Source organism: Choloepus didactylus, chromosome 19 (assembly GCF_015220235.1).
Source record: "Choloepus didactylus isolate mChoDid1 chromosome 19, mChoDid1.pri, whole genome shotgun sequence".
Lineage (NCBI taxonomy): Eukaryota > Metazoa > Chordata > Mammalia > Pilosa > Megalonychidae > Choloepus > Choloepus didactylus.
In genome coordinates this window covers 37965131-38037219 of record NC_051325.1, presented here as the reverse complement: position 1 = coordinate 38037219, position 72089 = coordinate 37965131, and the positions used below count along the sequence as shown (strand labels likewise).

The 72089-nt window shown below is 43.1% G+C and overlaps 1 protein-coding gene and 1 pseudogene across 1 annotated transcript in view; both read left to right on the top strand.

The window, feature by feature from the left end:
• The first annotated feature begins 53046 nt into the window (after window positions 1-53046).
• LOC119515286 lies at window positions 53047-55671 on the top strand (annotated as a pseudogene).
• A 6567-nt stretch (window positions 55672-62238) lies between these two features.
• AHCY (adenosylhomocysteinase) overlaps window positions 62239-72089 on the top strand; it is an 18240-nt gene continuing 8389 nt past the window's right edge. Inside the window, exons 1-8 of the mRNA XM_037812049.1 lie at window positions 62239-62394; window positions 66963-67153; window positions 68369-68444; window positions 69969-70118; window positions 70974-71086; window positions 71495-71702; window positions 71794-71881; window positions 71981-72089. The exon at window positions 71981-72089 is cut by the window's right edge and continues 9 nt beyond it. Of these exons, the coding sequence (XP_037667977.1) occupies window positions 62367-62394; window positions 66963-67153; window positions 68369-68444; window positions 69969-70118; window positions 70974-71086; window positions 71495-71702; window positions 71794-71881; window positions 71981-72089 (963 nt within the window). The 5' untranslated portion in view covers window positions 62239-62366. The remainder of the gene's footprint in view (window positions 62395-66962; window positions 67154-68368; window positions 68445-69968; window positions 70119-70973; window positions 71087-71494; window positions 71703-71793; window positions 71882-71980) is intronic.

The window sequence follows — 72089 nt, the reverse complement described above, 5'->3', positions numbered from 1 at the left end:
CACTTTTAGGGATGTGTGGATATACATATGAAATCATGCATGTGAAGTGCTGGGCCAGATGTCAGGTGCACGCTACCTGTCTGCTCGATTAGGGCTAGCAGCAGTGAGGTCAATGCTGACAGCTGACAGGCCTTATCCTGGAACACAGGTAAGATACTTCCAAAGATTCCAAGAAATTCTTGGAGGAGACTTGGCAAGGAATATCAACGTCTGTTGGCAGGTGGGGGCAAGAATCAGGGAACCATGGAATTGTTTTAAAAAGTTATTTTAATGAGAATGTGTTATATTGGCACAAATGCTATCATGTCCATTATCTTTTTTAATTTTTACAATGTGCAGACAGACAAAAATATTCAGAAGTGAATCCAGCTCTGCAATTTTCCAGCTGTGTGGTCTTGGACAAGTGATTTCACCTCTCTGAGCCTTGGTGTCCTCATCAGCAAAACAGGGATGATAATGAGATGTCATGGGGATCAAATGAGAAAGCCTGGTGCTTGATGAATGGTGGAAGAAGCAGTCGTCATTTGGATTATCACTATCGTTACTCTTATAGCCTTTGTTAGGAGGAGGCCCTGCCATGGGACAAGCTGTGCCATGAATAGAGGGATCTGGAGCTATAGACTCAGCCACCAGGGTGGGACAGGTGCTGGGGACAGAGTTGGATAAAGGTGAGGGGAAGTCCATTCTGGTGGGCAGAATGCAGGATTCAGAGGGGATGGGAACAGGTGGCTGGGGTAACCCAGATCAACAGTGAGCATGGGGTGGCCTGGCAGCAGGCCAGGAGGCAAAAATAAGGTGGAGTCCCAGCCCCAAAGGCTGAACTCACTGTAGAGTGATGGTCACCACCCAGGCTGTGGGATAGGGTAGAGCTGGCCTGGAATCTTAGCCCCACCATGTACAAGCTTCTTCATTTCCTCACCTGTAAAAGGACTGACTGTCTTGCTTCCCACCTCTAATCCAGTCATCTCTGTAGGATGATTGGTTCAACATTCTGGCTTCTCAAGGCCTTCCTTGGTCTCCTCACCTCCAAAGGCCTTGATCTCCCAAGACCACACAAGAACACCAAGTCCCTTGACCACCTCCTCCCCTTCCATCTTTGACCTCACCGAGACCACAAATCCACTGGTTCTGATATACTGTCCACGCATCCCCGCCCACTGCCACGTGCCTCCTGGTTCAGCTGGATTCCTTGCTCCATTATTGTAATTAACTCCTTGCTCCACCCTCTCCTGGGTAATCCCCAACTCAGGATAAGCCCCATCATCCCTCTGCCTTCTCTGGAGGCCATGTTGAACACAGCCGGAGGAAACCATACATCTTAGCTTTTTCTATTTTAGATTCAATTCATAAACCCCATTGGATGCTCAACCTTACAAGGATAGCTTATTGTGTTTCTCCTTTGGATTACTCTAACAGACCACTGATTCATACGTTCTCCTATCCTTCAAAACTCCTTCACAGCGTCTCCCCACTTTCAGTGGCAATGTTTGTTTCAATCCTTTTAAGGATATAGAAGTTATTTTTTATAGATTTCATCAGGCTTTCTTCATAGACCACCATCCCCTTCTATTAACAAAAACAATTTACTTCTTCCCTTTCAATTTGGATGTCTTTTTTTTTTTTTCTTGACTTTCTACATGTGATGGTCAGTTTTAGGTGTCAACTTTACTAGGGTATAGTATACAGTTTACAATCAAACAATAATCTAGGTGTTGCTGTAAATGTATTTTATAGATGTGATTAGCATATCAATTGCTTTGATTAACCTAAATCAATTGCTTTAAGTAAAGGAGATTATCCTTAACAATCTGGGTGGGACTGATCCAGTCAGTTCGAGGTTTTCCTAAGGAAGAAGCAGCTCTACCTATGAACTGCAACATCAGCTCATGTCTGAGAGTTTCCATCCTGCCCCACAGATTTTGGACTTGCCAAACAAGACCCCACAACCATCTAAGGCAATTCATATTTATATCCGATAAAATTCACTTGCTTTAAGTGAAAACTTCAATTCTTCTTAGTAAATTTACAGTTGTATAACCATTACCACAATCCAATTTTAGAGTATTTCAATCACTCCAAAAAGATCCCCTGGGCTCATTTGCAGTCACTTCCCATTCCCATCCCCATCCCCAGGCCTCCATTAACCTACTTCCTGTGCATATAGATTTGACTTTTCTGGACATTTCATATAAATGGAGCCATATAGTATGTAGTCTTTTGCAACTGCCTTCTCAAATTAGCATAATGTTTTTGAGGTTATTGTTTTATTTTTAGAGGTATTTTCACTGGGTACAGCATTTTTTTTCTCAGTAAAGATGATGTTCTACTGTCTTCTTGCTTGCATTGTTTCACTGAAAAAATCCTGTCATCCTTATCTCTGTTTGTCTGTACTTAATTTGTCTTTTCTATCTGGTTCCTTTCAAGATTTTCTATTTATTATTGGTTTTGAGCAAAGTTCTTAGTTTTCTAGGCTGTTTCTAGTTTTCTAAGCAGATACTATAAAACGGATTGGCTTTTAGTAATGGAAATTTATTAGCTTACAAGCTTACAGTTCCAAGGCCATGAAAATGTCCAAATTAAGGCATCATCAAGATGATACCTTCTTCCTGAAGACCAGCTGCCAGCAATCCTGGACTCCTCTGTCACATGGTAAGGCACATGGCAGCATCTGCTGGTCTCTCCCTCCTTTTTGGGTTTTGTTGCTTTTAGCTTCTTGCTTCCATGGCTTTCTCTTATAAAGGACTGCAGTAATAGGATTAAGACCTGAATGAGGTGGGTGATATCTTAAGTTAAGATCTTACTCATCAAAAAATCCTACTTACAATGGGTCCACAACCACAGGAATGGATTAACTCTAAGAACATACTTTTCTGGAGTGCATACAGCTTCAAACCATCATAAGCAATTTGATTATGATGTGCCTTCATGTAATTTTCTTCATGCTTCTTGTGCTTGGAATTTGTTAAACTTCTTGGACTTCTGGGTTTATAATTTTTGACAAATTTGGAAAATTTTCTGCCCTTATCAAATCAAAATAATTTTTCTGTACCACCTTCCTCTCCTTCAGAGACTCCAATTACATATATTAGGCCACTTAAAGTTGCATTCTCTTTCTCTCTGCGTTTCATTTCAGACAGTTTCTAATGCTATCTTCAAGTTCACTACTCTTTTCTTCTGTAATATATAATCTGCTGCTAATCTCATCTGGTATATTTTCTTCATCTCAAGCATCTCCAGAAGTTGGATTTGTTCTTTTTTTATATTTTCCATGTCTCTTGTACATATATAATACAGTTATGATAATTGTTTTAATGTCCTTGTCTGCTAATTCTAACATCTGTGCCAGTTTTGAGTTGATTTTGATTGATTTTTTTTATACCCATTATTTCCTGCTTTGCATGGCTGATAATTATTTTTACTGGATGCCAGGCATTATGAATTTTACTAGTTGGGTACTCGATACTTTTGTATCCCTGTAAGTATTCTTGAGCTTTGTTCTGGAATGCAGTTAAGTTACTGGAATCAGTTTGATCCTTTTCAATCTTGCTTTTAAGATTAGCTGGGACCAGAGCTGTGTTTAGTGTAGGGATAATTTTTCCCCACTACTGAGGCAATACCCTTCTGTGTACTCTATTCAAAGCCCCAGGAATTATGGGATTTTCCAGTCTGGCTGATAGGAGAGGCACTATTCTTGCCCCTGTAAGCACTGAGCACTGTTACTTCTAATCCTTTTGGGTAGAACTTTCCACAGCCTCGAGTAGTTTCTTCATGTGCATACGCTGGTGAGTACTTAGCTGAATACTTGAGGAGGATACTCTGCAGAACTTCAGTTTTCTGTCCCTTCTCTGGTACTCAATTCTGAGAACTCTAGCCTTCTTGGTCTCCCCTAGACTCTCAGCTCTGTCTACCTGACTCAAGGAGTCTTGGGCTCCAGCTGATTTCCCCTTCCCTGCACCATGGCCTGAAAATGTTCCAGATAGGAAACTTGGGCACTCAAAGTTGCCCCTATGTTTTTTTTTTTTTTTTTGGTTGTGCATTCATCACCCCTATTTATTTATTTATTTATTTAAATTCATTTTTTCTGAGATGTATTCACATACCATGCAGCCATACAAAACAAAGCGTACATTCAGTTGTTTACAGTACCATTATATAGTTGTGAATTCATCACCAAAATTAATTTTTGACATTTTCATTACCACACACACAAAAACAATAAGAATAAAAACCAAAGTGAAAAAGAACAACCAAAGCAAAAAAGAACACTGGGTGCCTTCCTTTTCTTTTTTTTTTTTCTTTTTTTTTCCCCCTCCATTTTTCTACTCCTCCATCCATAAAATGGACAAAGGTGAGTGTGGTCCATATGGCTTTCCCAATCACATTGTCACCCCTCATAAGCTACATTTTTATACAATCATCTACAAGATTCATGGGTTCCGGGTTGTAGTTTGATAGTTACAGGTATTTACTGCTATCTATTCCGATTCATTAGAACCTAAAAAGGGTTGTCTATATTGTGCGTAAGAGTGCCCACCAGAGTGACCTCTCAGCTCCTTTTGGAATCTCTCTGCCACTGAAGCTTATTTCATTTCCTTTCACATCCCCCTTTTGGTCAAGAAGATGTTCTCCATCCCATGATACCAGGTCCAGATTCCTCCCCAGGAGTGATATTCCACGTTGTCATGGAGATTCACTCCGATGTAGGGGGGAGGGCAGTGATTTCACCTGCCAAGTTGGCTTAGCTAGAAAGAGAGGGCTACATCTGAGCAACAAAGAGGCATTCGGGAGGAGGCTCTTAGGCACAATTATGGGCAGGCCTAGCCTCTCCTTTGCAGCAACAGTCTTGCCAAAGGGCAAGTCCCGTGGTAGAGAGCTCAGCGCATCAAACCACCAGTCCCCAATGTCTGTGAGCACATCAGCAACCATCGAGGTGGGAAAGCCCAACACCAGATCCTCAAGGGGGCTCCACGTATTTTTTTCATTTTTTTTAATTAATTTTTTTTTAAATTAACTCTATCAAAAAATTTTTTTAAAAGATATACAATAAAGAAACATTTCAAACAAACCATAACGAGGCAGTAAGAAAAAGACACCTAACCTAAAATAACTACTTTACTTCCAACATGTTCCTACTCTACCCCAAGAAAATAACCTAGTATAGCAACATTTCTGTGAACTTGTTTCTACCATACCCATCGGAAATTAACAAACTGTAGTCATTCCTGGGCATTCCTAGAATGTTAAATTTACCCACGATAGCTTATCTGTTCTTATTGGGTTATCATTCCCCCTTTCTTAATTGCTCTCTATCGCTAGTTCCCCTACATTCTACATTATAAACAATTTATTTTAGGAGTGTTGTTTAACCCCCAGGTGTTTGTGAATTTTCTAAGTCTCTGATGGTTATTGACTTCTAATTGTATTCCATTGTGGTCAGAGAATGTGTTTTAAATAATTTCAATTTTTTTAAATTTATTGAGGCTTGTTTTATGTCCCAGCATATGGTCTATTCTGGAGAAAGTTCCTTGATCGCTAGAGAAGAATGTGTATCCTGGTGATTTGGGATGTAATGTTCTATAGATGTCTGTTAAATCAAATTCATTTATCAGATTGTTTAGGTTTTCAATTTCCTTATTGGTCTTCTGTCTGGTTGATCTATCTGTAGGAGAGAGTGATGTGTTGAAGTCTCCCACAATTATTGTGGAAACATCCATTGCTTCCTTTAGTTTTGCCAGTGTTTGTCTCATGTATTTTGTGGCACCATGATTGGGTACATAAACATTTATGGTTGTTATTTCTTCTTGTTGGATTGCCCTTTTTATTAGTATGTAGTGGCCTTCTTTGTCTCTCATAACATCCTTGCATTTAAAGCCTATTTTATCTGAGATTAATATTGCTACTCTTGCTTTCTTTTGGCTGTAGCTTGCATGAAATATTTTTTCCATCCTTTCACTTTCAGTCTCCTTGTGTCCATGTGTCTAAGATGAGTCTCTTGTATGCAACATATCGATGGTTCATATTTTTTGATCCATTCTGCCAATCTATATCTTTTAATTGGGGAGTTTAATCCACTTACATTCAATGTTATTACTGTGAAGGCACTTCTTGAATCAGCCATCCTATCCTTTGGTTTATGTTTGTCAGATAAATTTTTTCCCTCTCTCTCTTAATGTTCTTTAATGAACCAATATTGAATCTCTTTAGTACTGAACCTTTCTCCATATCTCTTTCTCCTTTCTTTGTTTCTCTGTCAGTAGGGCTCCCTTTAGTATCTGAAGTAGGGCAGGTCTTTTATTAGCAAAATTTCTCACCATTTGTTTGTGAAAAATTTAAGTTCTCCCTCAAATTTGAAGGAGAGTTTTGCTGGATAAAATATTCTTGGTTGGAAATTTTTCTCTCTCAGAATTTTAAATATGTCATGCCACTGCCTTCTAGCCTCCATGGTGGCCGCTGAGTAGTCACTACTTAGTCTTATGTTGTTTCCTTTGTATGTGGTGAATTGCTCTTCTCTTGCTGCTTTCAGAACTTGCTTCTTCTCTTCAGTATTTGACAATCTGATCAGAATATGTCTTGGAGTGGGTTTATTTGGATTTATTCTATTGGGAGTTCACTGGGCATTTATGCTTTGTGTATTTATATTGTGTAGAAGGTTTGGGAAGTTTTCCCCAACAATTTCTTTGAATACTCTTTCTAGACCTTTACCCTTCTCTTCCCCTTCTGGGACACCAATGAGTCTTATATTTGGATGTTTTATTTTATCTATCATATCCCTGAGGTTCATTTCTAGTTTTATGATTTTTTTCCCCCATTCTTTCTTTTGTTCTTTCATTTTCCATTCTGTGGTCCTCAAGGTCACTGATTCATTGTTCAGCTTCCTCTAGTCTTGTAATATAAGTATCCAGAATCTTTTTAATTTGGTCAACAGTTTCTTTTATTTCCACAAGATCATCTATTTTTTTATTTACTCTTGCAATTTCTTCTTTATGCTCTCTTAGCATCTTCTTCATGTCCTTTATATCCTGTGCCATGCTCTTCTTCATGTCCTTTATATCCTGTGCCATGCTCTCGTTGCTTGTCTTAAGTTCTTTGATTAATTGCTCCAAGTACTGTGTTTCCTCTGATCTTTTGATTTGGGTGTTTGGGTTTGGGTTATCCATATCATCTGCTTTTTTCATATGCTTTAAAATTTTCTGTTGTTTTTGGCCTCTTGGCATTTGCTTTACTTGATAGGGTTCTTTTAGGATATGTAGGATTATTCAAAGACTAATCTCTGATTTGTCAGATCTACAGCTTGGTGGCACACACTTTCTCTAACTAACCTGCAGATGGCATCTGCGAGTCACCTATTCCCCTCAAGTCAGTTCTCCCCAACTTTGTCTTTGTGGTGTGTGGGGCTCTGATTCTTGTGGGTCCAATTGGTGCACGAAGTTTGGGTGTGTCGTTGGTGCTGTCCACCCTGAATGTGGGGCATGTGTCTGAGCAGTTAGGGAGGGAGGGCAGCTTTAATAATCAAACCTCCCAGGTGTTCCTGGAGATTTAAGGCTGTTGCAAGAGTCTAAATCTTCATTTCAGTCTCACTACAGTTTGTCTCTGCCGCTGACCCGCAAGTCCTTGGTATTGGCGTATGGTCCCTGGGATTTCCAAGTGGGTCCCTCTTCCAAGCCATGCCCTTCTAGGGCCTCTGCTGAGGGAAGGTTGTGCTATGTCACAAGTGCGTGCCATCCCTCAAGGGAAGTTCTGGGCTGCCGGGCCGTGTAGGTGCGTTCTCAGCCTGCTGTAAGGATGGCTGTATGGGGCGTGTTAATTTTCTCTTTTCGCACAGCTCTGCCTTCCCAGCTCCAGGACAATTAGCTGTGGGTGGATGAAAGGCTATTGTCCATGCCCGATATTGTGATGTGTGCGAGTGTTGCTGGAAACACTTCCCGTCACACTGGGTTTTTTGGCGCAGCTCTGGGCTGGGGCGCTGGCACTGGGCAGGAGCGCTCCCAGCCCACTGGGAAGATGGCTGCAGGGAGTGTGGTTATTTTCCCTTTTTGGCTCACCTCTGCCTGCCTCGCTCCGAGACAATTAGCAGTGGGTGCTTGAAAGGCTATCTTCCACACCAGATACTGACGCATTCGCACAGCCCATTCCTGCCACGCTTCACTGTGCAGTTCTCGCTGCCATACCTGTAGCCACTTTTGGGTTTTTTAAAAAAGAACTAGTCTGCCTCCAGATGCCAACTCACGGTTTTCCCACACTGCAGTGTGGCTCCCAGATATTCAGCAAGCTTCCTCACTCATTTCAGAACACAGACTCCTGGTTTCACCAAGTGCACGGTCGCTGTGGATTTAGCTGACCTTGTCCAGCTGGTGCATTGCTGGAACTGGCGTTCTGGGTCACTTTCTGGCTTTTATCTAGTATTTTTCATGGAGGTGTTTTTTTGCCCTATCTCTCCTAGCCACCATCTTAGGTTCTCCTGCCCCTATGTTTTGTTTCTCACTTCATCTGTTGTTGTTTTTGGTCTCTTGGGGATCATTGTCTTTCATTGCCTAACGTCCAATGTCTTGAAAATCATTGCATCATGTATATTTTCTGTTGTTTGTTTGTTTTTGGTTGCTTTAGATGACAGAGTAAATCCAGTTCCTTTAACTCCAGGGAAGTAAAATCAGGTGATCTTTTACAAATCTCAGTGTCCAGGCCACATCCCAAACAATTAAATCCAAATCTCCAGAGGAGGGGCTCAACATTTATTTTAAACTCCTCAGGCTGATTCCCATGTACATCCAAATAAGAACCAGTTTCTATAATGTGATTTTATTATTTTAGTAACTTGAAAATAATTTAATTTAGTTTAAACCGAGCTTGGCCATAGGAAGATGATACCAGGGCACAGTTTCAACTTGCAGCTGAGCCCCTGATTAAAGAGATTAACTTTCTTTAAAGTCCCCTGATTAGAAAACAAAGTTGGTCTCAAGCCTGGAGCAGGGAAAAGCCTGCATGTAAGAGTTAAGTGGATCCAGCTATGGGAAGACATGGGGCAGGGCAAGGGGCTGGGCAGCACCTGACAGTCTGGGGGCATTTATTATTTCCATTCAACAAAGCATTCATATCTCACTGCCTTACTTCATTTTCTTCCCCCATCAACCCTGAGGCAAAATTTACTCCGTCTGTTTGCCAGCTGAGGCAACCTGGCTCTAAGAGGTTGTGTGACTTGGAAAAGGGCAAATCAGTAGCTGAGTTAAATTTAAACCTGGTTCTTAGAGATGGATTAAGGAACCATGGCAATCCTTAGCTGGAAAACTGCCAGGGGTCAGGGACCATCCCTGAAAAAATGCTGAGATGAAGCAAACTGTTTATTGGGCCTCCTACCAGAAGAGCAATTAGTTCTACTCCAGGGGTGGTTCTGAGATCTCCAAGGGGAACACTCAAAGAGCAATATAGTTTCCACACAGTCTTCTAAGGAGATCTGGGTCCCCTACAAGACTTCTGTCTTGGGAGGCAGTATGCAAGTGCAGGGTCAGAGCTAAATTGCCAGAAAAATGAAGAAGAGACTGAGTGTTGCTACCACATCTTCCCTTTTGACTCCTACTCACACAACACTCAGCCTCACTTCTCAGCTAATTATATGAAGACCATATACTAATACAGTAATATTGGCTCCCATCTGCTGTGTATTTTCTATATGCCAGACCCTTTCCATACGTTATCTCATTGAATACTCACTATGACTCTAGGAAGCAGGTACTTGAAGATGAGGAACGAGAGGCAAAGAGTAACTGTTTTAGTCCTCTACTGCTACGTAATAAACTACCCCAAAACTTAAGAGCTTAAAACAACAATGAATATTTATTACCTCACACATTTTTGGTGGATCAGGAATTCAGGAGCAGATTAACTGGCTGGTTCTGGCCTGAGACATCTCAAGAGGTTGCAATCAAGATGCCAACCAGGGCTGCAATCATCTCAAAGCTTGACTGGGATTGGAAGATCTAATTCCATGAGTCGTGGCTCATGCGTACAACTGGCAAACCAGCTGGCTGTTGGCAAAGGGTCTCAGTTACTTGCTACATGGATCTCTCCACAGGCTGTTTGAGTGTTCTTACGACATGGCATCTGACTTCCTTCAGAGCAAGTCATCCAAGAGAGCAAGATGGAGGAAGCAATGTCTTTTGACCTGGCCTAAGAAGTCACACTCTGTGATTTCTGCAATATCCTAGTGATTACACAGGTCAGCATTATTCATTGTGGGTGGGGACTGTACAAAAGCATGAATACCTGGAAGTGAGAATCATTGAGGGTCATCTGGGAGGCTGACTCCCACTGTGAAGAAGGCCACACAGCTGGGAATTGTTAGAGGCCTGCTTTGAACCCAGGCAGTCACTACGTCCCAGTGAACATTGGCTTGAAGGTGTAGGGGCAGGCAGGTACCCAAAGGTCTCTCCTGTCCTGCAAGTATTCATCCTTGAGGTCCTGGGCTTCTCATTCCACTGATCAGGTGGCTCAGAAACTTTATTTGAGGTGTCACAGATACTTTATCAAAGCAATGTAACCTGAGCATGTTCATAAAAGACTGCACAAGTGGTCTCTTGATGATGGACTTGCTGAATCAAAGGAAACCTGGATTCTGTCCCCAGCTTTACCACTGACTTATTGTGGGACTTTGGGCAACTCCAAGCCCTTTTCAGGGCCTTTGTTTCTCATTTGTACAGTGGGGCAGCTGGAGTCCATGGACCCTAGGGTTCTCTGGCTGGGAGATTCTGGTATCCGTGCACAGAATTGTTCACCAGGAATGCTGAGGGGGATCCCTCTCCACTTCCCCTGGCTCCCTCAGACCCCTCAAGGGTCCCGCTTCTGGGCCCAGGCCAGAGCAGGCCTGGCTGTTTGGCCCGGTTCCACCAGCAGCTGGCTGGCACCATTGTTCCCCCATAAAGCTGGGCGCCTTTCCAGCTGCTGCTGTCCTCAGGGCAGGGGAGAGGTTCAAGGACTCGGTTGTGTGGCCTCTCTCCCACCCCCAGGGCAGGCCTGGGTCACTCAGCAGGCTGACTTAGTCCATGCCAGGGAACAAAGGTTTGGGGAATTTGACATTTGATAATCAGGGGTGGGGGGTAGGGTGGGGAGGGGTTGGGGAGCCCTCCCTCCCCAAGAAAAATATACAAAACACCAAAATCTCAAAGTAATCATCACGGGGAAAATTCCCTTACACTTATTTTATAGTTTACTGGGATTTTTAAAAATTTGGGTGAGGGCACTATAATTTTTTCACTGCTTAGGGACCCATGTGTTGATTTGAGAATGCACATTTATTTGCATTTTAACATCTTTGAAATTGAGATGCACCTAACAGTTGTCTGACTGCACTGTTTTAAAAAATATGTGGTGTTGCATAAAATAGTGGTGCATATTACAATGATGGGATCTTGGATTTGAGGAAATACTGTAATTAGGTGCTGTTCTGGAGCCCCTCTCCCTGCCAGGTCCACTCTTTTCTACCACCCATACTCTTGCCTGTACCCCAAGACATTGTCTTAACACCGTGTCTCCATACAATCTTTCAAAATTCTAAAGCTTTTCCTCTGCATAAGGCCCGGAAGGAAATGTGAGGGGAAGGATGTCTCCCACTTCCAACCAAGACAAAAAGGTTATTTATTATGGTGAAATGGCATAGAAGAATTAAAATTTTTAATTCCGTGAATAAGAGCTAGCAGTCATCTTCCACTCTGTAACAGCCACTATTCTAAATGCTTTATGTTTGTTGACTCATTTAATCCTTAACAACCAGTTATTAGGTAGCTACTAGTGCATCCCCATTTTACAGATGTGGGAACTGAAGCACAGGGCGACGATATAACTTGCCCAAGATCACACAGCTAGGAGGTGGCAAAGTCCAGGATAAAAAGCAAAATTCCTCCTTTGCTTCTCTCTTCCAATTCTTGCCCCAGAGATAATATGGCCATAAATACAGCACACATCCCACCAGATCTTGTTTTTATGCATTTATGCCATATAGTTGCAGAAACAGATCAATTTGCTTCCCAAAGGAGTCAGTCTGCAACTAGCTTTTCTTACCTGAGTTAGAGATTTCTTTTCTGTAGCATACATATAATACATAGTTACTAGTTCTTTTTAACTCCTCTATAGTACTTCATAGTGTGGATGTCATGAAAATATGTCTGAGTGCTTATGAGGTACCAAACCTTGTCTTAAGTGCTTCACATGCATGTCTCATTTCAACCCTACAGCCTGTGATCATTACCATTGTTTCTTCTTTTTTATTATGAAGAAAGTGAGGCCTGGAGAAATTAAGTGTTTTAACTGAGTAAATGGAGTGGGATTTGTTTTCTAAATGCCTTCCTAAACAGAACAGCTTAATTCATTCCCCTATTGGTGGATATCTAGATTGCTTCTGATTTTTCTGTTACAAACAATGCTGAAGTGAACTTCCTTATACATGCCTTTTTATGTCCACCCGGGAGTGTTCCCTAGGGTGGGTTGCGATGGTGGACTCGCTGAGACAAATGTAATTACATTTTTAATAGTAATATTGCCAAACCTCTCTCCCCACAGGCCTTTTTAATTTATATTCCCACCAAGAGGAGACCCTATTTCCCCTAAGAAGCACAGGATTTGGAGTAAGCAAACGTGGATTTGCATGCTGCCTTTGCAACATGACGCTGAACAAGTCACTTCTCCTTCTTGGGAGGCTCAGTTTCCTCCTCTATTAAATAAGGACAATAGTCTTGACCTTGCAAGTAATTGTGAGGATTAGAGGGAATGCCTGGCACACAGAGAGTGCTTAATAAACATCAATAAATTATGTCCAATAAATCGCTCTCATTTAATTAGGCAGTATTGAATGTGAACACTCCAGGCACATAGTAACCTCTCAAGCGATGTTAGCTCCCTTCCTGACCCACCTTTCAGGGATGTCGAGGAGAAAAAGGAGAAACTGTGACAAAGTGCTATACCGTGACAAAGTGCTATACCGATGCCAGTCTCCATCACAGATATTATTAATGAACTGGAGATGCCTTCTCAAGAAATGAGCATCCAGTCTACCTGCATCCAATGAAGAACTTCATCATGACACTGTGCCTTGGCTCACCCACAGCCCATACTTGGTGGCATCTCTCTCTTTTCCAAAGAATTGAGCACCTACTATGTGCAGAGAAACCATTGGAGAAGACTTGGCCCCTGCCAGGCAGGAGGGAGAGAACTACTCCTGGTGAACCATGTGGGTAGGGCACTGTATCACTAAAGGTTCTTTGGTTGCCTTCAACAAAAGAATATAAGTCTCTCAGGGACTTAGAGAATTGAGAAGGGTTTGGAGGACCAGACTTGGGAGTTTGGGCAGGAACAAAAAACAGTTGTGGGTTCCTGGCAAAAATCCTGCCATAGGCACAGTGTGGTCTACAGGCTGCTCGCTGCCATGATGAATCTGATCTCCAACTGTCCCAAGACTTTATGTCAACCCTCTCAGGATTCAGAGTTTCAGGAGGGAGCATCTGATTGGAGGGAGCATCTGAGCATTTAATTCCTATGCCCACCCCCTGTCTGTATCAGAGTGGGGAGAGGGAGTACCTGACACCTTCACTCTCTGAGAGTTCTATCACTAACACATGATGCAGGGTTCCCCAAAGGAAGATTGCGGGGCTAACAGAATGGGGGATAGGTGCTAGGCACCCTGATGACAGATATCCACTTCACTCTTCATTTTTCCTTTAATTTGAGGTTTAACAAACATGCAGCAAAGTGCAGAAATCTTAAGTTTATACAGCTTGATGCATTTTTACATGTGTATATATATATGTATCCCTGAGACCTGTACCCAGATCAAGATACAGACCCCTATGTTCTCTCACCTCTTGTTCTCTCTAACACACCTGGTATGTATAATTACACTGCATTTCATTTATCCTGCTGATGGACATTCTGATTGTTTCTAATATTTTGTATTGACAAACCATACTGCAATGAACAGTGCTGTGTGTGTCCCCTTTTGCACATATGTGAGAGTTTCTCTCAGGTATAGACTTTGGAATGGAATTGGTGGGTTAAAGGGCATGCACAACTACATCTTTGCCAGTTATTGTCAAATGGCTTCGCAGAGGGTTTGCACCTATTTACCACACCCCTACCAGAAAAGCACAAGGCTCTTCATCCTTATCACCATTTGGTATGGACAGACTCGTTACTGTTTTGATTGTGATACTACATACACTTAAGTGCATAAAGTGCATTTATCCTAAGAGTCCAGCCCTATGCATTTTTACAGATATTAAACCCACATAAACACCACCCAGGTTAAGATATAGGACATTTCCAGTCCCCTAGAAGGTTCCCTCATGTTCCTTCCCAGTTGAGATCCCCGCAACCCCACAGTAACTACTATTCTAACCTCTGTAATCATAAATTCATTTCCCTGTTCTTGAACTTCATACAAGGGGAATAATACAGTATGTGCTCTTTTTTGTCACTCAACATAGTATCTGAGATTCATCTATACAGTGGTGTACCAGTAGTTTGTTTTCTTTGTATTGCCTATTGTATGACATTACCACAGTTTATCCATTCTCTGGTTGATGCCAGATTGTTCTTGGTTTGGGGCTATTATGAATAAAGCTACACTGAGCATTCTTTGTTTGTGAAGGAAAAATACTCTTATATTTTTGTTTGTTTTGTGAAAAACAGTCTTCTCTAGGGTATAATATCTAAAAGTGGAGTTGTTGGGTCATAGGGTATACATACGCTCAACTTTAGTAAATTCTGCCAAACTGGTCTCCAAAGTGGTTGTATCCATTATTCACTCCCACCAGCAATGTGTGAGAGTTCCCATTACTCCACATCCTTGCCAACACTTGACATTTTCAGTCTTTCTGATCTTTGCCAGTCTGGTAGGCGTGCAGTGGTATCTTTTGGTTTTACATATATTTCCCAGATGAGTGATGATGTTGAGCAGTTTTTACATTCTTATTGGCCACTCAGATATCTATTTTACAGAGTGTCTGTGTTCTAGTTCACTAATGCTGCCGGAATGCAAAACACCAGAAATGGATTGACTTTCATAAAAGGGGTTTATTTGGTTACACAGTTACAGTCTTAAGGCCATAAAGTGTCCAAGGTAACACATCAGCAATCGGGTACCTTCACTGGAGGATGGCCAATGGTGCCCAAAAAACCTCTGTTAGCTGGGAAGGCATGTGGCTAGCGTCTGCTCCAAAGTTCTGGTTTCAAAATGGCTTTCTCGGAGGCGGGGCAGGATGGCGGACTGGTGAGCTGTATGTTTTAGTTGCTCCTCCAGGAAAGTAGGTGGAGGGCCAGGAACTGCGTGGACTGGACACCATAGAGCAATCTGACTTTGGGCATACTTCATACAACACTCATGAAAACGTGGAACTGCTGAGATCAGCGAAATCTGTAAGTTTTTGCGGCCAGGGGACCCGCGCCCCTCCCTGCCAGGATCAGTCCCGTGGGAGGAGGGGCTGTCAGCTCCGGGAAGGAGAAGGGAGAACTGCAGTGGCAGCCCTTATCGGAAACTCATTCTACTGATCCAAACTCCAACCATAGATAGACTGAGACCAGAAACCAGAGAATCGGAGAGCAGCCAGCCCAGCAGAGAGGAGACAGGCATAGAGAAAAAAAACAACACGAAAAACTCCAAAATAAAAGCAGAGGATTTTTGGAGTTCTAGTGAACATAGAAAGGGGAAGGGCAGAGCTTAGGCCCGAGCTCAGGCCCTGAGGCGCATATGCAAATCCCGAAGAAAAGCTGATCTCTCTGCCCTGTGGACCTTTCCTTAATGGCCCTGGTTGCTTTGTCTCTTAGCATTTCAATAACCCATTAGATCTCTGAGGAGGGCCCTTTTTTTTTTTTTTTTTTTTAATCCTTTTTTCTTTTTCTAAAACAATTACTCTAAGAAGCCCAATACAGAAAGCTTCAAAGACTTTCAATTTGGGCAGATCAAGTCAAGAGCAGAACTAGGAGAGCTCTGAGACAAAACGCAATAATCCAGTGGCTGAGAAAATTCACTAAACACCACAACTTCCCAAGAAAAGGGGGTTGTCCGCTCACAGCCATCATCCTGGTGGACAGGAAACACTCCTGCCCATCGCCAGCCCCATAGCCCAGAACTGCCCCAGACAACCCAGTGTAACGGAAGTGCTTCAAATAACAGGCACACACCACAAAACTGGGCGTGGACATTAGCCTTCCCTGCAACCTCAGCTGATTGTCCCAGAGTTGGGAAGGTAGAGCAGTGTGAATTAACAAAGCCCCATTCAGCCATCATTTCAGCAGACTGGGAGCCTCCCTACACAGCCCAGCAGCCCAGAACTGCCCTGGGGGAACGGCACTCACCTGTGACATAGCACAGTCATCCCTCAACAGAGGACCCAGGGTGCATGGCCTGGAAGAGGGGCCCACTTGCAAGTCTCAGGAGCCATACGCCAATACCAAGGACTTGTGGGTCAGTGGCAGAGACAAACTGTGGCAGGACTGAACTGAAGGATTAGACAATTGCAGCAGCTTTAAAACTCTAGGATCACCACGGAGATTTGATTGTTAGAGCCATCCCCCCCTCCCTGACTGCCCAGAAACACGCCCCATATACAGGGCAGGCAACACCAACTACACACGCAAGCTTGGTACACCAATTAGACCCCACAAGACTCACTCCCCCACTCACCAAAAAGGCTAAGCAGGGAAGAGCTGGCTTGTGGAGAACAGGTGGCTCGTGGACACCACCTGCTGGTTAGTTAGAGAAAGTGTACTCCACGAAGCTGTAGATCTGATAAATTAGAGATACGGACTTCAATTGGTCTACAAATCCTAAAAGAACCCTATCAAGTTCAGCAAATGCCAAGAGGCCAAAAACAACAGAAAATTATAAAGCATATGAAAAAACCAGACGATATGGATAACCCAAGCCCAAGCACCCAAATCAAAAGATCAGAAGAGACACGGCACCTAGAGCAGCTACTCAAAGAACTAAAGATGAACAATGAGACCATAGTACGGGATACAAAGGAAATCAAGACCCTAGAAGAGCATAAAGAAGACATTGCAAGACTAAATAAAAAAATGGATGATCTCATGGAAATTAAAGAAACTGTTGACCAAATTAAAAAGATTCTGGACACTCATAGTACAAGACTAGAGGAAGTTGAACAACGAATCAGTGACCTTGAAGATGACAGAATGGAAAATGAAAGCATAAAAGAAAGAATGGGGAAAAAAATTGAAAAAATTGAAATGGACCTCAGGGATATGATAGATAATATGAAACGTCCAAATATAAGACTCATTGGTGTCCCAGAAGGGGAAGAAAAGGGTAAAGGTCTAGGAAGAGTATTCAAAGAAATTGTTGGGGAAAACTTCCCAAATCTTCTAAACAACATAAATATACAAATCATAAATGCTCAGCGAACCCCAAACAGAATAAATCCAAATAAACCCACTCCGAGACATATACTGATCACACTGTCAAACACAGAAGAGAAGGAGCAAGTTCTGAAAGCAGCAAGAGAAAAGCAACTCACCACATACAAAGGAAACAGCATAAGACTAAGTAGTGACTACTCAGCAGCCACCATGGAGGCGAGAAGGCAGTGGCATGATATATTTAAAATTCTGAGTGAGAAAAATTTCCAGCCAAGAATACTTTATCCAGCAAAGCTCTCCTTCAAATTTGAGGGTGAGCTTAAATTTTTCACAGACAAACAAATGCTGAGAGAATTTGCTAACAAGAGACCTGCCCTACTGGAGATACTCAAGGGAGCCCTACAGACAGAGAAACAAAGAAAGGACAGAGAGACTTGGAGAAAGGTTCAGTACTAAAGAGATTCGGTATGGGTACAATAAAGGATATTAATAGACAGAGGGGAAAAATATGACAAACATAAACCAAAGGATAAGATGGCTGATTCAAGAAATGTCTTCACGGTTATAACGTTGAATGTAAATGGATTAAACTCCCCAATTAAAAGATATAGATTCGCAGAATGGATAAAAAAAATGAACCATCAATATGTTGCATACAAGAGACTCATCTTAGACACAGGGACACAAAGAAACTGAAAGTGAAAGGATGGAAAAAAATATTTCATGCAAGCTACAGCCAAAAGAAAGCAGGTATAGCAATATTAATCTCAGATAAAATAGACTTCAAATGCAGGGATGTTTTGAGAGACAAAGAAGGCCACTACATACTAATAAAAGGGGCAATTCAGCAAGAAGAAATAACAATCGTAAATGTCTATGCACCCAATCAAGGTGCCACAAAATACATGAGAGAAACACTGGCAAAACTAAAGGAAGCAATTGATGCTTCCACAATAATTGTGGGAGACTTCAACACATCACTCTCTCCTATAGATAGATCAACCAGACAGAAGACCAATAAGGAAATTGAAAACCTAAACAATCTGATAAATGAATTAGATTTAACAGACATATACAGGACATTACATCCCAAATCACCAGGATACACATACTTTTCTAGTGCTCATGGAACTTTCTCCAGAATAGATCATATGCTGGGACATAAAACAAGCCTCAATAAATTTAAAAAGATTGAAATTATTCAAAGCACATTCTCTGACCACAATGGAATACAATTAGAAGTCAATAACCATCAGAGACTTAGAAAATTCACAAATACCTGGAGGTTAAACAACGCACTCCTAAACAATCAGTGGGTTAAAGAAGAAATAGCAAGAGAAATTGCTAAATATATAGAGACGAATGAAAATGAGAACACAACATACCAAAACCTATGGGATGCAGCAAAAGCAGTGCTCAGGGGGAAATTTATAGCACTAAACGCATATATTAAAAAGGAAGAAAGAGCCAAAATCAAAGAACTAATGGATCAACTGAAGAAGCTAGAAAATGAACAGCAAACCAATGCTAAACCAAGTACAAGAAAAGAAATAACAAGGATTAAAGCAGAAATAAATGACATAGAGAACAAAAAAACAATAGAGAGGATAAATATCACCAAGAGTTGGTTCTTTGAGAAGATCAACAAGATTGACAAGCCCCTAGCTAGACTGACAAAATCAAAAAGAGAGAAGACCCATATAAACAAAATAATGAATGAAAAAGGTGACATAACTGCAGATCCTGAAGAAATTAAAAAAATTATAAGAGGATACTATGAACAACTGTATGGCAACAAACTGGATAATGTAGAGGAAATGGACAATTTCCTGGAAACATATGAACAACCTAGACTGACCAGAGAAGAAATAGAAGACCTCAACCAACCCATCACAAGCAAAGAGATCCAATCAGTCATCAAAAATCTTCCCACAAATAAATGCCCAGGGCCAGATGGCTTCACAGGGGAATTCTACCAAACTTTCCAGAAAGAACTGACACCAATCTTACTCAAACTCTTTCAAAACATTGAAGAAAATGGAACACTACCTAACTCATTTTATGAAGCTAACTTCAATCTAATACCAAAACCAGGCAAAGATGCTACAAAAAAGGAAAACTACCGGCCAATCTCCCTAATGAATATAGATGCAAAAATCCTCAACAAAATACTTGCAAATCGAATCCAAAGACACATTAAAAAAATCATACACCATGACCAAGTGGGGTTTATTCCAGGCATGCAAGGATGGTTCAACATAAGAAAATCAATCTATGTATTACAACACATTAAAAACTCGAAGGGGAAAAATCAATTGATCATCTCAATAGATGCTGAAAAAGCATTTGACAAAATCCAACATCCGTTTTTGATAAAAACACTTTAAAAGATAGGAATTGAAGGAAACTTCCTCAACATGATAAAGAGCATATATGAAAAACCCACAGCCAGCATAGTACTCAATGGTGAGAGACTGAAAGCCTTCCCTCTAAGATCAGGAACAAGACAAGGATGCCCGCTGTCACCACTGTTATTCAACATTGTGCTGGAAGTGCTAGCCAGGGCAATCCAGCAAGACAAAGAAATAAAAGGCATCCAAATTGGAAAAGAAGAAGTAAAACTGTCATTGTTTGCAGATGATATGATCTTATATCTAGAAAGCCCTGAGAAATCGACGATACACCTACTAGAGCTAATAAACAAATTTAGCAAAGTAGCGGGATACAAGGTTAATGCACATAAGTCAGTAATGTTTCTATATGCTAGAAATGAACAAACTGAAGAGACACTCAAGACAAAGATACCATTTTCAATAGCAACTAAAAAAATCAAGTACCTAGGAATAAACTTAACCAAAGATGTAAAAGACCTATACAAAGAAAACTACATAACTCTACTAAAAGAAATAGAAGGGGACCTTAAAAGATGGAAAAATATTCCATGTTCATGGATAGGAAGACTAAATGTCATTAAGATGTCAATTCTACCCAAACTCATCTACAGATTCAATGCAATCCCAATCAAAATTCCAACAACCTACTTTGCAGACTTGGAAAAGCTAGTTATCAAATTTATTTGGAAAGGGAAGATGCCTCGAATTGCTAAAGACACTCTAAAAAAGAAAAACGAAGTGGGAGGACCTACACTCCCTGACTTTGAAGCTTATTATAAAGCCACAGTTGCCAAAACAGCATGGTACTGGCACAAAGATAGACATATAGATCAATGGAATCGAATTGAGAATTCAGAGATAGACCCTCAGATCTATGGCCGACTGATTTTTGATAAGGCCCCCAAAGTCACTGAACTGAGTCATAATGGTCTTTTCAACAAATGTGGCTGGGAGAGTTGGATATCCATATCCAAAAGAATGAAAGAGGACCCCTACCTCACCCCCTACACAAAAATTAACTCAAAATGGACCAAAGATCTCAATATAAAAGAAAGTACCATAAAACTCCTAGAAGATAATGTAGGAAAACATCTTCAAGACCTTGTATTAGGCGGCCACTTCCTAGACTTTACACCCAAAGCACAAGCAACAAAAGAGAAAATAGATAAATGGGAACTCCTCAAGCTTAGAAGTTTCTGCACCTCAAAGGAATTTCTCAAAAAGGTAAAGAGGCAGCCAACTCAATGGGAAAAACTTTTTGGAAACCATGTATCTGACAAAAGACTGATATCTTGCATATATAAAGAAATCCTACAACTCAATGACAATAGTACAGACAGCCCAAAAGATATGAAAAGACAGTTCTCTGAAGAGGAAATACAAATGGCCAAGAAACACATGAAAAAATGTTCAGCTTCACTAGCTATTAGAGAGATGCAAATTAAGACCACAATGAGATACCATCTAACACCGGTTAGAATGGCTGCCATTAAACAAACAGGAAACTACAAATGCTGGAGGGGATGTGGAGAAATTGGAACTCTTATTCATTGTTGGTGGGACTGTATAATGGTTCAGCCACTCTGGAAGTCAGTCTGGCAGTTCCTTAGAAAACTAGATATAGAGTTACCATTCGATCCAGCGATTGTACTTCTCGGTATATACCCGGAAGATTGGAGAGCAGTGACACGAACAGATATCTGCACACCAATATTCATAGCAGCATTATTCACAATTGCCAAGAGATGGAAATAACCCAAATGTCCTTCAACAGATGAGTGGATAAATAAAATGTGGTATATACACACGATGGAATACTACGCGGCAGTAAGAAGGAACGATCTCGTGAAACATATGACAACATGGATGAACCTTGAAGACATAATGCTGAGCGAAATAAGCCAGGCACAAAAAGAGAAATATTATATGCTACCACTAATGTGAACTTTGAAAAATGTAAAACAAATGGTTTACAATGTAGAATGTAGGGGAACTAGCAATAGAGAGCAATTAAGGAAGGGGGAACAATAATCCAAGAAGAACAGATAAGCTATTTAACGTTCTGGGGATGCCCAGGAATGACTATGGTCTGTTAATTTCTGATGGATATAGTAGGAGCAAGTTCAGAGAAATGTTGCTATATTAGGTAACTTTCTTGGGGTAAAGTAGGAACGTGTTGGAAGTTAAGCAGTTATCTTAGGTTAGTTGTCTTTTTCTTACTCCCTTGTTATGGTCTCTTTGAAATGTTGTTTTATTGTATGTTTGTTTTCTTTTTAACTTTTTTTTCATACAGTTGATTTAAAAAAGAAGGGAAAGTTAAAAAAAAAAAAAAGAAAGAAAAACAAGGAAAAAAAAAAAAGATGTAGTGCCCCCTTGAGGAGCCTGTGGAGAATGCAGGGGTATTCGCCTACCCCACCTCCATGGTTGCTAACATGACCACAGACATAGGGGACTGGTGGTTTGATGGGTTGAGCCCTCTACCACAGGTTTTACCTTTGGGAAGACGGTTGCTGCAAAGGAGAGGCTAGGCCTCCCTATGGTTGTGCCTAAGAGCCTCCTCCCGAATGCCTCTTTGTTGCTCAGATGTGGCCCTGTCTCTAGCTAAGCCAACTTGAAAGGTGAAATCACTGCCCTCCCCCCTACATGGGATCAGACACCCAGGGGAGTGAATCTCCCTGGCAACGTGGAATATGACTCACGGGGAGGAATGTAGACCCGGCATCGTGGGACGGAGAACATCTTCTTGACCAAAAGGGGGATGTGAAAGGAAATGAAATAAGCTTCAGTGGCAGAGAGATTCCAAAAGGAGCCGAGAGGTCACTCTGGTGGGCACTCTTATGCACACTTTAGACAACCCTTTTTAGGTTCTAAAGAATTGGGGTAGCTGGTGGTGGATACCTGAAACTATCAAACTACAACCCAGAACCCATGAATCTCGAAGACAGTTGTATAAAAATGTAGCTTATGAGGGGTGACAATGGGATTGGGAAAGCCATAAGGACCACACTCCACTTTGTCTAGTTTATGGATGGATGAGTAGAAAAATAGGGGAAGGAAACAAACAGACAAAGGTACCCAGTGTTCTTTTTTACTTCAATTGCTCTTTTTCACTCTAATTATTATTCTTGTTATTTTTGTGTGTGTGCTAATGAAGGTGTCAGGGATTGATTTGGGTGATGAATGTACCACTATGTAATGGTACTGTAAACAATCGAAAGTACGATTTGTTTTGTATGACTGCGTGGTATGTGAATATATCTCAATAAAATGAAGATTAAAAAAAAAAAAGACAACACCGACTTACAGAATGAAAAAAAAAAATAGATTGGGGTGATGGATGCACAACCATAAGATGGTACTGTGAAGAGTTGATTGTACACCATGGATGATTGTATGGTATGTGGATATATCTTAGTAAAACTGAATTTAAAAAAAAAAAAATGGCTTTCTCCCAGGACATTCCTCTCTAGATTGCAGTTCCTCAAAAATGTCACTCTTAGTTGCACTTGGGATAGTTGTTGTCTCTCAGCTTCTCCAGAGCAAGAGTCTGCTTTCAACAGCTGTGTTCAAAATGTTTCTCATCCATCTGCAGCTTCTGTGCTTTCTTCAAAGTGTCCCTCCTAGCTGTAGCTCCTCCTCAAAACATCACTCACAGCTGCACTGAGTTCCCTCTGCCCATCAGCTCATTTATATGGCTCCACTGATAAAGGCCCACCCTGAATGGGTGGGGCCATGCCTCCATGGAAATATCTAATCAGAGTTATCACCTACAGTTAGGTGGGGCACATTCCATGGAAACACTCAAAGAATTCCAATCTAATCAGCACTAAAATGTCTGCCCCACAAGATTGCATCAAAGATAATGGCATTTGGGGGACACAATACATTCAAACTGGCACAGTCTGTTCAAGTCTTCTGCCCATTCTTTCTTTTATTCTTTTAACTGGGTTTCTTTTTCTTATTGACTTACAGGAATTATTTATGTATGCTGGATATGAGTCCTGGGTCAGATACATGTATTCCAAATATCTTCTCCCAGTCTTTTAAATGAAAAATTAATTTTTGCCAACCTTATGGCTGTGAAATTATTTCTCACTGTGGTTTCAGTTTGTGTTTCCCTGATTACAAGTGAGGGTGGACACAACCAGAGCAGCCTTAGGAAGGGAATCAGACACTGGGTCTGCTCCTTCCTTCTTGACTATCATGGTGCCTAGTAGAGGATCTGTACTCAATAGGAGCTCAAGAAACCTGGTAGTATGATGGATTTCATGGAGACACCCCCACCCAAGTAATAACTCAAAATATTGCATCTACTGTGCACTGGGCACCATAGAAACCATTAACATTCATGATTTCATCTCTCTTGACAACCCTAGGAGTCAATCTATTGTCCCTTTTACAAAGGTAGAAACTGAAACACAAAGAGGCCCACCTAGCCCTGCCAGAGACCCCAGTTAAATAAAGGTAGTAGAGGCTAGTGCACAAGCTCACATCCTCCATCCCCTGGCAGCTTCCTACCCTCTTCTCCCAGATCATTCCACTGCAGGCTCACCGACCTCCTTGCCCTTCCTTGAATACGCCAGGCACGTCCTCACCTTAGGGTCTGCAGTGGGTTGAATTGTGGAACCCTCAAAAAATGTCATAGCATTCAACCCTCAGTATTTCCCCCCATTAGCACATTAGCTCCTGGAAGACAGGGGCTTTGCTCACTGCTGAATCCCAACCTCTAGCACAGAGCCTGGAACATAGTAGGTAGTCAATAAATATTTGAAATAAATAAATGAATGAACAAATTAACTAGTAATGTCAATGGGGACAAAGAGGAGGAAAGCCCAGGTGTGGAGCTACCATCCAAACTAAAGAGACAATATGTGGGGGACACAGTTGCCCCTAAAAGGGCCCCTAGCTCTCAGCCCAGGCGTGATTACGAACCTCAGAAGAGCTTTTCTCCATGCCCCTCCACCCAGCTTGCCTCATCTTTCCAGCTGGTCATAGTCCCCAGGGTTTCATTTAATTTGTTTGGAAAGGTCTGAAAGCTTTCTTTGTTTCCACAATTTCTCTTTTTTTTTTTTCTAAGCATCAGGCATGGACACGTATCTTCTGGAAAACACACTCTCACACACAAACACCATCTAACACACGTGTTTGGCCCTATCCCACACTCTCATACACCTCAACACTCACTCTACCCACACCCAGTCCTAACCACACACACTTGTGGACACACACTCACACTTGGTCTCAGATGTTCTCACTTCCCTGTCCCACACATTTACACACATCCACAGCCTTGTGTGTGCCCTCATGTACACAGGCACACCTCCACTCATGCACGCAAACCCCTGCCCAAGTTCCCACCTACACACACACTCATTTCTTCAAGCCCAGCTCCTGTGGGCATTTGCAGGTGGACCCATTTGCATACACATCTTTGAACACACCTCCATGCTTCATTACACACATATAAACAGGCAATGGCCTGGTGCAGTAAAGCTTGCCAACAATAGTTATAGCCACTGAACACCAGTCACGTGCCAGGTACCCTGCACTTTGGGTCCTTATCTCCTTTGGTCCTGCAATAATCCCATGAGTTAGGTGTTATTAATAGCCCCATTTTATAGATGAGGAAATCAAGACTCAAAGGCATTCAGTGGTGGAGATGGGATTCAAATCTGGGCATCTGACTCCAGAGCTCACACTTTTATCTAGGGTGGAAAGGTGTTTGTGTTTTTTAATGACCCCAATATTGGGGTGTGGGGCAGGGGGATAGGGTGTTAATGTAAAATGAGTGTAGGGTTTCTGTCTGGGACAAAGGGTCATTTCTAGTAAGGGCTAGTAGTGAGGGTACAGCAATATTGTGAATGCGATTAATCCCACTGAATGATATGCTTGGGAGGGATTGTGATGAGAAGATTTATGTTGTACATATGTTTCCACAATTAAAAAAAAGAAAAAGAAACTAAAGAGATAATGACAATTAAAGCACTACATGACACTGGATGGGATTTAAGAATGGAGGAGAAAAGGCTCAAAAGGACATTATTGGTACATAAAAAAAAAGAACATAGAAAGTAAGCTTTATATCAATGTTAACTTTCTTTAACTTGATTATATAAGTGGATATCCTTATTTGTAGGAAATGTACACAGAAATGTTATGTGTTCAAGGAGTATGATGTGTGCAACCTGCTCTCAAATGTTCAGAAAAGGTAGATAGATGGATGGATAGATAGACAGATAGACAGATATGGATGGATAGATGGATGGATGGACAGACAAGAGAATGATACAGCAAAGGTAGCAAAATGTTAAAATTGGTGGATCTGGGTATCTGGGGCAGGGGGTTGTTGGAATTCTCTGTATAGGGTTTATATTATTTTTGCAACTGTTTTGAAAGTTTGAAATTATTTCAAAATAAAAGCTTAAAAAAAAAAAAAGACCACAACATCTCCCATTCCATCTGCTCTTCTAGAACTTAGCCACTTCTCCATGAAGAGGTCCCCTTCTTTTGAACTTGGGGGTTCTCTGTATCTGCCTTTACTTACAGAGTATGGTGAAAGTGATGCCACATGACTTCCAAGGCTAGATCATAAAAGGTGATTCAGCTTCTGCAGGGCTGTTCCTCCTTGGAACCCAGTCATTAGGCTATGAGGAAGCCCAGGCCACATGGAGAGGCCTGGTGTAGATTTCCCGGTGACCCGCCCAGCTGAGGTTCCAGCCGAAAGCCAGTATCAATTGGCAGACATGTGAGTGAGGATGTCTTTGAGATGACTCCAGCCCAGCCATCATCTGAATAGAACCACATGAGAGTCCCTGAGCAAGAACTGCTTGCTTGAGCCAAATCAGCGCCCAACACCAAGAGATAATTAATAATAAATGATTGCTGTTGTTTTACACCACCAAGAATGGGACAGCTTGTTATGTAGCAGTGGATGATCGGAATGCCAGAGCAGAGAATTACCCACAATCAGCCTTGGACCACCAAGAGGAGGTGATGCCAGGCTCTTTGTCCTCCTTCTGGACTACCTCTTCTACCTCCAGGAACTTAGAGCACAACCCTCATCCTCTGATCCCTCACAACAAATACTAGTACTGGCAACACATCCATCTCCTCATATGAATGTGAGGCCTTCAAACCGTGGGCTGAGCCAGGGATCCTGGGCTCCAGGCCCTCATCCACTGCTGACTCAGTGGTACTTTAGGCAAGTGCTCATCTCTCAGTTTCCTCTTCTGTAAAATGTATGTAATGACCTCAGCCTCCCAGGGAGGCATGATGACTCTTGAGAAGCTTGGGTTTAAGGGGTTATTGCAAATGCTTGCATTTTAGAACCCAGACTGGCAACTAGAAACACAAAATGCCCTAAAAATACCTTCTAGGATCATCTAGTTCAGCCTTCTACATTATAGATGGGGAAAGTGGAATATTATTTACACAGTCCTGGCACCTAATAAGTGCCCATGAACACAAGAGGATATGACAAGGGAGAAATGAAACTGGCAGAGTTGGATGAAGTAATCAACCTTCTCTCACCATTTTGTCTGAGAAGCCACAGCCCATTTGCTCCTCCTCCTCCCTGGTCCTGCAGTTCCCTGCCCCACTTCTTCTTCCCCTTCTGGGTGGCCCCTCTGCCCAGATACCCTGTCCAGAAGATTCTGCCAAGGATGGATACCTGGTGTGAAACCCTGACACTTAGGATGTCAGGACTGGCCAATTTGCCTCCCTAGAGGCCCACCCCACCTTCCCAAGAGTGGTTCCTTTAGGATATTTCTTTACACAGGCTTAAAATAAAAAAGCATCTGGGTATCAGAAGGGGCAATAAACTCAAGCTCTTCAGAACGACTTATCCCTTAAGGATCTGGGAGACTTTAGAGTCCTTTGGGGGAAGGGGGTGGCTGCCTGACAAACTCCTGCTGCTGCTCCAGCATCTCAGCTTTCCCTGTATTTTCTCTTTCTGAGGGAGTACAATAGAAACTGAGTCACCACAGTCATCAGGGTCAGGCTTTAACGCTGCCTGACTCCTCCTTTTCCTCCCTCCACCCTCCTGTCTTCCCATCTTTGCCTGTATTTCTGGAATAAAGTCTAAGAAGTCATCTTGGTCCCTGGAAATAGGCTATCAGCAGGGCCTGGAGGTGGCCTTGGCTGGGCAGGCACAACCCCATTAGGAGAGCAGGGCACGAGAGGCAGCCTCATTGACAGCAGAAAGAGGTGACAGCTGACAAAAGGGGGAAGACAGGTCAACCATAACCAATACAATATTTAAGGAAGTCCTGCAAGGTGGGGGCATCCAGCATAATGGCAAACAACCCAGTAGAGGCTATGGAAATGAGAATGTCAACAGATGTTCATTGTGATGACTCTGGGTCATTGAGAAAACTTTAAGTCAGGGATCAGGCTGGCAAAACAACTGAAGTGGGCCAGGGGTGGGACATATGTTGCCCTAGTGAACTTATACCCCCTCTAAAGACAGCAGCTCTCAATCAGTCCACCTACCATTGCTATATGATGGTGTGGGCCCAGTCCCTAGGTGTTCTGATAACTTTTTCAAGAGAAGTTGGAAATCTGGGTTTTCGTGTGGACTCTCCCAATTTTTAAAAGTTGGCAACTAATTCAAAACCCTGGCAAATGTCAGCTCTGGGGCAAGTATTCGGAGGACTCCAAGCTATGACCTCTGCCCAAACCTATGCGTCATCCATTCCATTCCCCAGACTTTGACCAGGTATCTGATCAGGGCCAGGCCCTGAGCTGAATGCCGGGAAACAGAGGTGCCCAAGGCTTGGCCCTGCCCTAGAGGAAGTCATAGCCTGCTGAGCTTTCAGTCCTCTGTGAAGAATTTAGGAGCACAGATAGTGCACTTTGCAAAGCTGTCCGCCCCAAACACAACAAAATTAAGTGGCCCCTAAAGGTAAGCCTCACTTACCCGGAAGTTTTTTCTTTGGCAGAAGGGCCCTTTCATTGGTAAGACCAGGTAAAGGAGGCACCAGGGTATGTAGATGAGTTTTGGAGGCTACCGGGAGGGTAACACTGGAATGGTGCACCTGTCAGCATCCCCATCAGGGACAGAAGGAGAGCGAGAGAGGGCATATGTGTGTGAGAAGCAGGAGTGACCCCAGACAAGCAACTGAGCACTGGGGGGCTCTGAGTTCACTCCCTGGAGCCCAGCAGAGCAGGTTCAGGGTCTGACCCTCGGTTTCCTTATCTGTAAAATACCAGAAATGGTGATTTTTTATCCCATAGTGTTGTTGAGGAGGTTAAACAAGATAATCTACATAGACGAGTTGAAACAGGTCACAATGTTAGCTGTTTTCCCACTTTTTTACTTTGTCAAGGCTTTGCAAAAAGGGTCCCTGCACCTGTACACTTCTCTCTTTCTGCTTCTCTACAAGGCCGCTTCTCAAGACCTGGGTGGGTGCCTCTTCCTGAGAGGCCCCTGCAGACCCCAGGCCTGGTGAGTCACTCCCTCCTTCCACTCTGGATGATCTGCTCAGACCTGCTCTGACAGTGACTGCTCTGTGTGGTAATCGTTGGTCAGTCTGTCTCCCCTGATGGTTGGGAAGTTCCTCGAGGGCAGGAGCCCTCTGTGAACCCGGAGGTCTGAGTCATCTGTGAAGCCAGCTGCCTGCCTCTGAATGGGTGAGTGGGCACCTGACAATGTCTGTGGAATGAATGGAAGGCAAGAGGAAGGGAGGGTTGTCACAAGCAGCTCACAGCTCACTGGCTGAACCTCAGGCCCCAAATTCCTGGCAATTAAAATACAGGTAAAGGCTGATCCTTATCTAAGACCTAAGAGTGTGTGTGAATATGTGTCTGAACATGTGTGTGCATATGTGAGTATGCATATGAGTGAATAGTGAATGTGTATGAGTGTGTGCATGTGTGTTTTTATGTGTGTACATATGTATGTAAATGTGTGAGTGTGTGTTCTGTGTGAGTGTGGGGGAGAGTATGTGTGAAAGAGTATGCACGATATGCGTGCATGAGTGTGAAAGTGCATGAAGGTTTGTCTGAGTGCATTTGTGTGTGTAAATGCACACATTTACTAGAACAGAGCATTAGGGGGGCAGGGTCTTTGTCTTGTCCCTTACATCTTTCGCTCCTAGAGCAGCATCTAGCACTCAAAAATATTAGTCAAATGACAGTAAAATGAATGTGTGTGCTGTGGGAGCAGAAGGACACGAGGGCAAAGCACAGTGGCAAAGTGGTTACCAGCAGAGGCTGCAGTCAGGTAGCATTGGCATTGCCTCTTTAAGCAAATCAACCACTACAAGCCTCAGTTCTTTCATCTGTAAGATGGGCATAAAAACAGAATTTCCCTTAGAGGGTGGTTAAAGAACTTAGAATTAATTATGTGTGGCTCACAGGAAAGGCTCAATAAATGTTGACTACTAATATACTGTGTCTACTCACTAGCTATGTCCACCAAATTCCTCAAGCCTTGGTTTCTTCTTCTAGAAAAGGGAAGCAACAGACTGTGTTATGCGTCTCCCAGGTTAGCTGGGTGTTTTATAAAATCGCAATTGCCAAAATCTCCCTTCGGGAGGGAAGGTAGGGTCTGGACTCCAGCAGCTGAAGCCAAAGCCGGGAGCAGGGTGCCCCCTTCTGGCAGAATGGGGTAAAGGGCAGTTCCAGCCCCCAGAGGCTGATCACCGATGACTCCGTTATCAGGACTGCCAGCAAAGGGAGCCCCACGGAGGGGCAGCGGGCTGCGGAGACTTACCACTACCTGCAGGGAGCTGCCTCCTCCCTCTTTGCTAAGCTCCCCCCTCTTCCCTCAGATCTCACTCCTGGGAGCTCTCCCTGGACCCCAGGCCAGACTGTGGCAGCACCCCTGTTTCAAACTGTGGAACATCCCAAGCAAGTCCTTTTGGTCATTTTTCATTACTTGTGGGATTATTTGGTCAGTGTTCGTTTCTCCCACCAGGTTGTGGGCTCCAAAAGAGAATGAATAGTCTGAGGGTCCCTGGACTAGGCTCATAGCAAACGTTAGTTAAAAGGATCCTGAACGCCATATTCAAGTGGAAAGTGACCCCAAAGCCTTTGAGGAAGGCTCCAGCCTCAGCTGGAGGCCTTCTCCCCCAACCCAAGGACAGCCAGGATTGTGGGCTGAAGCCAAGAGGCACCCAACGTGGGCTCCAGGGCAGATAGCTGGGAACATTAATTCATTCCACAAATATTTATTGTGTGCCAGGCACTAGGCTGCGCATTGCGGCTAGAGAAAGGGACCAAACCAGACATGGTCCCGGCTCTCCTAGAAATAGTGAGACAGGCAGACAATCACAGAATGTCGATGTAATGAGATATAACCTCATACATCCATTTTACAGGTGGAAAGATCGAGGTTCAGAGAGGGCACGCAGCTAGTGAGGAATGTTCTCTAAACTTGAATGTGGGGGCTCCTTCAAGGGGAGAAGCTGGCCGGTGAGTGAGCGCGGGCATTCCCGGGCATCCCATCGGCCACCTCGCCACCCAGAGCGGAGCAGCCAGGGGATGAGGAGGGCTGAGGGGAGGTGGAGAGGAGCTCCGTTCCAAGCTCTCTAAGCCCTCCCACCTCTATGTACCCCCGCCCACCAGTGACATCAAGGCAGACCCCAAGGGGCATTCACAAAATTTTAGGAACGGGAATGCATGGGGCTGGGGGCGGGAGGGGAGACACCGGAGAAACGGATAGAGCAATAAGGGAGTGTCTCCCCTTCAGCGGGGCCCCTCAGCGACTGCACCCACCTCCTCCATCTCGCAGCCCCTTCTAATTAACCCGGGGAGACTAAACCGCAGGACCGCCAAGAGGCCAAACAGGGCGGCTGCCGCAAAGTCCCCGGAAGGGAGCTCCGGGATTGCCCTCGGTTGGACGCGGGACCTCAACCTGCGGCTAATGGGCGGGCTCCCTCCTTGTCCGCCCCTCCCCGCCCCTCCAAGCCCGGGACTTTCTTTTCTGCAAAAACAAACAGCGGGAAGGCGGGTTCAACGGGCGGGAGGCCAGACTTCGGGGCCGGGGTTGGGGCTGGGGCTGGAACTGGGACCGGAACTGGGACCCAACGCTGCCTGTGACTCGGGCGCCCCGCGGCCTTCTCGGGGGCCCGCCGCTGCAGCCTGAACTTGGAAAAGGGGCGTCTGCCGTTTTTTGTCCACTGCGGCTTTCAGCGGAACCCCAGAGAAGTGCTGTTAGCAGATTGTTGTGTATCCAGCCTAAGACATTTGGTGCATATTTAGGCAAATACCGGTGTGTGTGTGTGTGTGTGTGTGTGTTTCTTCAGTTTTACACAAATAATGGGTTAGGCACACTGTTCTACACGTTGCTTCTGTTTTTCTCACTTAAGGTTATATCTTAAAAATCGTTCCATATCAACAGATAGACAACCCCATTAAAAAAAAAAAAAACCTGCCTCAGTATTCTGTGGTGTGGATGTACCATTATTTTATTTATCACTTTCCTACAGAGGGACGTTTAGACTGCTTACAACCTTTTGTGCCTAGTCATTTCACTGACGGGTACATTTTTGGGACTTAGGTGGAATTGTTGGTCAAAGGGTATGTGCATTTGGAATCTTGTTAGCTATTGCCAGATTGTTGCCCCTGAAGACTCTACCAATGTCCAATCCTAACAGCAATGTATGATGGGGCCTGTTTCCCCACAGCCTCAGCAACACAGTGTGCTATCACACTTTTTTGTTTTTCTCAATCTGATAGTAAACCTAAACAGAAAACTGATCATCCCTCCCCTCCTGCGTAGACCCTGTGGAAAGTGGGACTTCCACCTCCCCCTGGCATAAGGAGGTTTCTCTTCTCTCCCCCACGGGGTGATGTGCGGGGGAGTCTGGTGAAGAGCCAGGACTTCTACCAGCATCAGCAGTGTCAGAGGAAGCCGGCTAAAACAGAAAGTTTAAATAAGATCTAGAGTCTCATACATAATGCCTAAAATGTTCAGGTTTCAATAAAAAAATCACGCACAAAGAACCAAGAAGATCTCAAAATGAATGAAAAAAGACAATCAATAGATGCCAACACCAAGACAGAGTTGCTAAAATTATCTGACAAAGAATTTAAAACAGCCACCATAGAAATTCTTCAGTGAGAAATTACAAACACATTTGAAATAGATGAGAACAACAGAATGCCCTCAGCAAAGAAAAAGGAGATAAAAAGAAGAACCAAATGGAAATTGTAGAACTGAAAAGTAGATGGACTCAAACTGAGAATGAGGAGACAGAAGAAATAATCAGTGAATGGGAAGATAGAAAAATAGAAATTACCCAATTTCAACAACACAGAGAAAACAGAATGAAAAAAAAAAAAAAAAAAAGAACAGAGCTTCAGGGACCTGTGGAACTATGACAAAACTCAAACATTTGTGTCATCAGAGTCCCAGAAGGAGAGGGGAAAAAAAGTAGGGCTGAAAAAGCACATGAAGAAATACTAGCTGAAACCTTCCCAAATTTGGCAAGCGACATAAACCTACATATTCAAGAAGCTGAGAGACCACGAACAGGATAAAACCAAAGAAATCCAAACCAAAACACATCATAAGCAAACTTCTGGAAACTAAAGACACGGGGAAAATGTTGAAAGCAGTGAAAGAGAAATGATGTCTTAACTATAGGAGAAAAACAATTTGAATGCCAGTGGATTTTTCATCAAAAAACCATGAAGGCCAGGAGGGGTGGCACAACATTTTTCAAGTGCTGAAAGAAAAGAACTGTCGATCCAGAATCCTGTGAAAATACCCAGTGAAAGTATACTTCAAGAAGAAAGGAGGAATCAGTACATTATCAGATGAAGGAAAACTAAAAATATTTGTTACCAGCAGACTGATGCCAAAACAATGGCTAGAGGAAGTTCTCTAAACAAAGAAAGGAAACCATAATGGAAGGAATCTTGGAGCATCGGGAAGGAAGAACGTGGTAAGCAAAGATAGAGGTAAATACAACAGACTTTCCTTCTCCTTTTGAGTTTTTTTAAGATTATGTTTAAGATTTAAAGAAAAGAATGTAAAACTATCTAATGTGGTTCGAAATGTATGTAGAGGAAATACTTAAGGAAATTATATCATATACAGAGGAGGGTAAATGGACATAAAGAGAGGTTATGGAGAGGCTAGGCCTCCCTATAATTGTGCCTAAGAGCCTCCTCCCGAATGCCTCTTTGTTGCTCAGATGTGGCCCTCTCTCTCTAGCTAAGCCAACTTGAAAGGTGAAATCACTGCCCTCCTCTCTATGTGGGATCAGACACCCAGGGGAGTGAATCTCCCTGGCAACGTGGAATATGACTCCTGGGGAGGAATGTAGACCTGGCATCGTGGGACGGAGAACATCTTCTTGACCAAAAGGGGGATGTGAAAGGAAATGAAATAAGCTTCAGTGGCTGAGAGATTCCAAAAGGAGCCGAGAGGTCACTCTGGTGGGCACTCTTACGCACAATTTAGACAACCCTTTTTAGGTTCTAAAGAATTGGGGTAGTTGGTGGTGGATACCTGAAACTATCAAACTACAACCCAGAACCCATGAATTTCGAAGACAATTGTATAAAAATGTAGCTTATGAGGGGTGACAATGGGATTGGGAAAGCCATAAGGACCACACTCCACTTTGTCTAGTTTATGGATGGATGAGTAGAAAACTAGGGGAAGGAAACAAACAAACAAACAGACAAAGGTACTCAGTGTTCTTTTTTACTTCAATTGCTCTTTTTCACTTTACTTATTATTCTTGTTATTTTTGTGTGTGTGCTAATGAAGGTGTCAGGGATTGATTTAGGTGATGAATGTACAACTATGTAATGGTACTGTGAACAATCGAATGTACTACTTGTTTTGTATAACTGCGTGGTATGTGAATATATCTCAATAAAATGAAGATAAAAAAAAAAAAGAGAGGTGAGGTTTCTACACTTCACTAGACACCAGGAGATTGTAGGAAATTATATATGTGTGGGTGTGTGTGCCTGTGTGTGTGTATATATACATATATATATACATATATATTAAAAATATTCCTACAGCAACCACTAAAAAGAGCTACACAAAGAGATACTCTCAGAAATACTATAGATAATCAATATGGAATCCTAGTATTTGTTCAAGGAAACCACAGAAAGGCAAGAAAAAGAGAAACAAACGGAAAACAGAAAACAAACAAATCAAAAAGTAAAATGACATACTTAAGCCTTAACATATTAATAATGATGTTAAATGTAAAAGATCTAATAACACCAATTAAAAGCAGAGACTGACAGAATGGATTAAAAATATGACCCAAGTATATGCTGTCTTTAAACAGGAAAGTCACTTTAAACATAATGATACAGACAGTTGAAAGTAAAAGGATGGAAAAAGATATATCATGCAAGCATTAATCAAAAGAAATCAGGATGGCAATATTAATATCAGATAAAGTAAAGTTCATAGCAAAGAAATTTATCAGAGACAGAGAGGGACATTATATAATGATAAAAACGTCAATCCTCTAAGAAGACACAGCATTTCTAGATGTGTATGCACCAAGCAACAGAGCTGAAAAATATATGAAGCAAAAGCTGGAAGAACTGAAAAGAGAAATAAACAGATCCACAATAGACAAATGTCCAAATAAACAAAGCCACAATAGAGAAACACACAAATATACAAATTCACAGTGAAGTCTTTGGAAACTTGAACAACTCTCTCAACAATTGATAGAACAACTAGATGGAAAATCAGCAAGGATATTGAAGAGCTGTCCTCCACCATGAATCGACAGAATGTAATTGACCATTATAAAACACTCCACCCAGGCAGAATAGTGTAACCTTTCTGGAGATCACTGTGGTGGCTCCACAAGAAGTTAAGTATGTGGGGCCATAAGGTCCTACAACCTCATTATGGGGTATGTATTTGGAAGATCCAAGAGCAGAGACATGAATGGACACTTGCACACTGGTGTTAATGGAGGCAGTATTCATGATTTGCAATGGATGGAGGTGGCCTAAGGGTACACTGACTGAGGAACAGAATGGTGAACCGTGGGGTATGCATACAATGGAATATTCAGCAACCAGGAGAAGGAGTGAAGCTGGGAGACATGCAACGAGGTGAATGGATCCTGTAGACAGCATGTTGGTGAAGTACACCAGAAACCAAGGCCAACACTATAATGCCTCACCAACGTGGACTAACTACATTGTGGAAACTCAGAATTGAATCTCAGAGCACAGCCTCACAGGGAAACGATTATTGTAATGGTTCCTAGATTGTAAGCTCTTACAGCAGTCAAATCTATTCCTGAATTATAATGGCTATTTCCAAATCCTGAGATGCTGATCCCTTGGTGTATAACCTGATTGGTCTCTGGAACATTGGGTATCTGGGTTACACCTGAAACTCAGAGCTAGAGCCTGGCAGATAGGAATATCTGTATTAACACATACAGCAACTGTTAAAAAAAAAAAAAGTTGAAATAGAGCCCAGACTTCAATTAGAGATATGAATAAAGCAGATCTGGTTAAGACTAGACAAATCGGGCCAAAGGGTAAAGGTTGAAACTGTGTTCAAACTTCAACTTCCATGTGAGACCAAGGGAAGAGACGTTTATTTGGTGCAGGATCTATATTTTCTAAACAATATAACTCCCATAGTCAATTTGTTCAAACACTACAATTACATGGAACTTTGAATAGAAAGTGAGCTATGGTAGGTCTGTATAGATTAGAATGAAATAGCAACACATCCTAAAGTAATTTGGGTGGAGAATATATATTTGGGGCCCCCCTGAAGAGCTGGGGGAGAATGCAGAAATGTTGGACTTCCTAACCCGGATGGTAGCTGATGTTCTCATAAATACTAGGGACTGACGGCTTGATGTGCTGAGCCCCTTGGGGCTGGCCCCTATGAAGCTTGTTGCTGCAAGGAGAGGCTAAACCTGCTTATAATGGCACCTAAGAGTCTCCCCCTGAGTGCCTCTTTGTTGCTCAGATGTGGCCCTCTTTCTCAAACTAAGCCACCTTGGCGGGTGATCTCGCTGCCCTCTCCCCTACATGGGACCTGACTCCCAGGGCTGCAAATCTCCCTGGCAACACAGGCTATGACTCCCAGGGATGAATCTGGACCTGGCAGCGTTGGATTGAGAACATCTTCTTGACCAAAAGGGGGATGCAAAATGAAATGAAATAAAGCTTCAGGGGCTGACAGATTTCAAATGGAGTTGAGAGGTTACTCTAGTGGACATTCTTATGTACTATATAGATAACACTTTCATGTTTTAATATACTGGAATAGTGTCAAACTCCAACCCAGTAGCCTTGACTCTTGAAGACAATTGTATAGTAGCTTATAAGGGGTGACAGTGTGATTGTGAAAACCCTGTGGATTGCACTCCCTTTATCCAGTGTATGGATGGATGAGTAGAAAAATAGGGACAAAACCTAAATGAAAAATAGGGTGTGATGGGGGGGTGACTTGGGTGTTCTATTTTTATTTTTATTTTTTATTCTGATTCTGATTCTTTCTGGTGTAAGGAAAATGTTCAAAAAAATACATTGGGGTGATGAATGCACAACTATACGATGGTACTGTGAACAGTTGATTGTACACCATGGATAATTGTATGGTATGTGAATATATCTCAATAAAACTGAATTAAAAACAAAAACAAAAACAACAACCAAAACCACACTCCACCCAACAACAGCAAAATGCCCATTATTTTCAAATGCCCACAAAATACTTACCAAGATAGACCATATCCTGGGTCATAAAACAAATCCCAACAAATTTAAAAGAATTGAAATCATACAGAGGGTGTTCTCTGACCATGACAGACTCAAACTAGAAATTAATAACAGAAAGATAACAGCAAACTATCCAAACTCATGGAAACTAAACAACATACTTCAAAATACAAGTCAAAAATTGTGAAGTCTAAAAGGAAATTATAAAAATACATCGAACAGAATGAAAATGAAAATACAACATAATAAAATTTGTGGGACACAAAGCAAGGCTGAGAGGGAAATTTATAGCATTAAATGTACACATTAGAAAAGACGAAAGTCTCAATTCAATAATCTAAGCCCCCAAACTCAGGAATCTAGATAAAGCAGAGCAAAACAAAGAGAAGGAAGGAAGACAAAATAAGAGCAGAAATCAATGAAGTTGAAAACAGTAAAATAGAGAAATTCAATGACACAAAGACCAAGTTCTTTGCAAAGATCAATAAAACTGACAAATCTCTAGCCAGACTGACAAAGTAAAAAGAGAGAAGACACAAATTATCAATATTAGGAATAAAACAGGGGCTATCACCACAGACAGTGTATAATAAGGAAACACTATGGACAATTCTACACATGTAAAATGGACAACTTTGACAAAATGGATCACTTCCTTGAAAAACAAAAACTACCACAACTCACTTAATGTGAAATACATAATTTGGCTCAATTAAGGAAATTTAATTCATAATTTTAAAACTTTGAAAAAGGAAAATTACAGGTGCAGATGGTCTCATTGGAGAATTCTACCAAATCTTTAAAGGAGAAGTAACACCAATTCTACATAACCTTTTCCAGAAAATAGAAGAACAGGGAACATTTTCCAATGCATTTTATGAAACTAGCTAGTATTACCCTGACGACAAAGTCAGAAAAGACATTCCAAGAAAGGAAGGAAGGAAGAAAGGGAGGCAAGGAAGGAGAAATGGAGGGAGAAAGCGAGAAAGAAAGAGAACTATAGACCAATATCCCTCATGAATATAGATGCAAAAATCCTTAATAAAATCTCATAAATAGGATTCAGTCATAATAAAAAGAATTGTACAACATGTCCAATTGGGGTATTCTAGTTTGCTAATGCTGCCGGAATGCAAAACACCAGAAATGGATTGGCTTTTATAAAGGGGTTTATTTGGTTACCCAGTTACAGTCTTAAGGCCATAAAGTGTCCAACGTAAGTCACCCACAATCAGGTACCTTCACTGGAGGATGGCCGATGGTGTCCGGAAACCTCTGTTAGCTGGGAAGGCATGTGGCTGGCATCTGCTCCAGAGTTCTAGTTTCAAAATGGCTTTCTCCCTGGACGAAAGGAACTCTCTAGGCTGCAGTTCCTAAAAAATGTCACTATTAGTTGTTCTTAGGGCGTTTTTCCTCTCTTAGATTTTCCAGAGCACAAGTCTGCTTTCAACGGCCATCTTCAAACTGTTTCTCATCTGCAGCAACTCTTCTCAGCGTCTGTGGGTTCTTCAGAGTGTCCCTCTTGGCTGTAGCAAGTTCACTCCTTCTGTCTGATCTTATATAGTGCTCCAGTAAACTCCTCAAAGCGGGGCTACACCTCCACGGAAACTATCGAATCAGAGTCATCACCCACAGTTGGGTGGGGCACATCTCCATAGAAACACTCAAAGAATTACAATCTAATCAACACTGATATATCTGCCTACACAAGATTACATCAAAGATAATGGCATTTTGGAGACATAATATATTCAAACCGGTACATGGGGTTTATTCCAAGGATGCTAAAATCAAAGTAATCCACCATAGTAACAGGCTAAAGAAGAAAATTTACAGGATCATATAAATTGATTCAGAAAAGGTATATGTCAAATTCCAACACTCATTCATGATTTACAAACAACAACAACAAAACACCTCTCAGAAAAATAGGAACAGAGAGGAACTTCTTCAACTTGATAAAGAGCATCTACAAAAAACCCACTGTTAACAAACTTAATGGTGAAAGACTGAATTCCTCCAAAGGATCAATAACAAGGCCCTATGTTGAATAAAAATGGTGCTGGAAATTCTAGCCATTGTAATAAGGAAAGAAAAGGTAATAAATGCCATACAGATCAGAAAGGAAAAAAATGAAACTGTCTCATTTGCAGGTGACACAAAGCTATACAGAAAATCCCAAGGAGTCTACAAAAAGAAAAAAGAAAACTTCTAGAACTAAAATTAAACAAGGGTAATATTATATCAGCAGAATACAAGGGAAACACACAAAAATCAACGGTACTTCAAGGAAAAAATCAGTGGTATTTCTATATACTAGCAATGAACATGTGTGCACCAAAATTAAAAATACATTTATAATCATACACACACACACACACACACACACACACACACACACACACACAGAAAAGATAAGAGAAAGAAATGCTTAGGTTTAAATCTAACAAAACATGTTTTGGACTTGTATGCTTAAAACTACAAAACACTGATAAAAGAAATCAAAGAAGATCTAAATAAGTGGAGAGACACACTGTGGTCATGGATTGGAAGAATCAACATAGTAGAGATGTTCTCCTCAAATTGATTTATTATTTAACACAATCTCTATTAAAACCCAAGCAAGATTTTTTGTAAATATAGGTCAAATTATTTAAAAATTATATGAAAAGGCAAAGGGACTAGAATAGCTAAAACAAATTTGAAAAAGAAGAATAAAGTGGAAGGAATCAGTCTACCTAGTTTCAAAACTTATATAGCCATAGTAATCAAGACTGTGTGGTACTGGAGGAGGGATAGACACTTAGATCAATTGCATAGAACAGACAACCCAGAAATAGACCCAAATAAATATGCCCAATTGATTTTTGAGAAAGGTGCAAAAGCAATTCAATGGAGGAAAGATAACCTTTCGATAAATACTGCTGAAGTAACTGAATATTCATGGGCAAAAAAGTGAATCTCAAACTAAACTGCATATCTTATATGAAAATTAACTCAAAATGGATCATGGACTTAAATGTAAAACTTAAAACTATAAAACTCTGAGGAAAAATACATAGAAAAGAATTCTTTGGGATCTAGGACTAGGCAAAGAGTTCTTCATAAAAGGAAAAATTGATAATTTGGATTGAATCAAAATTTTAAAATTTTGCTCTATGAAAGACCCTGTTAAAGAATAAAAAAAAACAATCTACAGACTGAAAAGCAAATATTTGCAAACCTCATATCTGATACAGGACTAGTGTCTAGAATATATAAAGAACTTTCAAAGCTCAGTGGGAAAAATAACCAATCCAATTGGAAAATGGGTAAGAGACATGAAAGAGACACCTCACCAAGGAGTACACAAAGATGACAAATAAGCACATGAAAAACATTCAGCATCATTAGCCATTATGGAAATCAAATTAAAACCACAATAAGGTATCACTACACACTTTTCAAAATGGCTAAAATAAAAAATAGTGACAACACCAAATGCTGGCAAGGATGCGGAGAAACTGGATCACTCATACAGTGCTGGTGGGAATGAAAGATGGTACAGCCACCTCCCCCACCCCCGCCATGGGGGAAGTCTTCCTAAACTTTATTGGCACTGAAACAAAACAAGGGTTATGCATAAACCCCTCCAAAAACAATTTTTAAAAAACCCCCAAACACGCACAAAAACCCCTGAATACAAAATCTAACCTTGCTCCCCAGCATCCCTGGGGGTGAGTTACTGCTTCTAAGGTAGCTCGATTGCCCTACAAATTCTGGGTTTGAATTTAGCCAATATAGGGCAGATCACCAATAGAGTGTCAATATAGTTCACAGCAATGCACACAAGACTCCCCAAGGTCAGGCAGGAAGGGAAGGAGGGAGAGAGCAAGGCCATGGGCTCTAGGCTAGGGGACCTGCAGGAGGGGCAGGACAGCCCCTTGGAGACTGAGCCCTGGGGAGAATGCAGACAGGAACAGAAAAACCAAATACCAAGTATTTAAGAATGAGTACAGCCACTCTTGAAAGCAGTTTAAAAGTTTTTTTGTAATTAAAAAAATAGGATTTTAGATATATATGAACTATATATATGTATATATGTATATATGTATGTGTGTATGTGTGTGTATGCATGTATATACCTATATATGTGTGTGTGTATATATATATAGTTGTAACCTTGTAACCCAGAATTTAGGATTTTGGGGATGATTATGACCACTGGATCATTATATAGATATTCGTGTTTACTTTCTGGTATATTAGAGTAGACGTGGCAAATAACTGAAATCTCTGAACTGTAATCCAGCTTCCTTGACCTCTGATAATGATTGTATAGTCTTTATCCTGTGCCCTTGTGATTGTAAAAACCTTGTGACTAACCTTCACTTGTACCCATTTTATCCAGTTTTCTGATTTAAGAGTCTTATGATCACTAAACTCAGTCCTAATATTTATTAATGAAGATTCTTGGGTCAGCCCAGAACTAACCCACCCCAAGTCAAAAATTATCTTGACAACCGAAGCTGGATCTAACCAAAATGGGCCTGCCTGACATATGCAGTATCTTAGACTTTAACCTATAAGTCACCTACACCTCATTATAATACTAAAAATCACACCCACCATAATATTAAGGCTACCATTTTCTTACATATGTTCCATGACTAAGCATGTAATCAATCTGTACATGCTTAATAATTAAATCACCTCTAATTACATCATCTGGAGCCATTGTGCTCATTATCCTAAAACCCGCCCATCTTTTGATACTATAAAACTATCAGAATTACTGCAGTTCAGGGAGACAGATTTTTGAGCCACTGGCCATCTGCTCTACCTGCTTGGCGCCTAGCAATAAACTCTTTCTCTCTTTGAAACCCCGGCGTTCAGGAATTGGTCATTTGAGTGCATCAGGCAAAGAATCCACCACCTATATCCGGTAACATACACACATACGTGTATATAACATTAAATTTGCCATTTTTACCATTTTTAAGTGTATGATTGAGTGTCATTAATTACATTTACAATGTTGTGCTTCCATCACCACCATCCAATATCAAAACTTTTTCATCCAAATAGAAACTGTCAGTCCACTAAGCAATAACCCTTCCCTTCCCACCCTCGTCCGTGGTAACCTGTAGTATATTATCTGACTCTATGACATTTGCTTACTCTAGGCATTTCATATAAGAGAGATCACACAATATTTGTCGTTTTGTGCCTGGCTTATTTCACACTACTTAATGTCTTCAGGGTTCATCCATGTATCAGAACTTCATTGCATTTTATGGCTAAATACTATTCCATTGTAATGGAGAGACCACTTTTGTTTATCCATTCATCAGCTGATGGATACTTGGATTGCTTCCATCTTTTGGCTATTGTGAATAATGCAGCTATAAACATTGGTGTACAAGTATCTGTTCAAGTCCCTGTTTCCAATTCCTTTGGGTACATACCAAGAAGTGGGATTGCCAGACAGAGTTGTCTTCTGAAATCACAAATATGACCATAGCTTTCTCCTGCTTAAAGCCATTATTTGGCTTCCTGTTGCCTAAAACAGTGCACACCTACCAGCGGCATAATAAGACTATCCATCGAGGAATGGTAGGAAAATACTAGAACTTCTATTTCTATTCAGTTTTTATCCTAAAAATGAAAAAGAAATTAAACTCTTCCAATATTTAGTAAACAGAGTGACACTGGCTTGGCACCTTCACTTGGCAGGTATTTCTGACCCGTCTGAAGCTCACCGTCATATGAGGTAACAGAGATTTGATGAGGAAAGGGGGTCCGCATCTGGGAGGTGTGGACAGTGGGGCCCTCACTCACCTCTTTCAGCATTCTGCAACACGTTAACCATTTTTAGGTGTACGACTGAGTGGCATTAATTACATTTACAACACTGTGCTTCATCACCACCATCCATTACCAAAACTTTTCCTCACTCCAAATAGAAACTCTTTATCCATTAAGCAATAACTCCCCCTTCACTCCCCCTCCCTCCCCTGGAAACCTGCAATCTACTATCAGACTCTGTGAAATGTATAGTTTACCTCTGCCAGGCTAAGTGAACGTAAGGATCATTTACCAGTTTTTCTTATATTAACCCCACACAACAGACAAGTGGCTTCAAGATATTTCTGCAAAGAAATGGTTCCAGATAATGAACAAAAAAAATTGCAAACACAGCAAACAATAGAAAAGGGTGAGCTGAGCAGTCTCCACCTCCTCCTATGAACTCTTGCCCTTGTCAGCCATGCTGTGAGAAATGCAATACAGTTTGAGAAGAAACTGATGAAATACACACTTTGAACTATGAACTTACATGTCCTATTATGAATGACGAATGTCATCCTAAGTATATTGTGCTCCAAGATCTCAGCTAATGACACATTTGCTAATATATGTATATTAAGTGCATATGACAAAAACATCTGGAGACTGTGGGTTTCAGGAGTGTGTCTAAGTGCCTTAGTATGGCCCTCAAAGCCCTCCCCTATGTGATCTTTTTTTTTTTTTCATTTTTTAAATGCAATTTCATTGAGATAAATTCACATAACACACAATCTTCCAAAGTGTACAATCAGTTGTTCACAGTATCATCATATAGTTGAGCATTCATCACTACTATCTTTGAGCATTTTCATTACTCCAAAAAATAAAATTAAAATTAAAATAAAAAAGAACATCCAAAATATCCCAGTCCCCTCTTCTCCCCCAATGTTCATTTACTTTTTTTTAAATATAGTTTTACTGAGATACATTCACACACCCTGCAGTCATCCACAGTGTACAACCAAGTATTCACAGCACCATCATACAGTTGTGTGTTCATCACCAGAATTAATTTTTGAACCTTTTCCTTACTGTAAAATAAAAATAAAAGAAAAAAAGAAGACCTACATTTTTCATCCCCTTCATCCCACCTTATTCTTCATGTAATTTTTGTCTCCACTTTCCATTCATCTGTTCATACACTGGATAAAGGGAGTATGAGCCACAAGATTTTCACAATCACACAGTCACACTGTGCAAGCTACATAGCTATACAGTTGTCTTTAAGAATCACGGTCACTGGGTTGCAGTTCTTTCTTTTATATTGAGATCTTTGGTCCATTTTGAGTTAATTTTTGTGTAGGGTGTGAGGTAGGGGTCCTCTTTCATTCTTTTGGATATGGATATCCAACTCTCCCAGCCCCATTTGTTGAAAAGACCATTATGACCCAGTTCAGTGACTTTGGGGGCCTTATCAAAGATCAGTCGGCCATAGATCTGGGGATCTATCTCCGAATTCTCAATTCGATTCCATTGATCTATATGTCTATCTTTGTGCCAGTACCATGCTGTTTTGACAACTGTGGCTTTATAATAAGCTTCAAAGTCAGGGAGTGTAAGTCCTCCCACTTCGTTTTTCTTTTTTAGAGTGTCTTTAGCAATTCGAGGCATCTGCCCTTTCCAAATAAATTTGATAACTAGCTTTTCCAAGTCTGCAAAGTAGGTTGTTGGAATTTTGATTGGGATTGCATTGAATCTGTAGATGAATTTGGGTAGAATTGACATCTTATAGAGACGAACGAAAATGAGAACACAACATACCAAAACCTATGGGATGCAGCAAAAGCAGTACTGAGGGGGAAATTTATAGCACTAAATGCATATATTAAAAAGGAAGAAAGAGCCCAAATCAAAGAACTAATGGATCAACTGAAGAAGCTAGAAAATGAACAGCAAACCAATCCTAAACCAAGTACAAGAAAAGAAATAACAAGGATTAAAGCAGAAATAAATGACATAGAGAACAAAAAAACAATAGAGAGGATAAATATCACCAAGAGTTGGTTCTTTGAGAAGATCAACAAGATTGACAAGCCCCTAGCTAGACTGACAAAATCAAAAAGAGAGAAGACCCATATAAACAAAATAATGAATGAAAAAGGTGACATAACTGCAGATCCCGAAGAGATTAAAAAAATTATAAGAGGATACTATGAACAACTGTATGGCAACAAACTGGATAATGTAGAGGAAATGGACAATTTCCTGGAAACATATGAACAACCTAGACTGACCAGAGAAGAAATAGAAGACCTTAAGCAACCCATCACAAGCAAAGAGATCCAATCAGTCATCAAAAATCTTCCCACAAATAAATGCCCAGGGCCAGATGGCTTCACAGGGGAATTCTACCAAACTTTCCAAAAAGAACTGATACCAATCTTACTTACACTCTTTCAAAACATTGAAGAAAATGGAACACTACCTAACTCATTTTATGAAGCTAACATCAATCTAATACCAAAACCAGGCAAAGACGCTACAAAAAAGGAAAACTACCGGCCAATCTCCCTAATGAATATAGATGCAAAAATCCTCAACAAAATACTTGCAAATCGAATCCAAAGACACATTAAAAAAATCATACACCATGACCAAGTGGGGTTCATTCCAGGCATGCAAGGATGGTTCAACATAAGAAAATCAATCAATGTTTTACAACACATTAACAAGTCAAAAGGGAAAAATCAAATGATCATCTCAATAGATGCTGAAAAAGCATTTGACAAAATCCAACATCCGTTTTTGATAAAAACACTTGAAAAGGTAGGAATTGAAGGAAACTTCCTCAATGTGATAAAGAGCATATATGAAAAACCCACAGCCAGCATAGTACTCAATGGTGAGAGACTGAAAGCCTTCCCTCTAAGATCAGGAACAAGACAAGGATGCCCGCTGTCACCACTGTTATTCAACATTGTGCTGGAAGTGCTAGCCAGGCCAATAGGGCAATACAAAGAAATAAAGGGCATCCAAATTGGAAAAGAAGAAGTAAAACTGTCATTGTTTGCGGATGATATGATCTTATATCTGGACAACCCAGAGAAATCAACAATACAGCTACTAGAGCTAATAAACAAATTTAGCAAAGTAGCGGGATACAAGATTAATGCACATAAGTCAGTAATGTTTCTATATGCTAGAAATGAACAAACTGAAGAGACACTCAAGACAAAGATACCATTTTCAATAGCAACTAGAAGAATCAAGTACCTAGGAATAAACTTAACCAAAGATGTAAAGACCTATACAAAGAAAACTACATAACTCTACTAAAAGAAATAGAAGGGGACCTTAAAATATGGAAAAATATTCCATGTTCATGGATAGGAAGGCTAAATGTCATTAAGATGGGTTGCAGTTTGACAGCTTCAGGTGTTTCCCTCGAGCCATTCCAACAAACCAAAAACTAAAAGGTGATATCTATACAGCATATAAGAATACCCTCCAGAGTGACCTCTAGACTCCATTTGAAATCTCTCAGCCACTGGAACCTTACTTTGTTTCATCTCTCTTCTCCCTTTTGGTCAAGATTTTCTCAATCCCACAGAGCTGGGTCCAGGCTCATCCCAGGAGTCATTTCCCGCGTTGCCAGGGAGATTCACAACCCTGGGAGTCATGTCCCATGAAGGGGGTGGGTAGTCAGTTCACCTGCCGAGTGGGCTTTGAGAGAGATCCCCTACATGATCTTGCTCCCCCACCTTGCCTTGTCTCCTTGCCCCCCTAGTATCACAGTTATCATGACAGCAACTCAAAATTACCAGATAGTTCTCCCATGTCCACTAGACTCTTTCCAGCCGTGATGCTCTCCCCTCACTCTGCCTGGGATGCCTGCCCCACCCTTTCTGTCAAAGTCACATTCATCCTTTAAGGCCCTTCCCTTACCCTCAAGGTGGGATTTGGTACCTGATCTGTGTTCCTATAAAACCCAAGTCTAGCTCTATCATTGTACTCTCCACATTGCTTTATACCGTCTTTTGGAGGCATCTCCTCCACGATTTGTGAGCTCCCTTTCCTATGCAGAGGGCAGAATCTATGCCCCATTCCTCTCTGTAGCACTAGGTTCCATCATAAGCCCTGATTAATTAAAAAAATAAAATATTAATAAAATCAGAAGTTCTTCATTTATTCATTCAGCAAGCATTGATCGAGTTCTACTATCTGCCAGACACTGCCCTAGCTTCTGAGAATGCTGCTGTGAACAAACTAGACACAGTCCTGCCTTCATGGAGTCTGTATTCTAGTGGAGATGGGGTGGAAAATAACAAAAATTTGAAAAAGTAATTTCTGATAACGATGAATAGTGGGTACAGCTCTTTTCTGTACTCTTAGGAGCTATGTCCGTCCTGCTCTAAGGGCCTGTGCACATGCTGTTCTCTTTACCTTGAAAGCTCTTCCCCTGACCCTCTGCATGAGTATCTACTTCTTTTCCTATAGTGGGCACACAAGCACAAAGTGGTAGCTTTCTTTATTATTATAATTTTTCTGTAACTCAGTGGGGAGAGGGAAGCTCTCGGTGACCTCTGATGTCCCTTCTGTGAGAATGAGATTAAGTTTAGCTCTCACACAGGGTAGGTGTGCCTGGTGGCGTGGTGCAGTTCAGGAATTGGCAGAAGGTTAAAAAGACAAACTGTAGTCCATGGTCAATCCTTCTGTTTATCCGCCCACTATCCATGGTTGGTCCCCCTCTTTATCCGCCCACTATCTACTATCCTTGCAAGGTGGAGCCTCGGGGAGTAGATGTTCCCAAAATAGTCTCATAACTTGTTACCAAACTAGCCCAGACTGGCTCTAAAGAGACCTGGGCATCACCACTATAGTCAGGGGTGGAGATTTGTTCCAATGGTTTCAAATGTTGCAAATTCACCCAGGAAACTTACTTCAAATGTTTCCAATTTGTGAGGGCTAGTTAGGCTTGTCCAATAGAATGTAACCTCTGAAGTATCCAGCCACCAGAGAAACAGGGGAGGACTTGTGAGTTAGGTGTAGAGAATAAATTCTGCTGGGTCCACTGTTCTGGGCACCAACCCTCCACATTTTGGTTGGGTGCCCGTTCTTGCAAGATTGTGAATAAATGCCTTTCTTCTCCACAATTGGGTGTTTATTCCTTTTAGGAATAGTGCTTGTTTCTTACAATTTCTTGGGGGCTTGTCCTGATCAAGTCATGGAAGGAGTCCAGACTTCAACTGGCCTGGGTGGGACCTTATCAAGTCTTGTTAATGACTGAAACAGTGGTCCGGACGGCAAAGAAAGGCTGGACTCACCACGTCCCAGTAAAGGGACCAGTATCTGAACTGGACGATAAGTACCCAGAACTCCGCCCAAATCTTGGACAATAACTCCAACCTCAGATCCCTTAAGGATCACTCTAAAAAGACAATAGGAAAAAAAAAAAAAAAAAAGGAAGGAGGGGGATCTAAGTCTGTGTCTCCATACCACTTAGTCGGGTGCTTTAGAAAACTGAAGAATGGGTGGTTTAAAGCTCAGATTAGGAATGGGGATAAGTAGGCTAGTCATAATGTTTCCAGTTTGAAATTAGTAATAAATATAACTGAAGGCTTAGAATTTCAAACGGTGCAATTTGATGCATGTCAGGCAGTGAACTGTGGAAATTTAGAGTACCAGCAGTGGCTGAATGGGAAGCATAAATATCTATGCCCAGAGCCGGTAAGAAGTGTTTTCAGCTGAGTCTCCCCTTGCCTCTCTTGGGCTGATGTATGTTGGACTACCCAATACAAGGGATGGACTGTAGATAAGAGCTGGATCTGCCCAACCCACTGGAAATTAAAGGACACAATAACTTTCTACAAATGTAACACCCCACCAGATTGTAGGAATCTTCAGTGCAACCCTGTGGTAATAACTATTAAAGGAGCTGAAAAACGACCCACTACCAGTGGGGGAGTTGATGGGATATATGGCATAGGGGTAGAGGTTACTGGTAGAGATCCTCTGGGAAGATTCCGTCTACAAGTCCTTTCCCCTCCATTAAACTTGTCATTAACCACGTTCTCTCCAGTTAGCCCTTTGGTAATACTGGAGGGAGTCCAATTGGAGGTCGGTTTCCCAGTTCAGAAGGATCCTAAGGTAATTAGAATAATTTAAAGCAGAAAACTTAAAGCAAACCATAGAAATGGAAACAGGATATGGGGCTGCAAATGCCTGGGTAGAATGGGGTAAACACACAGTCCAGAGCCTAAACAAAAGTAACTGCTATGCTTGTGCAACAGGCCGACCCACTGCTCGGACTGTGCCCTTTCCCTTAGGTATGGAAAAGCATGAGAAGGAGTTCAAGTGTATGGTGCTCTTTTTTCAAAATGCTACCCCTGGTGAGCATTGCAGTACGTTGTCCTCCCTTTTTTCCTCCAGTCAGGAGAATAAAGACCAAGGCCAGGCTAGCTCCTCACTGTGTCCAGGAAACCACTCTGCCTATCTCTCTAGACGGGGAGAGGGGCTCCAGGATCTCGGGACCATGGCCTCATGTACCCAAGTGTGGGATGTGACTGAGGATAGTCCTGGCAGTTTCTCCAGTCTAACCATACCCTGAGCAGACCTTTGGCGGTACTGCAGAAAGAGCATCCTCTGACCAGTATTACCTGAAAAATGGAAGGGGACCTGTGCTCTGGTCCAATTGGCCATCAAATTCACCCTCACATTTGAGGTAGGGGAGAAAGTGAAAACCCAAGAGAAAAGTGAGAAAAGAAGTTTACCTGGTTCTTTTGATGACCAGATATAGTTAGACAGCACAGGAGTTCCATGGGAGATCCCAGATGAGTTTAAGGCTAGTGTGCCAGTTTGAATGTATTATGTCCCCCAGAAAAAGCCATATTCTTTGATGCATCTTTGTAGGGCAGACGTTTTAGTGCTGATTAGATTGGAATCCTTTGAGTATTTCCATGGAGATGTGACTCACCCAACTGTAGGTGATAACTCTGATGAAATAATTTCCATGGAGGCGTGGCCCCACCCATTTAGGGTGGGTCTTGATTACTGGAGCAGTATATAAGCTCAGACAGAAGGAGCGAGCTTGCCACAGCCAAGAGAGACTCTTTGCAGAATGCACAGGAGCTGCAGATAAGAGACAGTTTGAGGACAGCTGTTGAAAGCAGACTTTTGCTCCAGAGAAGCTAAGAGAGGAAAAACACTCCAAGAGCAACTAAGAGGGATATTTTTGAGGAACTGCAGCCTAGAGAGGAATGTCCTGGGAGAAAGCCATTTTGAAACCAGAACTTTGGAGCAGACACCAGCCACGAGCCTTCCCAGCCAACAGAGGTTTTCCGGACACTATTGGCCATCCTCCTAGTGAAGGTACCTGATTGCTGATGTGTTACCTTGGACACTTTATAGCCTTATGACTGTAACCAAATAAACCCCCTTTTATAAAAGCCAATCCATCTCTGGTGTTTTGCATTCCGGCAGCATTAGCAAACTAGAACAGATTTTGGTACCACAAGTGGGGTGCTTTTGCTGCTGAGCTTGCAAATACCAAACATGTTGGAATGGTTTTTTAAATAGATAAGGGGAAGATTCTGGAAGAACTGTGAGGTGCTTGATAGAAAAGGCCTAAACTGCTTTGAAGAGACTGTTTGTGGACATATGGACTCTAAAGATACTTTTGATGAGGACTTGAGCAGAAATGATGAATGTATTGTTGCAAACTGGAAGGAAGGTGATCCTTGTTTTAAAGTGGCAGAGAATTTGGCAAAATTGAGTCCTGGTGTTGGATGGAAGGCAGAATTTGAAAGCGATGACCTGGAATATTTAGCTGATGAGATCTCCAAGCAAAATATAGAAGAAGTAGCCTGGCTTTTACTTGCAGCTTACAGTAAAATGCGAGAGGACAGAGATAAGCTGAGAAATGAACACTTAGTTTCAAAGAAACTAGAAATTGATGGCCCGAAAAACTCTGGGCTTCCAGGGCGTGAAAACCCAGAAGCTATAGCTCAACGTGAGGATGTAACCAAACATGGAACCCAGCTGCCATTTCAGTACAAGCCAAGATTCGAAAAGGAGTTAAGCAGAAAGGATTTGTGGAAAGTCCCATTGTCTGATGGCTTTGACCCCTGTGTGCTTCATGCAAAGCCAAGAGAATTTTTGTGAGATCTTTACAGACAGAGCCATTGCTGGTTGGGACTGGTAGAGAAAGACAAGGAACAAATTGAAGGAAAAATTTCTTCAAGGACAGAGCCATGGAGGTTGAGGTCTGGAATCAAGAGGCCTTGGGCTGGGAGAGCAGAGTGGCCCACACACATGGAAAGGGTGAGTTTGCCTCGATGCTGAGGAAATGTTCTGCCACCCCAAGCCCCAAAGAGGGTGGAGCACATTCCCAGGGAACTGGGGAGAGCCTGGCTGCCACCACACTGTTCTGAAGGGGTTGAGTGTGTGCCCGGAAATGGAAGGGAATCCGGGTGCTGCCCTGATATTTGAGGAGGGTGGGGCTGAGAAGGTGGTCTCCCCAATGTGTGGATATGTTGGAGAACTCACCCCACCGTTTGGAGAGGAAAGGGCTGCCGAAAAGACCCTTAGAAAGGGTCAGAATCCCGCTCTCTCAAGCCCCAAGGATGCAATGTTGTTCTGTAAATGACTCTCAGACTTTGAAATCTAATGGAGTTTGTCCTGCAGATTTTAGGAACTGTTTTGGTCCTGTTAACTCTGTTTTCCTTACTGTTTCTCCTTATGAAAATGGAAATGTTTATCCTATGAATGTCTCTTCTTTGTATATTGGAAGCACATAATTTGTTCTAAGTTCACAGATCCACAGCTAAAGGAAAATTATGCCTTAGGACTGACCACGCCTATAATTGATTTTGATGGGATGTTATTGTTACGGAAATGATTTAAGTTTCTGTGATATTATTGTGGGATGAATGTATTTTGTATATGGAAAGATAATGTCATATTGGGGTCCAGGGGGTGGAATGTGCCAGTTTGAATGTATTATGTCCCCCTAAATGCCATTATCTTTGATGCAATCTTGTGGGGCAGACATATTAGTGGGGATTAAGTTGGAACATTTGGATTGGATTGTTTGCATGGAAATGCACCCCACCCAACTGTAGGTGATAACTCTGATGAGATAATTTCCATGGAGGCATGGCCCCATCCATTCAGGGTGGGCCTTGATCAGTGGAGCCATATAAATGAGCTGACAAACAAAAGGAACTCAGTGCAGCTGTGAGTGACATTTTGAAGAGGAGCTATAGCCAAGAGGGACACTTTGAAGAAAGCACAGGAGCTGCAGATGAGAGACAGTTTGAAGACGGCTGTTGAAAGCAGACTCTTGCTCTGGAGAAGCTAAGAGAGGACAAATACCCCAAGTGCAACTAAGAGTGACATTTTTGAGGAACTTCAGCCTAGAGAGGAACATCGTAGGAGAAAGCCATTTTGAAACCAGAACTTTGGAGCAGATGCCAGCCATGTGCCTTCCCAGCTAATAGAGGTTTTCTGGACACCATTGGCCATCCTCCAGTGAAGGTACCCGATTGCTGATGTGTTACCTTGGACACTTTATAGCCTTAAGACTGTAACTTTGTAACCAAATAAACCCCCTTTATAAAAGCCAATCCATTTCCGGTATTTTGCATTCCAGCAGCATTAGCAAACTAGAACAGCTAGGAATCAAATAGCTGCAGGATTTGAGTCATTTTTGTTCTGGTGGGTCAGGATTAATAAGAATGTAGACTGGATTAATTATATATATTATAACCAACAAAGGTTTATCAATTTCACCAAAGATGCGGTTAAGGGCATCGCAGAGCAGCTAGATGTTACTAGCCGAATGGCATGGGAAAACAGAATAGCCTTAGACATGATGCTGGCTGAAAAAGAAGGTGTTTGTGTAATGATTGGTGGCAGTTGTTGTACATTTATCCCAAATAATACAGCACCTGATAGGACCATCACCAAAGCTTTGCAAGGTCTAACCACTTTATCTGAAGAATTAGCAGGGAATTCAGGTACTAATAATCCTCTCACTAGATGGCTGGAAAGCTGGTTTGGAAAGTGGAAAGGGGTGGTGTTGTCCGTCTTGACCTCTCTTATCATTGTAGCTGGAGTACTCAGCAGTCAGCTGCTGCATCATTCCATGTGTCTGGGGATTGACTCAAAGACTTATTGAGACAGCCCTAACCAAACAAATGCTGGTTCAATACAAGCGAAACAATTTATACCCCCTCAGAGAGGAGGATTTATATGATGAGGAATATGAGAAAGCTCTTTGGAGATTTGAGAGACTGGAATGTGAAAGCTAAAGAGAATTTAAAAGAAAGAGTGGGGAGAGAACCTAAGATGGTGGCTAGGGGAGATGGCAAAAAAACACCTCCGTGAAAAATACTAGATAAAAGCCAGAAAGTGACTCAGAACACCAGTTCCAGCTATGTGGTCTGCTAAATCCACAGGTACCGTGAACTTGGTGAAACTGGGAGTCTGTGTTCTGAAACGAGTGAGTAAGCCGCTGAATATCCAGCAGCCACGCTGCAGTGTGGGGAAACCGAGGGTTGGCGTTTGGAGGTGGACTGGTTCTTTTTAAAAAAAACCCAAAAGCGGCTGCAGATATGGCAGCAAGAACTGCACAGTGGAGTACGGCAGGAACGGACTGTGTGAACACCTCAATATCTGATGTGGAAGACTACCTTTTGTGCACCCTTTGCTAATTGCCTTGGAGCAAGGCAGGCAGAGGTGAACCAAAAGGGGAAAAAATCATGCCCCTTGCAGCCATCTTTCCGGCAGGCTGGGAACGCTCCTGCCCGGCGCTGGGGCCACAGCCCAGAGCCGCGCCAAGAAACCCAGTGTGATGGGGGGTGTTACCAGTGGCATGCGCACATGCCACAGTGTCAGGTATGGACAATAGTCTTTCGTGCACCCACAGCTAATTGTCCCGGAGCTGGGAAGGTGGAGCTGTGCAAAAAGGGGGAAATTAACACACCCCATACAGCCATCCTTACAGCAGGCTGGGAACGCACCTACACAGTCCGGTGGCTCAGAATTTCCCTTGAGGGATGGCGCGTACTTGTGATGTAGCACAACCCTTCCTCAGCAGAGGCCCTAGAAGGGCACAGCTTGGAAGGGGGACCCACTCGGAAATCCCAGGGACCATACGCCAATACCAAAGACTTGTGGGTCAGCAGCAGAGACAATCTGTGGTGAGACTGAGATGAAGGTTTAGACTCCTGCTACAGCCTTAAATCTCCGGGAACACCTGGGAGGTTTGATTATTAAAGCTGCCCTCCCTACCCTAACCACTCAGACACAGGCCCCACATTCAGGGTGGACAGCACCAATGACACACCCAAACTTGGTGCACCAATTGGACCCCACAAGAATCAGACCCCCACATACCACAAAGACAAAGTTGGGGAGAACTGACTTGAGGGGAATAGGTGACTCGTGGACACCATCTGCTGGTTAGTAAGAGAAAGTGTATGCCACCAAGCTGTAGATCTGACAAACTAGAGATTCATCCTTGAATAATCCTACATATCCTAAAAGAACCCTATCAAGTAAAGCAAATGCCAAGAGGCCAAAAACAACAGAAAATTTTAAAGCATATGATAAAACCAGATGATATGGATAACCCAAACCCAAACACCCAAATCAAAAGATCAGAGGAGTTTTCCCCACCTGCTTCTGCTAGGTGTCAAGAAACCCAAGCTCTCCCTCTGGCAGGGCAGAATCCAGAGCAAGCCGAGACCTACTTCACCTCTGGTGCTGGCAGCACAAGCAGGGATAAGGACAGGAGCCAGAGAGAGGTATGTGAGTATAATTTCAGAATGTGTTCTTGGGAATAGAAAGTAGGAGCTGTGAAGCCTAGAAATTGTGATTTGTGTTCTGGGCAGGGTTTGAGTTTTTGGAACCTTTTCTAAAAGTGACAGCGAGCACCCTGCTGCGTTTCCTAATCATGAGGTTGGTGTGCAGCAGCTGGGGGCCAAGCGTGCTGGGTTGGTCACGAGGCCAAGCTTCCTCCAGTGCGGTAGGCTTATCCTGGCTCTTTCCATCCTGATTTTGGAATCTTCAGTTCAAGGTTATCTCATGCAGAGAGCCAGGTACCAGTGGGTGTGCTGCAGCCCAGACAGTAATTCTGCAAACTGCACTGAGGAGAAGGGACCACCGTTCGACCTGCCTCCTGGTGAATCTAACAGGCTCCTCCCTCCAAGGACTGACTCTACCAATGATGAGGTCCCCGAATGTGCAGGATGTGTTCCCTCTCTCTGAGGACTATTCTGGATCAGGCTCTGGCTCTGGATCAGGCTCTGGAGGTGGCTTCCTGACCGAGATGGAACAAGAATATGAACCAATAAATGAGGATGATGCTCTCCAATACAATGTTCAACCTTTCAAGAGGAATCTGCCCTCAGACTACCAGGAGTTGGATCAAGATGGTTCACAAGATGATTTTATTATATAAAAGAGAGGGTTTCCCCACCTTGACAGGAGACAATGTATTCAGTATCTTTTGTGTACCCTAGTTAAATGATCTTGGGACAAAAAGTTTTATAGGAATTTTAAAACATCTAAAAACAAATTTAGATTTATGTCACTTTTTTTTTCTCATGGATTTTTACACTGATAGCTATCATATTGGTCTGGAAAATACCTGCATTCTCTTGGTATCATATTCAACCAAACTTACTATGAAATTAACTAGATTCCCCATGTCCATAAAATTGTTTTAAAAAAATTGTTTGAGAAGAAATTTGACAGGTAATATTTCATACCTTTTTAGTCTTCAGGAACATGCCTCTGAATGTGAATAACAGATATGTCCCTTTTCTTATGGAAAAAAATCAAGATACAACACAATGAGTTTATGGAGTAGATACTTGACATGTTTTATGGTGCAAGATGTATTATTATTATACTATGATTGGATGTGTTTGCAGAGCTAGTAGATGTTGTTTAGAAGTTAGAAACTTAAGACCCAAATTAAAGCACAGCTGTATTCTCAGTGCCTCATATACCTTTACCTCTTTCTCTGGATATCTGTGCATTTTCAAATTACTCTATTACAGCAGAAATATAACAACAACAACAAAAATCAACAGTACTTGGAGCAATTAATCAAAGAACTAAAGACAAACAACAAGAGCATGGCACAGAATATAAAGGACATGAAGAAGAGCATGGCACAGGATATAAAGAACATGAAGAAGAGCCTAGAAGAGCATAAAGAAGAAATTGCAAGAGTAAATAAAAAAATAGAAGATCTTATGGAAATAAAAGAAACAGTTGACCAAATTAAAAAGATTCTGGATACTCAGTATAAGACTAGTAGAAGCTGAAAAATGAATCAGCAACCTCGAGACCACAGAACGGAAAATGAAAGAACAAAAGAAAGAATGGGGAAAAAAATTGAAAAAAAATTGCAATGGACCTCAGGGATATGATAGATAAAATAAAACATCGAAACTTAAGACTCATTGGTGTCCCAGAAGGGGAAGAGAAGGGTAAAGGTCTAGAAAGAGTATTCAAAGAAATTGTTGGGAAAAACGTCCCAAACCTTCTACATAATATAAATACACAAAGCATAAATGCCCAGTGATCTTCAAATAGAATAAATCCAAATAAACTCACTCCAAGACATATTATGATCAGACTGTCAAGTACTGAAGAGAAGGAGCAAGTTCTGAAAGCAGCAAGAGAAAAGCAATTTACCACATACAAAGGAAACAACGTAAGACTAAGTAGTGACTACTCAGCAGCCACCATGGAGGTGAGATGGCAGTGGCATGACATATTTAAAATTCTGAGAGAGAAAAATTTCCAAACAAGAATACTTAATCCAGCAAAGCTCTCCTTCAAATTTGAGGGAGAGCTTAAATTTTTCACAAACAAATGCTGAGAGACTTTGCTAATAAAAGACCTGCCCTACTTCAGATAATAAACGGAGCCCTACCGACAGAGAAACAAAGAAAGGATAGAGAGATATGGAGAAAGGTTCAGTACTAAAGAGATTCAATATTGGTTCATTAAAGGACAATAAGAGAGAGAGGGAAAAATATATCTGATAAACATAAATCAAAGGATAGGATGGCTGATTCAAGAAATGCCTTCACAGTAATAACATTGAATATAAATGGATTAAACTCCCCAATTAAAAGAAATAGATTGGCAGAATGGATCAAAAAATACGAATCATCAATATGCTGCATACAAGAGACTCATCTTAGACCCAGCGACACAAAGAAATTGAAAGTGAAAGGATGGAAAAAATATTTCATGCAAGCTACAGCCAAAGAAAAGCAGGAGTAGCAATATTAATCTCAGAGAAAATAGACTTTAAATGCAAGGATGTTATGAGAGACAAAGAAGGCCACTACATACTAATAAAAGGGACAATTCAACAAGAAGAAATAACAATCATAAATGTTTATGCACCCAATCATGGTGCCACAAAATACATGAGACAAACACTGGCAAAACTAAAGGATGCAATGGATGTTTCCACAATAATTGTGGGAGACTTCAACACATCACTCTCTCCTATAGATAGATCAACCAGACAGAAGACCAATAAGGAAATTGAAAACCTAAACAATCTGATAAATGAACTTGATTTAACAGACATACATAGAACATCACATCCCATAGCACCAGGATACACATTCTTCTCCAGTGAGCATGGAACTTTCTCCAGAATAGACCATATGCTGGGACATAAAACAAGCCTCAATAAATTTAAAAAAATTGAAATTATTCAAAGCACATTCTCTGACCACAATGGAATATAATTGGAAGTCAATAACCATAAGAGACTTAGAAAATTCACAAACACCTGGATGTTAAGCAACATACTCCTAAAATAAATTGTTTATAATGTAGAATGTAGGGGAACTAGTGATAGAGAGCAATTAAGGAAGGGGTAACGATAACCCAATAAGAACAGATAAGCTATTGTGGGTAAATTTAATGTTCTGGGAATGCCCAGGAATGACTATGGTTTGTTAATTTCTGATGGGTATGGTAGGAACAAGTTCACAGAAATGTTGCTATATTAGGTTATTTTCTTGGGGTAGAGTAGGAACATGTTTGAAGTAAAGCAGTTATTTTAGGTTAGGTGTCTTTTTCTTACTACCTTGTTATGGTTTGTTTGAAATTTTTTTTATTGTATATATTTAAAAAAAATTTTTTGATATAGTTAATTAAAAAAAGAGTTAATTAAGAGTTAATGACAATCAGTGCAATATATGACACTGGAGTGGATCTAAGAATGGAGGAGAAAAGCTCAAATGGGGCATAAGGAAAAATTGGAATATAGAATTTAAGCTTTATATCCATATTAATTTTCTTGAATTAACTGCAGTTAAGTTAATGACATAAGTTAATATCCTTGTTCATAGGAAATGTACATGGAAGTGCAAGGAGTATGATATATGCAACCTGCTCTCAAATGTTCAGAAGATGATAAATGGGTAGACAGATAATTCATAGAAAGATAATAGATATAGTCAAAAGAAAGGGGGGGAGGAAAGGAGAGAGGAAGAAAGGAAGGAAGGAAGGAAGGAAGGAAGGAAGGGAGGGAGGAAGGAAGGAGGGAAGGAAGGAAGAAAGGAAAGAAGAAAGGAAGGAAGGAAGGAAAGAGAAAGAAAGGTACTGTAAAGGTAGCAAAATGTAAAACTGGTAGATACAGATATCTGGGGGTGGGGGGGTGTTGGAGTTCTCTGTATGGGGTTTGTATTGTATTTGCAACTGTCCTATATGTTTGAAATTATTTCAAAATAAAAATTAATTAAAAAAAGGGGGGGGAATTTGTGAGAATGAGATTAAGTTTAGCTTTCACCCTGGGCAGGTGTACCTGGTGGGGTGGGGCAGTTCAGGAATTGGCAGAAGGTTGAAAAGACAAACTGTAGTCCATGGTCGATCCCCCTGTTTATCTGCCCACTATCCACGGTCTGTCCCCCTGTTTATCAGCCCACTATCCATCATCCTTGCAAGGTGGAGACTCTGGGGGGGTAGAGGTTCCCAAAATAGCCTCATAAATTGTTACCAAACTAGCCCAGACTGGCTCTAAAGAGGCCTGGGCATAACCATTATAGTCATGGGTGGAGATTTGTTCCAACAGTTTCAAATGTTGCAAATTCGCTAGGGAAACTTATTTCAAATGTTTCCAATTTGTGAGGGCTAGTTAAGCTTGTCTAATACCTCTGAAGTATCCAGCCACTGGAGAAACAGGGGAGGGACTTGCAAGTTAGGTGTAGGGAATAAATTCTGCTGGGTCTATTGTTCTGGGCACCAACCCCCCACACTTTGGTTGTAGTAACGGTTAGGCCAGTGCTTGCTTGACTAGACACCTGGGTACCATCACCTGGCCAAGTTGATACAGGAACCTAACCATCACAACATACATATATATTTATTTTGTTCTAACCAGAAAGGAGAAATGCTGCACAAAACCAACCTTATTTCCCTTCTCATATGTGCATGTTTTATCAACACTCTCTTCCATTAGCTTACTGATGAGAAAGGAAGGACTGAAAGGAAAAGGAACTATGGATTGCCCACCTTTCCCTTTCCTTCTGTGCAATCATTTTCACTGTGTTTGGCTAGCATGGAGAAGTAACATGAGTAAGAAAGGACATGATGGGGTTCCTTGGTGTTTAGCATTTCTCAGACAGCACTGACTTCTTCTGCACTCAACTGAGTTCTCGTTTGAATAGAAAACGTGGCCTTTCGGGGCTGTCAGAACTCCTGGTTACCTAGTCATTGACGGAACAAACTTACCTTGCACTTGCTTTGGGTCTTGCTGTACTCCACATATCACAGGTCCACTGTAATTTGGTGCTCCTGGCGCATCACTAATGCTCTATGTGTGCACAGGTCAAACATCCTTGAAGATGGCCCTGTTCATACTGTTTCTCTGAGGGAAGAAAGGGGGAAGTATTTATCCATCAGCTTCCAGCACCCACTGGTCCATTATTCTCCCCACAGGGCATTAACTCCCCTGAGCTTCCAGGAGGTGCATGAGAATGCACTGAGCAAGAACTCTTCAGAGGGGACCAAAAAGCATGGGCAGGCCTGCGCTCACAGCCACCACTTCAACCCACTAGGATGGTGATTATTCAAAACAAAACAAAACAAAAACCTATAAAACAACAAATCTTGGCAAGGATGTGGAGTAATGGGAACCCCGAGCACTGCTGGTGTGAATGTAAAATGGTACAGTCACCAGAGAAAACAGTTTGGGGCTCCTCAGAATGTTAAAGATAGAATTACCATATGACCCAGCAAAACACTGGAACAACCCAATCCCCATAAACAATAGAATGAATAAATAGTGTATTTTCATACAGTGGACTGTTATACAGGAACAACAGTAAATGAACCAGAGGTACACATATCTACATGAATGAATCCCAAAAACGGAGTGATGTATTGTGTACAGATACTCAAATAAGTAGTAAAAACTATTAAGAAAAGCAAAGGAATGACTAAGACAAAATTCACTCTCGTGGTAATTCTGGGGGTGGGGAGAAGGCGCATGCAATTGAGAAGGGAAACAGGTGGCTGCTGGGGTAAGCCAGGACTTTACTCCATGGACATGTGGATCAACTGGATACAAGCAGTCACCGCAGCTGTAAGTGTGGGTGAGATGCCCAGGAAGAGGGAGCAGATGAAGAAGAAAGAGGAACGTCAACTCTGAAAGCACTGGAGAAGGAGGATGTTGCCAAGGCCAGAAAAGGGACCACATGAACAGTGAGAGGAGAGTCAGGGCAGTGGAGGACAAGGACAGTGGAGGGCAAGGGTGTGGTCAAGACTGTGGTGTGCAGCAGCAAGGCTGAGATGCAGACTGAGGCACATCTGCTGGATTCAGCCAGGTTCCCTGACAACCTTGGCTGAAGCAGTTTCAGTGGAGACCTGGGGGTGGAGGCCACTCAGCTGGAGACTGACTGGGAGGTGAGGCAGGGCAGACTCAGAATGGAGTCAATTCTGGAAAAGTTTGAGAAGGGGAGGCAAGTCATGGCATGGCAGCTGGAGGGAGAATGGGTGGGGGATTCCGTGAGAGATGTTAAAGGGTCCCAATTAAATTTCAAAACAGGTGCCCAATTAAAACCACAAGGAGATACATTTTCAAACCCAAATGCAGCAAATATTTAAGTCACACAAGACCAAGTGATAGTGATGTGGAGCAGCCACCTCTTACACACTGTGGGAAAAGCACCTTGAACAATTTGGCAGTATCTAGGAAAGTTACAAGTGTGCCTTCAACCCTGAAACTCCACCTCTAGGTATGCTGACATCCCAGAGAAATCCACTCAGGGCACCAGGAGACAAGTCAGAATTTTCATTGTTTCATAGTGACAGACAGCATGTAACCAATAGGAGGGCAGAGAAATAAATCATTGTAAGTATATAATGGAATACTATTCAGCAGCAAGAAATGAATACCCTCAAGCTATATGTATGTTCTTACAAATACAATGTTGACAGAAAAAAGCAAGTTGCAGGAGGATAAGTACAGAATGATATCTTTTATATAAAGGTTTTAAACAGAAAAAAAATACTATGAATTGTTTAGCAATTTATACAAATGTAGTAAAAATATAAAGACATGAATGCAAATTTACCTAAACTCAGGACAGTAGTTACTTGGGGGAAGAGAGAAGGTCTTAGATATGTTAAGCACCTGACATATTGTAACTTTACTTATAGTCTGTGTGGTAAGTATCATTTGGCCCATTTTACAGATGAGGAAATTGAAGCCTGAAAAAGTGAACTGGCTGGAATTCTAGTTCCGCTCGCTTTCGACATCACGTGCATTGGCAGAATGAATGAAGGAATGGCCCCGGGTTCGGCCTCTAGGCCCCTCATCGCGAGCCCTTCCGGGACCTTGAGCTCGGGTCAATAGACAACACCGGATAAAATCTAGACTCCGGTTCTCAACAGGGATCGAAGTCCGTTCCGGCCCCGCCCCGTGCGTTCGGCCCCGCCCCGTGCAGCTCAGCTCCGGGGGGATTCATGAATATGCAAGTAGGAGGAAAATATTTAAAGGCGCGGCCACCACGCACAGATCGCTGCCCAGCGCCACCCGTCCCGTCCCTTCCTTAGTCGGAGGCTCAGCTCCTTTCGTCTGTACCTATCACTCCGTGCGGAAGCGCCATCAGCATGTCTGACAAACTACCCTACAAAGTCGGTGAGTTCCAGGAAATACCGCCGGCCGCGCCCGCTGAACACCAGCCTGAGGCCTGTCTGGGGCGGCGGCCGTAGGGCTGGCACGCGACCCCCTTAAATTGCTGTCTTGGCGCGATCCTGGCCGGGCGAGGTCGCTTGGGGGTTGGTAGTCCTTGCGCGCGGCGAGTCGTTCTCCGGAGGCAGCCGCGAACTACGTGTCCCGGCGTGCCCCGCGAGGCCTGGTGTCTCCGCGCGGGCTGCGGAGCTGCGGCCAGGCAGTGTGTTTCCACGTTGCCTGCGGGGACTGGCGAGCGGCGAGAGCTCACCTGGCTGTGGCCTGGGACGCTTGGCACCTGCCGGGACCTGCTGTAGGGCCGGAATCCTGCCTCCAGGGCTTGCGCTTGGCCCCTGGCCTGTTGAGTGGTCCGGGATCAGTACCCAGCCCTCTTTGGGCCTCCGGCAGGGAAGGCGACGGTACCGGAGCCCCGAAGGGCGCTTGAGGAGCGGCCTTGAGAGCTAGCCCGAGGCCCGCCCTGGTCCACTCGCCGGGGACTTTGGGCCAGTTACTCAACCTCCGGGATCACCCACCTGGCCAACAGGGGCTGTCGTGCCGAGAATCTCCAAGAACATTTGGATTGGTTAGGAAAATTCTGCTGTCCCACGGATTGAAGGCTGATACACTCGTAGTTAACATTTATTGAGCGTTTACTGTGGACTCGACACTGCCGTCTAGCTTTAATCTAAATTAAATCATTTTATTCTAACGGTTCTTTTGGGGTAGGGACTATTATTTTTAACATTTTGTAGATGAGTATACTGAGACACAGAGGAATAAAGGTAACTTGCCCCCTATCTTACAGCTGGGAGGTGGAGCAGGCTTTGAACCCAGGTCACCTAGCCACTGAGCTCACCCTTTTCACCGTTATATAGAAGTATACACACTTGGAACAATGCTAACAAATTTTCAGCAAAAACGGTTCAGGCTGGCTAGCAGTTTTGCTTTTTGTTTTGGTTTTAATTTTTATTTTGAAATAATTTGAAACTTAAAGGACAATTGCAAAAAATAATACCCCATATAGAGAAGTTCAACATAACTGCCCACCCCCCTCCCCCATACCAAGCTCTACCAGTAACTTGAAACACTGTTAAGCTTGGAGAAAGGCACCAAGATTTATGGAGCATTTGCTGTGTTTGGTGACTAGCATAGGTTTACAGAATAATCCTTAGAGGTGGACGTTATTATCACGTTACAAGAAGAAACCAAAGCTCTGAGAAGAAATAACTTGCACAACATGATAGTAAGATTCTGTAGAAGTGTAGCTCGATGATTAGACACCACAATAGGCAAGTCAAGGTCGCATCAGTGGCTGGGCTGGAATAGGGGACTTGTCAAACAGTGGCATTAGAGAGCAGTGGCCAAGATGGAAGGGTGGCTGGTTATACTGTGGAGAGATAGAGTGGGTCAGGGTTGGGGGCATTGGGTTGTGTGGGAGTTGGTCCCTGTGGGGCTAGAAGACAGGGCTTATGGTTGCAAGGAGGGAGCCTGGCTAGGTAAGGTTGAAAGAAGGAAGCCCTCGTTAAGGAGGGCATACCATGTGCCCGACCTTGCCCATATGGCATCTTCTTTAATCCTCAGCACGCAGCAAGGTAGGGATGATTAACCCCCCACCCCCTTTACAGATGAAAACACTGAGGCTCAGAGAGGCTCTTGCTGTTTGTTTGGCTTGTCCTGGGAATTCTAAGCTGTGGAAGGAAGGAGGTGAGGACTTGGGAGTGGAGGGAGGGATAGTGGAAATTGGTAGGATTAATGGATTTGAGGCTCTGACAGGCTGCAGCATTGTTGGAGTTGGGTCTCCAGAAGAGAATTGAAAGGATGGGACATGACCAGAGTGGGGTGCTTGAAATCAAGATTTCCAAGGATGAGTCATCATTGCAGTGGGAGTGGAGTGCTCCCTGTCATGCAGGTAGGAGTTTAGATGCATGGTGATAGGAGGAAGCAGACTGATTTAATCAGTTTTAATATCCTTTTTTTTTCCTAATCACTTTACATGTGCTAATCACTTTTAATCCTCACAAATGCACTCTAAGGTAGGTATTCTAGAAGGCAGTTGATAAATGTGGAATGAATTAAAAAATTAGAGATGGGCTAGACAAGTTCTCAAATAAATACCACTTCCTCAGTATAGCCTTTCTTCTCTGACTTGCACTTTCTTGCTACAATGATTAGGTTACAATTTTATGTAACACACTCTCATTTGACCTATAATTATCCTTCTGCACACTTTTCAAATTAGTTAATTAGTCAGAGAGAGAGAGACACTATGCATAGCCCAGGAACAAGACGATGGTTATCTATGAACAAAAGTGGTGGCAATTAGGAAAGAGTAAAGGAAATTATTTTCCTGAAATCAGCTATAAAGAAATGCTGCTCTCAAGAAGTTTAAAGTTTACTTAAAGACTGCTTACTCATGAAAACAAATTTTTCCCCATTCTTTGGAATCCTGATTCAGCAAGTATGGGGTGGGGCCTGGGAATCTGTATTAAGCAATAACAACAACAACAAAGACTCTAGATGATTCTGATGAGCAGCCAGGATTGGCTTCCACGGCCTTAGAAAAATAAGAGTGCTTGGAGTTCAGAGAAAGAGTAGAGTTCAAATCTCTGAGGAAGGCTTCTTCTGTCAAAGTGGTGCTTATACTCTTTTCACAATTTTTTCACATAGCTGGAGGAAAAACGTCCTGAGACTCACCTAGCCCATTCATTCCACTTTTTCAACTGGAAAAAAACCTGGGTGATAAAAATTGGGGAGGAATTAAGAGGTGATTTGCAAATCTGCCAAGTGTGCACAGAAGCCAGATTTCTTAGTAGCTTCATGAATTAGAGCTCTGCAAACTCCAACAGTATACTAATTGTAGTTTATATATACAAACTTTTGCAGTTATTAAACTAAGTAGTCCTTAATTATAGATAAAATAGAAAGTTTGAGTATCATTCTCTGTCCTGTAAGGCTTGAAATTTAGATGCATTATTAAATAAAGTGCTGCCTTGACATCTTTGAGCCTCACAGGGCCCACAAGCTCACCAGCTTTCACCAGCTCTGACCCTGCCCTGAGCAGGAAATGCTCTCCATCTGGCTAGTCCCCTGTCAGCTGGACCAGCTGCACTCTACCTGGTCCTCAGCCAAAAGGGTTTCCCTTCCCTGCCAGTCTGTGAAATTATTCAAACAAACCCTACCCTCTCATCATCACAAACCTAGCCTTCCACAGCCCCTTCTTGGTCACTCTGCTCCTGAGTACAAACCTGCTTTAGCCCTACCTGACATGCATAGTCCTACTTCCCTGGAGTGTGAGCATATGTGACTAATAAACTGTTGCCACTCTTATCTTTCTGGGGTTAGGTGTCATGTGTTGGGCTATCTCGTACTGTCTAGGGTGTCCTTTAAAAATACTGTAGAGACCCTTATTTCCACACCAATCTTTCCACTTCAAGATCTAAACTTACTAGGAGCCCTAGGCCTCATCCCAGAGTGATTGAAGCAGATTTTCTAGGGGAGATTTCCAAGCTTGCCAGGTGAATTTTATTCTCTGAGATGTCTGCAAACCCTGACCTAGGGACTGATGTAGGGGATGACCTCAGGAGTGGGCTACTGTGGTGGGGAAGGGAGGAGGGCAAGATCATTGGAGGGGGGAATTGAGATAGTGGAAGAGCCCATCACAGTATCCTGCTTTCCTACCTAAGAATAACACAAATTTGAGATATTTGGAGTGGCAGCTAGACGTCCACATATAGCCTTTATTACACATAATGTCTAAGCTAGAGAATATAGATTAGCATGAAGGCCAAATGAGCCTGCTAACTGAACCCCAAATTCAGTCATTACCCACCAGTTAACCAGGTAAGTGCTGGCCTGGGCAGGTTCTGTGTGGAAGAGCAGAGAACACCAGCTTCTGGCAGGCAGGTGGGTGCTTGCTTGCAAAGAAGAGAGGAGCTGAACTGAGCATGGCCTTCCCTAGATTACTAAATGGATAGGTCACTCCACCTCCTCTGGGGCAGAGAGGCCAAAGTGTCACAGTGATGGCTCCTTCTCTGTGGAAGAAAACATCAGGAGTGGGGAAGAGGCATTTTTACATCTTCAAGGAGGTCAAGGAACTGGGTGAAGTCCAGGGTGTGCTATCATCTTGAGTGTTGAAGGCCCCAAGAGTGATGACTTGGAGGAAGATGCTCCATCTTTAGCCAGGGGCTAAAATCTTTAGGGAGCAAGGAGGTGTGACTGGTAGTTAGTAGGTGTCAGCCAAAAAGGGTTGTAGGAGGTAAAATCTGATAGCTCTTTTTCAAAGGAGCACTTGTCTGGGTTGTAATGTTTGTGTACCTGTGCGAATAGTTGATTAAGTAGTTTCCCCATGTGCTGTGAGCTGCTTTAGGCAGGGGCCAGGGCCCTGGCTCCATAAATACTTGTTGAATGAGTGAGAGAATGCAGTGACCAGGCTGCTTAGCCCTTGTGTTTTGAGTCCGCAAAGCACTCGGTGACAGTGCTTCTTGGCTGGTGGGATGAGGCTGCTCATAGAACTCCCATCTGCCTTGCCTCTGCAGCCGACATCAGCCTGGCCTCTTGGGGACGCAAGGCCATTGACATCGCGGAGAATGAGATGCCAGGCCTGATGCAGATGCGGGAGATGTACTCGGCCTCCAAGCCACTGAAAGGTGCCCGCATTGCCGGCTGCCTGCACATGACTGTGGAGACAGCTGTGCTCATTGAGACCCTTGTTGCCCTGGGTGCTGAGGTGAGGCCTACAGCTGTGCAACTTACTCCAGATGAGTCTCTTGTCCCCTCTGGGTTCAGCCAAGGTAGAAGACCTTGCAGGGGTGGAGAGGAGTCCAGGTGTGGTGCTGCCCTCAGGCCCAGCTGGATGCAGGAGCTCCAGCCTTGTTACTTGGGTTTTCTCTTCACCTTGTGGTACTTTTCTCCCTAAAAGGAAAGACGGTCTTCTGACTGGTACCAGTTCACATCCTCCTGACCAAGGAGCCCCAGCAGGAAAAACTCAACCCCAATGTCCCACTTAGCCGTCTAAAGGCTGGCTCTCATTGGCTCTCCTTGGGTCATGTGCCTGCCCTAGACTGATCATGGTTACCAGAGGATGGGGTGCTGTGATTGGTTCAGTCTGGGTGATGTGTACCAATGATTGACAGCTTTTTTAAGACTTCGAGGGAATCAAGGAGTGTTCTCCAAGGGTGGGGATGGGGTGGGGATGGGCAGGGAGAAGGCATGGTGCAGGACAGCCAGAAACAACAGAGTACTCTGGGCTCAGCCCTTGGGCTTCTTTCTTTTCAACATTCACTCTCCCTTTTTTCATGCCTTCAAATACTGCCTATATGGTGATGACTCCTGAATATGTGTACTAGCTGTACTAGCCTGGACCTCTCCCCAGAACTCTAGGCATGTGTATCTGGCTATCAATATGTCATCTCCACTTGGAAGTCTAATCAACATCTCAAATGAACATGTCCAAACAAATCATAGTTTCCTGCCCACCTTCTCTACCCACAGTCTTCCCCACATCAGTAAACGGAAACTCCAACCTTCCAGGTTCTTTCAGTTCAAGAGCCTGGAAGTCATCCTTGACTCCTCTTTCTCTCTAATCCCTCAGCAAATCCCATCAGCTCCACCATCAAAAAATACCCAGAATTTGGCAGCTTCTCTTCATCTCCACTGCTACCACCACATTTTTCATCTGTACCCTTGGGATAGCCTTATTGTCTCTTGCTTCTGCCCTTTGCTCTCTACAGTTTGTGCTCCACACAGCACCAGAGTGATGTTTTAAAACATAAATCAGAACTCATCACTGCTCTGGCTCTCATCCACTCACCCAGGTCACCAGCCTATGGGCCTAGACCTCAAGTGTCATCACTAGCTTCAGGGCTTTCCTCGTCTGTGCCTAGCAGCCATGGTGCTTCTGAGCCATCAGTGACCAGCAGCCCCATCTTGCTGGCTCTTCCAGGTACAGTGGTCCAGCTGTAACATCTTCTCCACCCAAGACCATGCTGCAGCGGCCATTGCCAAGGCTGGCATTCCAGGTAAGTCCCACTTGCTGCTGGGGAAGTGGGAATGCATGAAGGGGCTCTGCTTCTCTCTGCTTCACTGACTCATATGGCAACAGGCTCCCCTACGGTGGGGAGAGGAGTCATGGCCGCAGAATCCCAGCCTAGTGACCCAAAAGGAAGAATTGCTTTGTCCCACTGTCATCTAAAGTCCTATGGAAGGTGCTTATTGGCCCATCCCAAGTCAGGTGACCTGGAAGGGTGGGATCTTATGATTGGGGGTCACATAATGTAAAGGAGGGGAAATTCCTTAAAGGAAGGATGTGAGACTGTTTCCAGAAGAATCTGGGAGAGATATGGGCAGAGAAAAAGCTCTGGATCCATTGCCTAGGGTCTGGCGCCCTAGGGCTTTTGGGGAGACCAGTAAAGAGGAAGCATGTTCTCCCAAGCTGCTGGAGAAATGGACATGTCTGCCTGGGTTTGGGGAGGGAAGTGGTTAGATGCAGGACATTCAAGATTCCCACTAACCAGTCGCTGGTGGATGGCAGAGAGAGAGGTAGGGGAGGGCTCCTCCAGAGACTGACAGGGTTAGAATCTCTCCCAGCCCTGGTGGGCTCCATGGCACTCTTCACTCTTCTGGGAAAGGCCTTGTTCTCAGGACCATTGTCTGCCCTGGTGTGTGTGTGTGTGTGGGGGGGCAGCTGGCCTTGCTTGGCTGGCATCCCTCACTTACAGGAGGCTTATGGGAGCCCCACACCTGTGTCCCAGTCCTACCACGTGACGGGAGGAGCCTGGGCTGGAGGTCAGCAGCGCTGGGTTGTGGTGTCTGCTCTGGAATGCCATGCCGAATGCCCCAGGCACCTCTCGGCTCCTCTCTGGGCATCTGTAAATGATGATGATGGCAATGCCTGCCTCACAGGGTTTCTGTGAGGAGAAATGAGTTGGGGCATGAAGCAGTTAGAGTAATGTCTGGCACAGAGAAAGTGCTCCATACATAATAGCTATTAGCAATTTTTTGGCCAGGTTTTGCCCGGGACCACCCACCACCGAGGCTGCTGGGCCTTCAAGTCCTTTCAGTGCAGTGAACCCTGGATCCTGCCTTGTGGGTCCCACTGAGCACGGTCCCTGCCCCTGCAGCACCCCCATCCCAGCAGTAGGCATGAGGGGTGGGAGCCCTGGTGACTGTAGTTGATGATACAGTCCCTGGGGCCCAGGCAGAAAGGGATGAAAAGGAAATAATTCTTTCCAGATACCTGTATCTGGGGTGCTCTATGCTTGGCTTCCATCTCACTTAATCCATAGTTTTGTGGCCCTATTTACAGGTGAGGAAAACAGGCTGAGAGAAGTGAGGTGATTTGCTTAAGGTCACACAGCTGACATGAGTGACGGAGTCAGGATTTGAACCCAGATCTCTGGCTCCAAGCTGTGTTCTTAACCACTTTTGAGTCCTCAGAGGGGCTGGAAATGCTGCGGATGGGCCTTAGGGAGGAGACAGTATTGGCTCCCTGGTGCAGGAGCTGGTGGGGCAGACCAGGCCCTGACGTGCCCCTCACCCTCCAGTGTACGCCTGGAAGGGTGAAACGGACGAGGAGTACCTGTGGTGCATCGAACAGACGCTGTACTTCAAGGACGAGCCCCTTAACATGATTCTGGATGATGGCGGCGACCTCACTAACCTCATCCACACCAAGTACCCACAGCTCCTGTCGGGTGAGCAGGGCAGGTGGGCGGGCTGCCTGGGGCCTGGCAGCCTGGACGGGGCCTGCCCACCCGCAGGAAGGCAGCAAACCTGGCAGGACTCCCGGTGCCTCAAACAGTAGATTCCGTGGAGGAGGGGAGAATGGCAGGTGCCTGCAAGCATGCTGGGGCCTGGTCTTCTGGTTTCAAATGGTGTGGGGTTAGAACAGCTGGCACGGCCCTGCCTGGGATGACAGCCCAAGGGCAAGGACAAGAGCAGAGCCCAGAATAGCTGGGAAGGAGCCAGCTTTGTACAAAGAGGTGAGTAGGGTAGTGGGGTGGGGTGGGAGGGAGCTGATGAGTAGGAAAGGATTGCCTTCAGGAAACACAGGAAGCCAGCATAGCAGCTGTGAATGAAGGGAGCCGGGAGTATTACCAGATGTGGCTGGAGCCTCAGTGAAGGCCGGATTGTGTGAGGACTTAATAGGCCAAGAGAAAAGAGTTTGGCTTGATCCTAAGAGCAAGGGGAAGTAATTGGGGTTAAAAACGGCTGCTCTGTGGAAGCTGGGTCATGGCAGGGAGACAGGTGAGAGATGATGGAAGCAGCGACTAGAGCAGTGGTGGTGGGAGTGGGAGGTAGAATCATTAGGTCTGGTGACTGACTTGCTATAGAGGGCATCAGGGATGACTCCTCCCTCATGCTGAGTGATGGGTGGACTGTGTCATGAATTTGGGGACCCAGGAAGAGGAATTTGGGCAAGTCCAGATCTGATCTCTCTGAGGCTCTTGGGACCTCATCCCAGAGTCCCCATCCCTTGGGCTGCCCCTGCTTGGCCCTAGTGAGGACAAGGGTTGAGCCTGAGCTTCATCCCCTCCCCTCTTGTTCAGGCATCCGAGGCATCTCCGAGGAGACTACGACTGGGGTCCACAACCTCTACAAGATGATGGCCAAGGGGACCCTGAAGGTGCCTGCCATCAACGTCAACGACTCTGTCACCAAGGTGGGCCTAGCACAGCTCAGGAGTAGGGCCCTGAGGAAGGGCCCCCAGGAAGGCTGAGGCTGAGGACAGGAAATCCTGATTTGAGGTGGGAAGAGGGGTTGTGGCCTGAGGGTAATGCATGCACTAAAGAAGGGAAGAACTGCAAAGTGACCTCAGAGCTCGGTTGCTCGGGAAGGCCTCTGGCCTGGCAGAGAGGCTGCAGAGAAGGACTTGTAAGGAGCACGAGAGGGATTTACTGCTGGGGAAGAGTTGCTGAAGGCACAGGTGGGGAATCAGCTCAAGGCCCACTAGGCTGAGATGCTGAGAACAGGTCCGTGGCTCCCGGGCCCTGTGGAAGACTGAGGCTCAAGTGGGCCTGGCCCCAGGGCCCTGCCTGTCCCCTTTGCCCTCTTGACACTCTTCTTTCAGAGCAAGTTTGACAACCTCTATGGCTGCCGGGAGTCCCTCATGGATGGCATCAAGCGGGCCACAGACGTGATGATTGCGGGCAAGGTGGCAGTGGTGGCGGGCTATGGTGACGTGGGCAAGGGCTGTGCCCAGGCCCTCAAGGGTTTCGGGGCCCGTGTCATCATCACTGAGATTGACCCCATCAATGCACTGCAGGCTGCTATGGAGGGTATGATGCGGGGAGGGTTGGCTGCCAGCTACTGGGGCCAGAGAAGGGGCAAGGCCACCTCTGGTAACCCATGGCCACCGTCTCTGTACAGGCTATGAGGTGACCACCATGGATGAGGCCTGTAAGGAGGGCAATATTTTTGTCACTACCACAGGTTGTATCGACATCATCCTTGGCCGGTAGGTGCCAGATGGGGGTCCTGGGGAGCAAGGGAAGGGACAGGCTTGGGGCTGCTCCTTGTCCCTGATGGTTGCCTGTGGGCTCGGACTTCCCCACAGACACTTTGAGCAGATGAAGGATGATGCCATTGTGTGTAACATTGGACACTTTGACGTGGAGATTGATGTCAAGTGGCTCAATGAGAATGCTGTGAAGAAACTGAACGTC